This window comes from Heliconius melpomene, chromosome 5, assembly GCF_056956725.1.
Source record: "Heliconius melpomene rosina isolate 202511_hmr_F chromosome 5, ASM5695672v1, whole genome shotgun sequence".
Classification (NCBI taxonomy): Eukaryota; Metazoa; Arthropoda; class Insecta; order Lepidoptera; family Nymphalidae; genus Heliconius; species Heliconius melpomene.
Window position 1 is genome coordinate 6,546,563 of NC_140393.1, and position 72,089 is coordinate 6,618,651.

General features: G+C 34.4%; 1 protein-coding gene across 2 annotated transcripts; it reads right to left on the reverse strand.

The window, feature by feature from the left end:
- Positions 1-18,259: 18,259 nt before the first annotated feature.
- RunxA (RUNX family transcription factor Runt related A) lies at positions 18,260-40,290 on the reverse strand. 2 transcript variants are annotated; one of them, XM_085185994.1, is made up of 5 exons: positions 39,300-40,290; positions 26,260-26,373; positions 21,348-21,449; positions 20,122-20,304; positions 18,260-19,541 (listed from the first exon to the last, which is right to left on the reverse strand). In XM_085185994.1, exons 1-5 carry the CDS (start codon positions 39,715-39,717, stop codon positions 18,925-18,927), a joined length of 1,434 nt encoding a protein of 477 aa, XP_085042120.1. In that variant the 5' UTR covers positions 39,718-40,290; the 3' UTR covers positions 18,260-18,924. The 2 variants fall into 2 exon arrangements, with proteins under 2 accessions (XP_085042120.1, XP_085042119.1); XM_085185993.1 differs by having other exon boundaries at positions 21,348-21,464.
- Positions 40,291-72,089: the final 31,799 nt, after the last annotated feature.

The window sequence follows — 72,089 nt, forward strand, 5'->3', positions numbered from 1 at the left end:
AGAATAAAAATTAGCAGTTTTTAACTTAAATAGATAAATAGAAGCAACAGAATGCCGCAAGCTTAACATTAAATATTAACTTAAAAGCGAGATCTAAGTGCTTCCTACAAAGAGACTGGGATAAGCACGCGTGAAACTTAATATATTCTTAGTAGAACCTTATAGTGCTTAGGAAATCCCGTTACAAAGAACTGGAGATGAGGGCTAAGCGCTGAAGTGTGTTGAGATAATCGGTGATGTTCCTGAATGTTGAAAGAAAGGAAAAAACATTTTTTTTTCAGCTAGAGTAGTGTAGGCAATAGGAGCTTAGTGTTTAGACACTCCGCTTCCCATTTTCTGTATGATCCTTTTTAAATTTTTCATTATAAATTATGCCGGAAGTGGACGTAGAAGCAACCACTTAGCTGGTCGTTCAGTTAGGTCACTTTCAAGAAAAAAAAAATAGATATTTTTCATCGTAAGTTTTTTAAATGCGTTATTTATATCTAAGTATATGGGTAGGTATACATACTTCTTTATTTGTTAATATTCTTAGACCAAATTAAAATCTTCGTTATGGAAAAAATATGATGATACAAAGAAATTTTATTAAACTTCTTATACATTTTAAATATATATAGAATATCAACACAACAAATTTAAAACAAAATTCCACCCAATCCTTTAAGAACAGCACAAAAAAATCTAAGCTCGCAAAATCTATGTAAATGTACAAAGGTCTTAAGGGTTGAGATGGGGGTGGGGGTGGGGGGTGGTAAGTGGACAAGGGGCAAGGCAAGGCGAACAAAATGCCGTCGCTTTGTGCTCAACGTTAATCCTTTAATAGCAATCGAGCGGTGCAGTAATAGTATCCTCGGCTGTGGATGCCTGTGCTGTCTTTTATAATAAGATCTTTGGGTATTTTAGGATATCGTAGCTTGTATGTATTAGGGTAGTATGGGGTTCTAATTTAAATAATTTTTGGGATTATTTATGATATACGTAGGTTTTAGAAATGAATGTGAATTTAGAATTAATTATTAATTGTTAATTCCTTTCGTGCAAGTCAAAGCGCGGCGTTGAGTTACGCAAAGCAATGCCTCGAAAATTCGTTTAAAGTTTTTTTAAAAAATACATTTCATATATATTTTTTTGAAAACGTATAAAATTTTTGAAGGCGATTGACAAGAACGTAGGGCCTAGTGGTCGTTTTTGGACGGTTTCAGAGACGTTTTATACGTTTTCAAAATATATATATATATATTTGTTTTCCTAGTGTGTATCTAATAAAAATATTTAAATTACTCCATAAAAAATTCCAAAATTTTTTTTTTATACTTTTACAATAATAAATTATCTATTATTAGACTTGGAGTACCTAATACGAAAGAAAATATCTAAGTATTAACTTGATAAAGTTTTGTTTGCCTTATATAAAAGTTATACAAGCCGATAAATGTAGATTGTTAGCTAAGTTTATCTTATAGCTCGTTCCGTTACGCAATAAAGTAAAACGGCAACGGCGATCTTACGTAATTTATCCTTATATATTTAAACAATTCTAAATTCGTTGCAGTGCAGGTTCAAATACCATAAAGATATCGGTCTTAGTTAAGAAAAACATAGCATTGGAATAGAGCCAACGCAATATCTATAAACTGTGTAAGATAGAAAACAAAGTGATTTGTCATTTCAGTCTCTACATCTCATTTTATATGTACATAGAGAGAGTTGTTTTATATGTGAGATAAATTATGATTTTATTTCAGCTTCACGCTGTATCCCGCACGTAGCAGGGTAGGCATAGGGAACCTAGTGTTAAGACACTCCGTTCTTCACTTTCTGCCGAATTCTGGAGGCATTGCGTGTTGAGTGGCAGAATTCAACGCCGCGCTTTGCCTCGACACCAGAGCGAAAAAATAGAAATATAAATGTAAATAAATATTTCACTTCCTCGAGTGGGGATCGAACCCGCAACGGTCGCGTTACAGTCACACCCTTATGCCGCTGCACCACAATGCAAGAATGATGCATATAAAAATATATATAATACGTATTATATTCTTCCTAACTTGCTCTCCACTCTCTGCCCATATCATAATCCATGGAATTAGATGGAATGGGAATTTACATGATATTTCATAAATAATATAGATAGCAGCTTTTCAATTATAATATTAGAAATAACGAGAAAATATAGGTTCCGAAATACAGAGTTAGTACCAATTAAACTAATTCTAATATTTAAGGTTAATAAAATTTACTTTAAAAATTAGTTAATTATATTTATTTTCAATAACATTTTATATTTCTTACGTAACTTCATTGTTTGGCCTCGTAACGTCCATTTCATAACAAGGCAAACCGCGTTGAGTTCCGCCACTAACCCCGCAAAGCTTCAGAATTTGTCGGAAAATGGAGAGCTTAAAGGGAATGTAGTATTTTAACACTAGGCCTATAGGTTCCCTCTGCCTAACCTGCTATATGCAGGATATCACTTTTTTCAAGCACTTTCACGCAATTTTTCTGTGTTCTATATAATTATATAATATTAATATCATATATGTATGTCTATATATCTAAAGTCTACCCCAAGTCCACCACACGTATTCTGCTCTCATTTCTCACGCACACTGCCATATTTATCATTTCTTTGTCCACCCCAAAGATTTATTATTGCCCTTCGAGACGATACCATAACTCAACGAGCGTATTATTTATGGCTTGTGTGATTCTGTTATCCAATGCGTGAATTGTTTACTATATCTAAAGTCATAGAAGTGGAGATGTTAAGAAAATATTTTAAATATCTGTACAGATATATTTTTTTTATATCTTAGGTTTAAATATTCGAATTCCTTGTATTTCTTTATAAGTATAATCGAATTACTAATTGCTTCAAAAGCTTATACTAATAAATAATTCTAAAAGTAGGAAATTTTCACAATATTTGTTTAAAATAGCTGCTTTGACGTCTAAAATAATTGAAATATTCAATTTTTGTCCTGCAGTAGGGTAGGCACGGAAAATCTAGTGCATAGACTCTCTATTCTCTACTTTTCATAACTCAGTAAATCATTCCTTTAATTTTAACGTGTAAAATTGTTAGATTAACGTAACCTTTTACTATTAATTTAATTGATACTTCTAAAATGAACAAAATAAAATCTATTAATTAATGGTATTACCGAGTTTGTGTCGCAATTTATTATTTTGTTAAGATACCTATCTGATTAATTAGTAGGGATGATATGGGCCCCAAGTTTGTTTTCTAATAAAGAAAGTTTGCTTCTTTACCGAAGTTGGCTCTTTGATGATGAGCTCGTTGCGCGGGATTCGAGGAGTTGGAACATGTTTTGTTGGATGTTAAGCAACTTCATTCTTCACTTTTAAGTTTTGATATTTTGCTTGTTTCATGTAGGTATTCGTTATTTAGAATGTTAATTTTGATGTATAAATAAAAATTATAAGTAAAAATATATATTTTTATAGTAAAATAGATCCTCTCATATCAATTTTTGCTTTACATAAATGCTGCTAAAATCAGTATTTTTCTTGCAGCTTCACGCTGTATCGCGCATTCCACAGGGTAGGCAGAGGGAACCTACCTACATAGCAGTAGAACTCTGGAGACTTTGCGTGTTGAGTGGCGGTACTCAACGCCGGGTTTTTGCGTCAACACTAGAGCAAAGAAATAAAAGTATTAAATATTTCATTTCTTCGGGATCGAACCCACAACGATTCGCATTTACAGTCTATCAACCTATTTTAATCTACAATATAACGTTTTTCTAACAACATCAAAAACCCAAAAAATGCTTGAAAAGTCAATCCACCACCATTCCTGCAGCAGGTGGCCATAAATCATAGGCACCCCTATCGGTCTGGCCGCGGGGGATGAACTTATCCCGTCTTAATATACTGCGAGAAAAAGTAGTCCGGCCGCCCTGGACAAGGAAAACCACTTACACTCCAGACTCTATATTTACGGATTTCCGTTTTTGGTTTTTTACGGAGTAGAGTATACCTAAAAGGTAGGGTTAAATATAGGGAAGTAGGAAAATTGTGATATAATTGTGGTTATAAATTTGGGTCTTTTATAACTAAACATAGTAAGTTTTATAGTTTTTGTTTTTTTTTATTTGTATGTATTTGTTTGAGGCTGTCGTGGGTTTGATTCCCACTTGAGGAAATGCATTATTTATTAATATTTTCACATTCTCGAATATTTATGGTGGAAGTGGGGAACAGAATGTCTTAACATTAGGTCCCCAGATTCCTTCTGCGTACTCTGCTATATGAGAACTCATAGCAAAGTGGCCGAATTTCAAATTTAATTCAAAATGTAATACACATTAACAAAGATAAAAGTCCTTATTTATATATTAATCCTTGTTTCCTAAATTATTTCGTAAATATCATTTCGCTAATTTATACATATAAAAATTAAAATTGTATTAATAAATAATTTTTCATCGTAAAATTATAAGCAATATCTCAATGACTTCTGTAAAGTACTCTCTACAATAATATTATTCCTATAACAAATAAAAAACAACCTCTTTTTGTATCAACAATTAAATTCACATATAAAATAATATAAACGTAACACTTGTAAGAAAAACTAGCCACAATCCTTTACCATGTCAGAGGTCGCAGGCGGCTCGCGGCCTCTCGACAATAAATCAGGCCTCTAGGAAATTGCCGGCGACGGGAGGAAGGAGGGAGGGGGGGGAGAGAGGGATTTAATTAAATCTTGCATCGAACTTCTGAGGCCGCCTAACGAACGACCATTGTATTTAAATAACGCGTGTGTCGACTTTTTGTGTCTGTAAGAATTGCTTGATTTGATTTAGATTTTGTTTTTTTTCTGTTTTGTGTTGTGGATTTTATATTAAAAATGTTGTATATGGCTTTTATGTAATGTTGATAATGTTTTTTTATTATGTAAATTATACATACCTATAGAAAATACAAGTCTATATGAGTTAAAACTAGGAGTTTTTTTTATTATGTAATCATAAAATATTTGTTTTAATTCGTTGCTGCTCGTATATGCTGGGCATCCTGCTAGTAGGTTTTTCGATTGTGTGTTGGTACGCGGAACTTAACGCTGCGTTATGTCTTGTTACCAGAGTAGGGAAATAAAGATAAATGATTCCCTCGCTCAAAAATAAAACCCAACTTGGTATAAGATATAACTCTTGCACCTTAAGAAAGAGAAAGAGAGAAAGAAATAAAGAAAATAAGGATATTTTATAAACTAAAAAGAACAACATACTTCTTTAAAATTACTCTATTTTTCACTTACAACATATTCTAATTTCCATATACCTACACTTGTTTTTTATATATTAGGCTCTCTTGCTTACTGTAAAATAAATTGAATATTGAATTATTCAGTTAAAAAAAAGTTATCATCAGTAAAAAGTAGGACGGCAAAAAAAATATTTTTGGTTAACTATGAATTTCCTATAATAATAAAATTAGGTTTAGATTTCTGTGCCTATAGGTATTAAGTTTTTGTAAAAGGAAAATTCAAAGGCAAAATGAACGGTACTCAGTATCTACTTATTCACTTCAACAGCTTATATTTCATTTTAGGGGGGGCTCTAAATAAGGCTTTATTACGCAAATAATAACCCCAAAATATTCACCCTAATTAATATAAGGGCTGTAAACGGCCTCTTGAAATAGCTTGTTAACGCTTGTTTGCTTAAGCCTTTGCCTTTTTTATTTTTACTAATTTTATAATTAATCGATGATTGTAATGGATTAGTACAAATATAAGGCATTATTACTGACTCTACTTATTGTCTATTCAGGTTTAAGTACAAACAAGAAATATTCTAAATTCTTTTTCTTATTTATTCTAGAACTACATACTGCTACTGCTATAGTAGGAAAATATTTGCAAGCCCTTTTTTTAACCTCAAGCTCTATGTAACACATACCCAGGTAGGCAGAGGGAACCTGGGAACCTACGCTTCCCACTTTCCGCTGCTTTCCGCATTCTGGAGGCATAGGTTTGAGAGTGGTGGACATACACGCCGCGCCTTGCTTCAACACGAGAGCGAAGAAATAACAATATTACCTAAATATTTTATTACCTCAAGTTGGAATCGAACTCACAACCAGTTGCGTACATTCACACGCTTGTGTTCTTTTATTTTAACACATTTTTAATATAAACTTCTTTAAAAATCAAATAAAATATAACATGAGCTGCATTAACAAATTAGAAATCCTCGAATGGACGTCGATTCTTACATTATGTATGGTAAGATCGTAGTGCATTCGGTAAAGGAACTGGTTTACATATATTTGAACTCCCAAACTGACCTGGCCATTCATTATTCAACAGATACTAAAAGCTACTATATTCTACAGACGGTATTCCTATATATACCTATATGTCAGGTAGAAATAGTAGGTAGATCTATTAATTATTGTAGGTAGGTTTTAATGAAGTTATTTAAAAACCCCCATGGCTCAGTGGAAGCGTTTCCTACTGTACACGGTGGACATGTGTTCAATTTCTGCTGGGAAGAAATGTTTATACATAAATAGGAACTATACCTACTTGGAATTTCGCTTATTTTAGAACCAGATTAATTTTAGATTAGGTAGTAAGATGGTCTCGTTACACTAGAGACAGTCCTTCTAAAACAGAAAATGCAGAAAGACATTATATATTACAACGACAAGAAATTGCTTTTTCTTTTTCTTTAAACCATTCATTTATTTTTCGGTACATAGATACTTAAAAATAGATATTAAATAATGTTTAAACTTAACACTTTTCTAACAAAATATATCAATCATATGCGATCTAGCCACATAGACGTGTATCTACAGTAAAAAAATCGCCATGAATTTTGATCGTTTCTCCAAAATTCTCATATTCTCATATATAAATACACAAGTAGGTACCCACCACCCCTGCCATGTCCTCTTCTGAATGTTTAATGCGCACTCAAATCACAATAAGACGACTTTCAAAGGAGATCCGCTCGAACATAATGTGAATAACATATAAGTAAGTATGGACGCGTCAATAATATATGAGAGTGTGCGCGCTAATGGCGGAACTAACAAAAATATATTTTGTATGGAAGTATCTACAACTTGAATTTTCAATTTCATTTGTGTAAATATTTGGACATATCTAGAGCCAAGCCAAGGCTTTGTTAAAGCTGATAGACAAATAACAATTTCAATTTTTTTTTTCAATTTCACGCTGTATCCCGCACATAGCAGGATAGGCAGCGTGGTTCAACAAATTTGTCAAGGCATTGAATACTAAGTGGCGGAACTCAACGACTAGCGATGATATTCAAATATTAATAAATAAGTTATTCCCCCGAGTGGGGATCGAACCCACAATTGTTGCATTACAGTCATACCCTACCCTCTACGTCATGACGGCCTCATTAATTTATGAATATTTTATACTCGTAACATAATATGCTCTACGATTCCGGAGGTTATGTAATTGAGGTCATTGTAGCGTAGTGGGATAGAGCAGGGCGATTGTGGATTCGATTTCTCGTTAATGTATTGTTTGCATTTTCCAAGACAAAGCGCGGAGTTGAATTTCGCCAATAAACAAGTAATGTCTTGAAATTTAATAACTACCTATAGTTACAATTTTCTGCCATTGCATATATGATTATATAAAATATCAGCTTCAACTGTATCCTGCACACAACAGGGTAGGCGGAGGGAATCTCATGTTAAAACTCTCCGTTCCCCACTCCGTTTTAAGAGTTCAGGCAAGCGTCACGCACACCGACTGCCAAGTTAGAGCTGTATTAAGGAACGTTATCACCAAACTAATGTACTAGTGAAAAGTTATTCGTTGCAAAACAAAATCTAATATACATAGATTGGGCTACTACAATATCTTTATTATATAAGCTTAATTAAAGTTATTAATTACTTTGTTGTTTATTAAGTAAGTGTACTTATAAAACTTTTCGAACTTCAAAGTTGTTCGAGATTAACAGTATTCTTCATTGACTTGTTGGTTTATACTAAAATAATTTCAAGTTACGTTATCGTAGAGATAACGTTTATATAATAAATATAACATTATTAACGTTAAAATAAAATATTGTTATCAGATTTAGCTTGGACTTGCCAAGTAATTTTATTTCAGGTGTCTAAGTCCATCGATCCGCTGCGGTTAGAGCCGCGCCACTTAATGAAATAGAAATTGGCGACCTCTCGAAGACAAGCATCTAACCCTCACCCGTCCCTCTCGCCCGGGAGGGAACGGTCCGCTCAAGTACCGAGCGAGAGGGACAAAATATATTTATACAAAGTCAAAGACGACCGACGAGTGGGATAGCTGTATTCATTATGAATATAATGCGGTCGCGGCTATGTCCGTGCGTCTGTACGCTTGCCTGTGTGCGTCAACGCTCGCCTTCTCCACGACGGAGAATCAATATTTCATCTTTACGTAGGATGACCAGTTTAGGGTCTTACTATCCACAGATTGACTTACTGATAACAAACCACTAATGCTTCTTATCTCTTATCTCCATCTCTACTTTACAGGTTCGAAAACATCGAATAGAACGTCTCATCGATGTCGTTATCAGCCAGTAAATAACCAATCGGGTGATGTAATTTGAAAAAAGAACATCGGTGCATAATCGATAATGACAAGTGAACGTCTCGCGTTGTGGTTGGTTTGCGGTTAGGTGGGCGTGGCTTGCGGTTATATTTACGATCCCGATTGGCCGATCACCTGACCTTTGCGGTTAGTGCTGAGGTTTCTAAGATTTCCACCCTGCGGAAAAATAGATAGCGGAAAATATGGGTTGTGATTGGTTGGTGTTTGGTTGCGGTTAACCGCGATACGCGATTCGTTAAGATCGTAATGGGTGGTGGCTGGTGTAATATAATGTAATGTAATTAGAAGGATTTTGTCATCGGTTTGGGGGTTTGGTTGTCACGCGGCCCTCGTTGTGGTTGTGGTGTCGATTGTGATTCGTTGCCGCTAGTTTGGGGTTTTTTTTCGCTTTATTTATGTGAAAGGTGTTAGGGTGTGGTTAGTTGCTAATATATTCCGTTAGCTATAGAAATAAGATAGTATGTATTTAATATACACTAAATGGTATTTTAAATTGATATGATAACAAATAGCAAAGTATAGCAAAGGTAGGTTAAATAAATAGTAAATTATTCTAATAAGAGTCATAATAGAAATTTTAATAGGAAAATACAAAAAAAATATGCAATGCGCCCTCTCGCGAAATCATCCGGAACTTTGTCGCCAGTTTTATTTTTAACGAAACTCCTTCAAGTGCGAACCTTTTCGTTTTCTTCGTTTTCTTAAGAAACACTTTAAGAAAGTTCACGGATACGACCCCTCACGCTTACATTGAAAGTGAACGCACACATGCGTAGAACAGTCTACGTCGGAAAAGCTCCTTACTTCCAAAAGGGCCTAACCAAACGCTAGCTTTCTTAAGCTACTACGGTTTTGTTATCTCCGCGAAAAGAACTTACGCCTTTTTGGCCTTTGAGCTTAAAATTTTATGGGCTTTATTGCAAAATTTCCAAAAGTCTTAAGCGGTAGTCTTGTTCTATTTAAAAATTAACTCTATTTAAAATGTAATAAGATTCACTTTCGAATACGTTTTGTAGCTACTAATAATAGATGTTTAACATAAGCGTTTTTAGTATCTTTTCTGTATCTTTGTGTGAGTGATATGTTGATAGAAGGGTTGTGTTTGTGTGTGCTTGTGGCGCTAATGTGCTCTACTGTAAGAAAAGCTCACAAGATGGCAGTACTTGTGTTTTTTTTTCTTGTTTTTCTAAAAGTAAAACGATCGTATGGTACTTATGACTTAACACAATTATTTTAGAATATTTATTTAGAATATTTATGTATATGAATAATTATTTTAGAATATTTATTTACATTTCCTAATATTTTGTTATATTATGGAACTTATCTTTGTATTACCTGCTTTTACTCTTCCAATTAGAAAATACTTTCTCTCCTTTCTCCACTGATATTTGTAGTATATCAACTTTTATATACATGTACGTCGTCTTCCTCATTTCGCAGCGTAGGCACTCAAACCTAGTGGTAAGTTTCTCCGTGTATCCGAAAATATGAGACATTGTTTGCTGTTTGAAAAACGTTATGAACCTCAGAACAGATTTATGAAAGGGGAGATCTTGGTTGACTTTCGAAAAAAAGCATTAGGACTCCCTGAAGGGAATGTATCAAGAGGTAGACGACAATGGACGAGGCGAAAGAGGTATGCAGATACCGTCGCATTTCACGCTCCGTTCTATCTGAAAGCTAAAGTAAAATATTAGAGATTTGTACCCACAACCGTCGTTTACAATCAGAACTCCTCTAACCATACCACGTTCCATAAAATTAGCACTTGCCTATTACGAAAGGAAAACCCCCTTTTTCTTTAAATTTAATTTAAACCGCTTACGCAGCCTACATTTTCTCTCTTCTATTTAGGGTTGCTTAATTAAGAGAACGGAGAGCGCAACGCTGCACCATGAATGGAAATATTTAATTATCACCTCGCGCGTAAATTTCCCACGGCTACGATAAAGAATAAACATCGGCATTGTCTTAAACCCTCCTAAGAATTACGACGGGTAGGGTTGCCAACTTTTATGTTAGTATGCGAAAAAAAAAATTTTGCCAGTGGTTTATTATTATTTTTTTCTTTCAGTCATTCAATTTAGTTATAATTCATCTAAAATATATTTTAATATATTTCATAAATAATGTTCTTAGTTTTGAAATGTTTCTACAAAAAATCTACAAGTGCGAGGAAAATAAGTAAGTACATAGTTGAAGTTGGTGACAATTTAGTGACTAATTTAAAGGTAACAACAGGAAACCCGTAAAAAGTAAAAAATTAAATATTATAAGTCATGCATTTTTTTATTTGCATCATACCGTATCCCCCAAATGACAGGCAGAGAGAGAGAGAGAGAGAGAGAGAACCTGACGTTAAGACACTCCTTGCCACACACTTTCAACACATTGCCCAAACTTCGATATATTGTGTCTTGAGTAGAAGGACTCAAAGCGGCGCTTTGTTTAATTACCAAACCGAGAAACTTAAAAAAAAAAAAATCTTTCAAGTGGTAATTGAACCGGCAACTGTCGCGATTACAGATATTATCGCTGCACCACGATGGCCTCAAAAGAAGAATGGCGAAAAGGCATGAAAATATTTCTTATTTATCTCTAAAAAAGTATATTCTATTGTATTCCATAAAAAAACTAAAGTAAGCAGCCCTACCCAAGCAATGTCTCAAGTCGTCGCGGCCGTCCCCAAGGGGCCATTACGCGGTCACCGGCTGATTACCGCCCGCCCTGATTTCAACCCTTCGTGTACCGCCGTACTTACGTTAACACTTTAATAACTAAGCAAGTATTATTATAAGGAATGAAAATTATTTTATTTCTTAAGTTTTGGGGGAAAAAAAGAGAGAGAGTTTGAATTATTTTTGCTGAAGAATCTAGATGTAACTTTGTAGGTTAGGTCTTAAGTTTAGGAATTTCTTTGTTTTACGAAAATGGTGAAATAAAAATAATTTACATTGTGCCGCAGTGACCCAAGCTTGTCATTGTAAAAACCACGTATGTGGGTTCGATACCACTCTGCGAACGAAACAAAGCACGGTGTTGAGTTCCACCACCCAAAAATGGGTAACAGAAGTGTCTTAATATTGAACAGAGTGTATCAACACTATGCCCCCAGTTTTCTCTGCCGTGAAGCTAAAAAAGAAAAAAAAGAATTATATATACCTACCTATCAACCTGAGTTAAACCAACAACTCTCTTGTTTTTTTATCAGACACTGTTTCACAATGACATACAAATGCATAAGGTAATGAAAATATGTGCATAAATAACATAGATATGTTTTATTAAGTCAAGCAAAATATTAATTATGATTTCACAATTCAAATAAAACATTTTCCCACGTCCACATACATATCTACATCTACCCACTTCATCCCTTCAACTGTTTCAAATTAAAACGTATGTAGATACGTCATTTTATATAAATAAATATGTTCAGAGCTGGCTAATTACGTTCATTAAACTCATTTTCCCTCACAAAGTAGGCACTCGCGTCGTCAGCGGAGACGAACGGAACGACGCGCACACGGTTATTGTAATAATTGGCGTTTTCACATAAACAAAAGTACAAAGCATTCAGTAATTAAGGGGTGGGCATGAAAGGTCTCGCAATTATGGGCACACTTGTCTCCCATTGTCAATGCAATGGCTGACTTAGATCTTAAATACGATGGAAACACAATGATGGTGGGGAAGACGAGAGGGTACATTATCGGTTGTGTTTTGTATGTCTGTCTGTGTAATTCAAATTATAGTTGTTCTCGATGTACTTGTATAACTATGGAACATTTTATACGTGCTGAGATGGTTTTTTTTCTTTCTTTTTCCGATTATGTTTACCTATATTTATTTTTATTATTTATGTTGTATCTACATGGAAGCACTACCGAGGTAGAACGCTCCACAATTGTCTTGAATGTGGAAGGAAGTTCCTGCAAAACTGCATAGTAGTGGAGTGCCACATATTTAGATTGTGTGGTTTGAGGTCGTCTCCACTGTACTGCCTTTATGCAGCAACTTAGGACGCAAATAGAGTCTTAATCGAATGTTGTTATAAAAGCGTAACTACATCTTTCATAACATTCAAAGTCAGAATCAAAAATAATTTTATTTAAAATAAGAAACTACTTACATACTTTATTTTTTGAATGTAATCATCAGTTGACTAAAGTTACTGCCTCAGACCTGGAAAGAACGGTGTAAGAAATTCAGCAAGACTTTTTTTACATAAATTATTTACAGATTCATTTATTTATAGTTCTAAAGGTAACCTTTAGAACAGAATGGGTGGAGCAGACTGGAGAGTCACACGCTTCTGCCACTGCGCCATGATACTCTCTTTGGGCTTCCAGGTTATTAATTTAACAAAATATAAAATTTTCCAAAGCACAGATATCTAGAAACAAAGATATCTATGAAAAGAAAATCGACCAAACCTTGCGGCTACCAAGTTTGACTCAGAACGACCCTGCACCTATATACCCACTACCCACTACCTACCCACGGCTACTGAGCATTAATAGGCACAGCACAAACGAAGCACAATTAAGGCGGGCACACACGGTAGGTACGGAACATTTGCCGGTGTCACGTACCGACCTCGCACTTAATTTCGAAAGGGGGGGAGGGTGATGCGGTTTTAAATTACGCCCGCTCCGGCTCTCCCCTATACTATGGCATCGACAGCCTGGTTGCTACGATGCGATAGTTGAATGTATTAGTTTTTGTGAAAACTTGGGTTTTTTTATTGTTTTTTTAAATTTAATTATAGATAATTATACATTAATTTATGTTAAGTCTTAATTCAAACATTGGAGACATAACTACCTAAGCCCATATGTGAATTGATTTGTATTTCCAGCGGAAAAGTGGAGAAAAGTCTAAGGTAAAGAAAACCCTAATTTACATTATGTATATTTATATATAATATATAACAACATAAGCTTGATCCATCAAACAACATTTACCAACCGTTTCAAAAAAAATACATAAAAAATTTCAAAGCCAAATAGTTCACTGAAATACCACCTCATCCTCATTATACGCTAACGCTATTTAGACGCCGTACATTACCAGCGAGGCATAAATCCGTGCGGGCGAAGCCAAAATGTTCGTGTATTTAATACTAAAAATCAATAATTAAACGATATATGTAATTAATACGGTGAGCCCGGCGCACGCATACATTATGGAGGAGTGGGTGCATGCATTATGAAAATGACGATGATAAGCCCCGTCATTCACGACCCTACTTATGTGTTTTATGTTTGCAAATATGTGCTTGTATGGCTAGCTTTAAAAGGCTTTAGTGTATGCTTGATTTTGCCCACAGATTAAAAATATTGGTTTTTTTTTTTCATATTTGGTTTTTCGTATTGGATTTGTAGCTGTCTAGCTAATTTTAGGTAATGGTAATTTGGCTAATGTATTTATTTTAACAGCTACTTTAATCTTAAATTAAATATTTCCAAATTTTTTCTATTTTTTGTTAAGATAAACTGAAAGTATCCAATAAAATGTCATATGTACATAGATTATTTTTGTTACTGCTTAATAAGAAAACAATATTTTCAAAGTAAAATTAAATTAAATTAGCTTCACGCTGTATCTCGCATGCAGCAGGATAGACAGAGGGAACCTAGTGTTAAGACACTCCGTTCCCCACTTTCTGCCAAATTCGGGAGGCATTGCGTGTTGAGTGGCAAAATTCAACGACGCGCTGGAAATGGAAATATAAATTTAAATAAGTATTTCATCTCCTCGAGTGGGAATCGAACCAATAACCCGTCGATCTTACGACGTCGAGTTCCCTTCAGGTAGTTTGATAATTTTGGTTTGGTTCAGATTATGGGATCAGGTTAAAATTAAAGAAGTCGGGTTTTTTTATTAAAAATTACAATTATGACAGTTGTCTTAGAAGCTTGATTATTTCTGAGGTCCAGCGGACTGTTGACTTGAATATCTCTTCATACTCCATGTGATCTCAAGATAAATTGGTCTTTAGAAGGACAACAAAGTGATCCTATTACTGTTCCGTTTTTTTCCTTTTCAGGTAGGGAAAGGTAGCCTTACATACAATGAATCTTATAGTGTAAGACGTCGTTTTTATATCTGTATTTATACCATATATTTTTATACGTACATCATTAGATATAATAAAAAATACGTAATAGGTGTCTGTACATGGAAAATATATAAGATAAAATGTTATTAGAGGTATTTACCAAGTTATCCAGATTAAGAGTTTGAATTCAAGATTTTTTTTTTAAATTAATAATTAACTTGCAATAATTGTTTACATAATGAGCGTATATTTCAGCAAGATAGGTTTCCATTGCCGTTATCTGTCCCGCACAGTGTAGTTTTCGCTCGGCGGAGCGCGAAATTATTGATTGTTGTAATTAATTGCAAACATCGACGATAATATGAATATTATATATTACATGAAAAATTATTATCATCAGGATGAATGATCTGGAAAAAGGCATTTTATTAATTGGTATTTAGAACTTTGAATGAAATTTAAATTTACTTTGAACTTTGAAGAAGATATTTTTATATTATTTATCTACAGGTACTCCAGCTACGAAGAATAGTTTACAGATTTACTTACTAAAAAAATCTAGCAAACAAATGTTATTTGGAAGAATGTGACTGTAACGCGACGGTTGTGAGTTCGATCCCCACTCGTGGAAGTGAAATATTTATTTACGTTTTTATTTCCATTTCTTCGCTCCGGTGTCGAGGCACAACGTGGCGTTGAGTTCCGCCACTCAACACATAGTGCTTTCAGAATTCGACAGAAACTGGGGAACAGAGTGACTTTCCACCAGGTTCCCTCTGCCTACCGTGCTGTGCGCGGGATACAGCGTGAAGCTGATTTGATAATAAAAACATAGAAAGAGCCTATAGTTCTACATTAAATTATTATTTATTTAATACTAGGTATCTACTAAATACCTTCAGTCTGATTGAACGCTACAAAGCATCACAGAGCAGCACTGACTGCACTGATCCATGCATCAGTCACTGCTGGTGCACTAATCCTCATTAATTACTTCACAATTTTAAATCTCATTATTGTCCAAATCGGCCTGCCATCGATTTTTCCCTCACAGATGCTGGGTGGGTTTGCATATATTATCGTAGGTAATCAGGTGACATATGGGGATGACAATGATTTTTGTTTTTTAATTCAATAAAATAAGTATGTAGCTATTATTATTTTAAATTTATCGGACTGTAAATGAGTGTATTCGATCCCCACTCGAGAAATGTAATATTTCTTTTTTATATTTTCATCGTTAAGTTCTGCCACTCATCAAGCAATGCCTCCAGAATTCGGCAGAAATTGGGGACAAGCAATCCGTTCCCTGGGGGAACCTAGTGTTAAGATACTTCTTCACTAGGTTCCCTCTGCCTACCTTGCTGTGCGGGATACAGCGTGAAGCTGATTTGATTTGATTTTTGGTATTTTCATTTCATCATTTGTCAAACAATGAGAATCGGAGTATCTTAACACTAGGTTCCCAATTACAATGTGTTAAATTTGCAAAAAGACACAGACCTTTTTTTTTTAAATATAATTCATAGATATACAAAATAAGCTTTATATAATATATTTTTTAAATATTTTTTTTATATTATTGAAAAAAAAACCAAATAAACTACAGTCCTGATAACTTAGCTGAAGCGTGGTCAACAGACTCATTCGTCTGTCCATCGTATTGCATTGGCGCAAATTAATGAGGGTGGGATATTTATTCCAGAGTTTCGTTTGCCGTTGTACAAAATATCAATTCGACGATTGCCATATGTGTGTGTGTGTGTGTGTGTGTGTGTGTGTGTGTGTGTGTGTGTGCGTGACGTCAGGTGATATGCAAATGTTATGGTAGTTATGGACGTTGGGTTCAAAGCCAATGCTATACTGCCAATTGCAGTATAGTAGAGTTGGAGAGTTGTGGTCGTCTTGAATTTAGCTTTTCTGAACTTTTGCTCATAGTCCATTCGAGAAGAATATAAACAAAATTAAGAAAAATCTGTGGAACGGTCTACCCGCGGCAGTGTTTCCAGGTCAGTACGATATGGGTACCTTTAAAAAGCGCGTCTATCTCCACCTCAAAGGCCGGCAACGCACCTGTAGCTCCTCTGGTGTTGCTCGGGTTCGTGGGCGGCGGTGATCACCATCAGGTGACCCGAACGCTCGTTTGCCTTGTCCTTTTACCATAAAAAAAAATCCTATAATCAAATTCTCAGTTACTTATGCTACTTCAGGATAGGCACGACTCGTCGATCGTACTGGTACTTGGTCGATGCTAGGTCGTTGTCATTGGTCCACTGTTGGCCCAACATAGAGGTAGGTAGCATTACGCTCGGCTGCAGTAATGAGCTCATTAAAGTTGATATACCTATTGAAGTTGCGGCTTATAACGGCTCAACTGTTTAACTGCTGGATTCCGGATCAAGCTATCAAAATGTGACGTGCGTGGTTTAGTGCACTCTGGTAAATTGTATTTTGTATATATTTTTATTTATGGTAAAACGTATGCTTACCACTTATTATAAGTATATGCCACGTTTGTTTTTTTTTTTAAATAATTAAATGAAATTATTGAAAGTTAGCCTTATCGTGAGATTTAGAATTTTGAAATATTTTAAAAAGAAAGTTCCCCCGAGATTTAGGTGCCGGTTCTTCTCAGGTCTGAAGCACCTTTAGAGAACTGGAATACGTAATACCTACGAATACTGCTTTATCTAAACTGTTGATTTTCTTATAGGTATATTTTATAAATAGTATCTATTCACTTTTATATCTATCTAAACAAGGAGTAAATTAAAAAAGCAATGTTCTTTAAAATTTATTTATACAAAATGCTACTTGCATTTAACAAAACGTTTAACAACAAGCTGTTTTACAAAATAACCGCTACACAAAATTTATTAATTTCAAACCATATTGTAAAAAAAAATATTAAATGTAAAATTATGATATTAGACTAATAATAATCATAATAATTTAAATAATAATATTTTATAATATATCACATAAATTAAGTATTTATTTTCTTTGGCGTACTTTTTTTGTTTTTCTGATTCCGAATTCCAAACAAAATTATTTCACAACCATCATACTTGGATGTTGAAAAAAAAACTTTAAATTCAAATATAAATATTTTAAAATATTATTATAAATCTTTTTTTAATAATTAATTTAAAAAAATTATGGCACAAATATTAAAAGAAAAAATAGAAAAAAATAGCCTATAACCTCGATTAATCTACAATGGACAGACTTGACATAATCAACAGATAATGTTTCTTATATCTAAAGTATACATCTACTCAACTTTGATTGCACAACTATTGCACTTTACAAGATGCATTTACAACAAATCATTTACATTTTATTTACAATTTTTATATAAAATTACTATATTTACCTGAATATTTTTAAAATTATAAAAAGCGAATGAAAAAAAAGGCTCAGTTAGATATAATATAAATATTAATAATAATAATAATCTTGTAATGCTAAAAAAAAATATTAAAAAATATACAAAAGGAATATTAAGTATAGGTATATTAAAAAGTTATAGTTTAAATAAAAACGAAATCATATTTTAATATGGTAAAGTTGGATTTCTACACTTTCACAGAAAAGCTTAACAATTAAAGTTTTACAATTTAAATTATATTGCACGTTTGTATCGAGCGAAAATCATATTGTTTCATATTAACATCGAATACAAGTAATTATTTTCTTTAAATATGACATTCGTTAGTTTCGAACATAATATCGATTTTATTCGTTACTCGTATCATTAAAAGGACGGGAGCGATTTTAATAACTCATGATGTACCTACATATATGTATGTATGTATGTGGATACTTATCTCTGAAACCATGCTAATTACATACCAATCCTATCAAATAATTACAATATTTCGTTGCAATCTCCAAATTGTAAATTACACTAGCAATTTAGGGAATTCCAGAATAAAGTCTACTTGTAGTTAGACTAGATCTTTCCAGATGATGGGAATAAAAAAAATTGAAATAATGCTTATTAAGATCCCTTATATCGACGACTGAAGCCGAATCACTATGTTTTAATTCACAAAATACTGCATACATTTATCATGCAGCCATACTATTACAAATATATGTAAATAAATAAATCAACAAATAAAGTAACGTAAAACGAGACGGAACTGGATCATTTTGCATAAAAAGCTTCCATTTAAGGGACGCCAACAAACGCTCGCCAGACTGTAATATTTTCCGTTTATTAGAACATTCAATACGGCCGCCACACAGTGTTGCTGTCTGGTTGGGGATTACCTCGTTGTCCGAGACTATTAACCCTGCCGTCTTCCCCCCGCGCCGCCGCCGCCGCACACGAGTTGCCTCCCCCCAACAACAGGTCCCCCTGCCCGTGGCTGCCGTGCTGACGATGATTATTTGTCGTCGATGATATCTGATCCATCATCGTCTGCAACTCGCTGTGATGATTTTGCGTGGAGTGGATGGAGTTTGAGTGTAACGGGTGGAAGTTGTGCGTTTGGTTGGCGGCGGTATATAGCTGACTGTACAACAGGCTAGCAGGTAATACTGGATATAAGGAGTTATTGCAATTGCTATTATACGATGAATTCTGAGATCCCATTAGTGATGGGAAGTTAGAGCTATTTGAATGGTTGTGGCCAAGGTTTGTTGTGTTAGATGTTAGAAGGTCATCCTGAACTGGCGACTCCGGCTGGGAACTGTTGTCACTCAGCGATCTGGGCCCCGTTGATAAACTGTAATCCGTGTTGTTATTGTATCGAGGAAGGAGGCTCCCGTGGTGCGAAGGGGACGACCCGACGAGTCCAGACAGCTGCTGGTCCAGATCAACACCCGTCGTATCCGGCAGAACTGCACAAACAGATATTTCTAATTTAGCTGCTATCATTTGTTTGAAACAACATGTTTATATTGTTTTAACATGCCTATATTTTTCGTGATGGCGGCACGCATCGGCAATAAATTCATCGTCTAGATCGGACGTGTCCGAGCCGTTGTAAATTATAATGAGAGCCGGTTTAATGTCCGCTGCGTTACCGGAACGGTTCCAAGGAGGATGTCAGTCGTAAACCACGCTGGTGCATTTAATTTCACCATACTGGTTGGATAATTTATAGATTATAATACTCCATACAATGTTGTCCAGCCATCTATTGGTAAATATTTGTTTTATGATGGCAACATATCAATAACAATGTTTGTTATTATTATTTTTACTTAGTTAATTTTTAGGCGATGCATTATTATAAGATTTAAAAAAATATTATAAAAAATAATATCATAGTTATATTATTTCCAACTTAATTAATTTCTGTACGAAATAATACAATATCGTTTCTTGAAATATTATGACTAAAATCTTTAGGAAATACCTATGTTTAAAATGTATCTCAATTGGCATTTTAGTAAAACTGTGGTCTTAAAAACTTACCAGTATTGTTTGTAAAGTCCTGTGTAGGTGTTTGATCAGGAACAGTCCCAGCAAAGCCAAGTGCTGGAGGGTTGAATTGCGAAGCAGCTGGCGCGGCGCAGGACGGCAAGTAAGCAGGGTACGCTCCCGCGCCTCCGTAACCCCAGTGTGAGTTACTCGAACTAAGTCCAAATTGACTCATATCTGTAAAAGATACTCTGTAGTAATAACTGTAGATACCTACGTATATGATATCTATATAAAATTATATATCTACAATTGACTTTGTAGATATATAATTTTATATATCTACAATGTCATAAGCTGACGCTTCATGCTGTATTCCGCAGAAGGGTGGGCCGAGGGAACCTAATGATAAGACACTCTGTTCCCCATTTGCCGTCATTAACTTAACGCCGCACTTTGCCTCGACACTAGAGCGAAGAAATGAAAATATAAATTTCAATAAATTTCCTGTAGTGGGGATCGAACCCACAACCAGTCGCGTTTACAGTCACATACTTGTGCCCCTGCACCACGACTCACCTCCAGGATGTCTACAATGTGACACACACAAATCAAAGATAAAGTCATAATATTAGATAGATTATATACTATCCATCTTTTAAAGAGTCCCATAAAAATTCCTTTACCCATTTCCAACAAGGATCAATGACAAAAAGCTACACTCACAGTACAAAAGCCTAAACAATCTACAAAACACAGATAAAAAATTCATTCCAAACACAGAATAAAGTTGAAAATAATACCAGCACCACTTATAAAGATATCGAGAGCGTACAAAATGAACGCTGCAGCGGAGCCAGCTCCACGTTGCATCCACTTTATTTTTTCCGGAGTATTACAGGCTTTTATTTTTCGGTATCACGGTTCCGTTTTTGGCCGACGATCGGCGGACTCGGTTTTTATAGGATACGCGTTCGCCGCGTCGATTTGCGAATGCTTTTTTTCCCATTTTGAGCCGCTCGAGTTGTTTTGGGACGATCGTGGATTTTAGCGGGCTCGATCCACGCTTGTTCGATTGGGAGTCAGCTTTCATCTGGATTTTTTTTCGGCGGCTGATTGAATCCGCGCTTTAGTGAACGTAGTTTAGCGTATCACCGCACGGCTTGGTGACTCATTCACTTTTGAGCAATCACACGCGTTATGAGGTTTTGGATGCGGTTTGCGTTTAGAAGGGTGGTGGATGCAGTTTGACGTTCTGTTTTAAATGTACTTTTACTTACTTTGACATGTGGTGATGGGTGGCATTCGGAAACCACCGAGCGGGTCTGGTGGGAACGGAAATGGTCTCTGTCCAAACGCGAAGTGGAACTGCTGTTGCTGCCCTAGGAGAGACAACACTAAATCAGTACGATACTAGCTGTTCTTGATATAAAGCATAACAGTAATGTATAATTATTATTAATGTAAAAGTTATATTTTTTCAGCTTCATGCTGTTTCCCGCATAAAGTGGGGTAGGCAGAGCGAATCTTTGTGTAATGAGTGATGTAACTTAATGCCGCGCTTTATATTGTTACCAGAGCGAGGAACTAAAACGATTCCATTCCCCTGAGTGGGAATCGAACCCAGAACCGTCATGTAATACGTCGAGACGTTAAGTACGAGGTTGTGGGTTCGATTTCCACCCGAGGAAATAAAATATCTACTTTATTTTTTGATTTCTTCGCTCTGGTGTTGAGACAACGTTCCGCCTCCTTCAAATAGGTGTGTGGGATAATGAATTGCAATTATTTATTTATAATATATATTATCACAGATATTTGTGTAATAAGCATTCCTTATGCTTGGAGTCCACTTCACCTGAATCTTATGCGACATAAACAACAAGATTTTTAATATTAACTTAGTCATTCTATTCTGCACCATAACAATCAATCTTAATCTTGAAAATATAGGTGTATCTCTCATTTCGGTGCAATATGACGTAACTGCATTTTTTTTTAACAAAAAGTCGAAAATATTATTTTTCAACTTTGATTCCGTCTAATCTTCTGTAACCTCTCGAAAAAATGTAAATATATCATTGTTGCACCAAACCAAGCGATATGTAATTCACGCGTAACGCCAGTGACGTACAAATCATCCACGAGGTCCAACATTCCTGCTTGTGATTCTGAACTTCCGAATTACATTACAAACCAATCGTCAGTCAGTCCTAATCAACAAGTTTGTATTGACAGTGGAGTCCATATATCTATAACATCGTCTAGTTCGAGGGTACTCACAAAGTAGTCATTTCTGTTGTCATTAGTTTGGTTTCATATATTTTTTTAAATAAATACGTATATATTAGTTTTAAGACGAATAAAATGAATTTATATATTTGATTTCCTTTTATTTCCAAACAAAACTCCGAAGAGAAAACAGATTCAAAAAATATTCTACTCCTCCTCCTCCTCCTACTCCTCAATATTCAATATATTACCTAATTATAAAGAATTTATATCCAAAAAGAGCTAGCTAGAGAGATAGCAAATTTGAATACGAGAATATTAAAGATGGATATATAGTGAGAGGCATATCTTTCTAAGGGCATAGATAGGTACAATTGCTTTCAGTCAGCTATATCAGATTTGGCCACTTTTAAATGGCAGTGAAGCTACGTTTTAGGGAAGTCACGATTACGTGTTGAGTTACGGAACTTAACTCCGTACTTTAGTTATCAGAGAGGGTCTCGAGCCCACGCCCGTTACATCGTAATCAGCCACAGTGCTGCTCCATGACGGCCTCATATACGGGGAGTTTTTAAAAAATTGGCATCTTAAAGAAAATTTGTAATTTGGGAACCTATACCGAAAATATATACAATTGATAACATATAGCGATTAGACTTAGCATTTGAAATAATCCCGTTAATAGTACACTACATTAAATTGACAACACACACACACACACACACACACACATTAAAAAACGATTCAACCCCACGCACACATGGCACGTTCCCGCGTAAAAGATTCAATGTATAAATCAACGGCGCAACAATTACACACTTTCATGGCAAGTTGGAATTAGAAACTGTCATTTGCACCGTTCGAGGGGTTGCGTTGTGGGGGGTGGTGGTGGGGATGGTATATGGGGGGGGGAGGTAAAAATAGGGTGCCAGCAAGGGATACTGGACCTGATTAAAGGATTACACAGGGGCGGCGTCCGGTCTAGTTAGATTTATAATGGCAAGTATTTCAACTTGTTAGTCTTGGTTTAGTGGACGTCTGGTGATATGAATGGATGATATGTTGGCGATCAGATTGTCGTAATGTCATAATTAAAATAGATTTTTCCTGTGAGATAAGTAGATTTTGGAATGAACTTGTTTTTATGATTTTGATGTAATATATTGCAATATATGTTAATTTTGTAGATTAAACCCAAAATAATAAAAAAAATACTTTAGGAAATGACTTTATCTTGTTAAATATTCAAGACTAAATTCATGAAATATTTTTACTCTAATATATTTTATTAGATATTATATGCATATACCTTTAACATACGTGTGAACTAAACAATTAACAACAAAAGTAAACACGCGTGCGCGGGTGGTCCTGCGCCGGCGCATCCAAAATAGCCGAGCTTTAAGAAAAACATAGTTTATAGTCCACCCGATTATTAAATGTAGGCGGCTTCTGTGCAGAGAAGCTATAAACCGAGCCCACCCGGTTCGAGTAAAAATAGTTGAAAAGGGGGGAGTATAGTATTCGATAGTTTACATGTTTTGTTCTCCAGACAATGTTATTATCAATTGTAAATACCATAAGCATAAAATATGTATTAAAAATAAATTTTATGTTGAAGGGCTGTAGGTATAGGAAAGATGTAAACATTCAAAAAAATATATTTGTTTTTTGGTAGACTATTTTTCAAGTTTGAGTAAAATATTATTATTTTCAGCTTCACGCTCTATCCCGCATGTAGTAGGATAAACAGAGGGAGCCTAGTGTTAGGACACTCCGATTCTCACTTACGCTTAATTTTTGTGTGGAACAGAATGCCGCGCTTTGCCTCGTTACTAAAGAAATTATATTATTAAATATTTTATTTACTCGAGGTAGGAATCGAACCCACAACCTGTCGCATTAGAATCGCACGATAACGAGCAAATTGTTTAATTGAGTTTCATCCATACCTATACATAAGTAAAGACACAATCCACGCACCATTTAGAAGGAATCTTTCAAGCCATTAATATGCCCACATCTTCATATGGATGTGGAACTCGTCGGAACTTAGAATTAAATAATTTATCGCCGTGGAGGCTGGCATAATAAATCAATATGCAGGGCATGCACACACGGGGTGTACCCCCCGGACTCAAACCCCGACCCCTGGCCCTTTCTTGACTAATTAATTAAACAACCGATTCATTACAGCCTTCCTTTGTACCCTCACATTCGTCTCGTGAAGGGGTATAGACACCAAGATCCTTTACATTTTTCAACATGGATAGTTCGAATAGCATGTTAGATGAATTAGATGATTAGTTTCTAAATTTTTAAAGTATTTTTGGAATTTGTGTTTTGTTTTATATTTTATGGTATTAGCTATGTTTATTTCGTGATAGCTTAATTTTAACATAATATGATTAATAAAACTATTTTATTATATTTAAAATATATATATTTTTTATATATATTAATGTGTAATTTTCAAACTTAAATATTAGTGACTAAATTATTTATTTTTTTTCCAATAAGTTAATATTCTATTTATTATCGTTGTTAGGTATATAATACAGATATTTTCTGAGGGGATTTTCTTATGTTTGTGTAAAAGTTGTTTTTTTAATTATTCAGGGATTTTTTTTTAAGTAAAATTTCTGGGGTGGGCACGGGCTTACGGTTATCATTTGAATATACCTGTAAAAGACAACCCTACCTTTATATTTAAACACAGTCAAATATATTTCTGTTCAATAAATAAATAAATTTCAATTTAGCGGATCTATGGCTTCCGCTTTTAGTAATTATTTAACATCTAACCGTTCCAGAAGGAACGACACGTATTAATTGAGCATTACGTGTGATTCGAGTAGGCCTTGTCCCTTCATTTGTTAGCGTCACCTACCTACGAACTATTTAAATTGCTTCACCCTAGACTAAGCCAGGAAGTTATACAGTATAAATATATAGTAGTTATATAATTAGAAATCGATTTTTTAGCTTTCCAGATAGGCAGAGGCAACCTGGGAACCTAGAGGTAAGACATTCTATTATCATTAAGACATTTCAGTTCCCCATTATAAATAATTGTATTACAGTATGACACTTTGAAGATTTGTATATATGGAAATAATTATTATTTTACTTTATTTAAAATGTCACATTAAGAAAAGTTATTGATTTTGTTTTTTTCATTGATATTTAGTGAGGGTTGAAAATAATTCTAACCCTTGTGGATATTGAATGCTATGCTGCCATTTTTTGATGAATATAACATAATTTGCTTATTAGCTTTACGCTGTTAAAATATTTAAATAAAATGTAATAATTGAAAACAAACTAATACCTTTTTTCTTTAATAGCAGGGTGGGTATACAGAGGAAACATATTTTCAAAACACCCTTTTCCGTTTTGTAAAAGTAATTATAAATATTTTTTACTTTTATTGTAAATTTATATAAAAAACAGACTTGGTATGTACCTTTACAGAATTAATTATAATTTATGTTCATTAGTGAGCTTGTTCCCATGTTTTGCGGTTACCTTTGTTTGCTTAGAAGTTTAGAAAATGTGTTACATTTAATTATAGTTTTAATTATTATGTTGAAAGGGTTTTCTTCAGTAAAATATGTTTGAGATTTTTAAAAGTCATTAATTTCTTATTATAGGCTAATTTTAAAAAGTAGATTTATTTGTATGGATACTACTTAGTTTCTAGTTATACGCAAAAAAATTAAAGACAGTCGTAGTGTAGGGCCACAAAGTGTGACTGTAAACGCGACAGGTATGGGTTCGATTCCCATTCGAAGAAATAAAAAATTTAACATTCTCATTTCTTCGATCTGATGAGGAGTCCAAGTCCATGAGGTTGTCTATCTATCACTCAGTAATGGAAGAAATTACTATGATATCATAATAATTATACAAAAAAACATATGTAAATATATGTATTCGCATGTGTATTTTAATACTAACTGGTCTTTGATCTGGGTTCCCGGGGGCCGTCGACGGTGACTTTGATGGCCTTGTTGTAGGTGGTTACTTGCGGCGGCGTGGTCGATACAGTTATCGTCAACGTGAAGGATTTACCTGTAACAATTTCATATTATTTAAATTATGATATAATACAATGTGTTTTTTTAATTAAATCTTATTTGTATATATTAAATCAATTAAATAAAATAAAATAGACACTAAAAACTATACCATTAAAATTTTAACATTTTTAAAGTGTTATTGCCTTGAGAAAGAAAAATAATGATTTACTACTAAGACATATTGCGACGTGTAAATTTGAATTTCGCTAAATTCGAATTATTATACGTTATAGGCTAGTCGTGCTGTAACTGTAAACGGAGAGTTGTAACACTAGCTTCCCAGGTTCCCTGTGCCTTGCGGAATACAGTGTGAAACTAAAAAATCAAGTTAATTTGAGTCAATTCCATTGTTTTTATGTAATACAACTATGAATTCGATCAAGCCGTAAAATATTTGTACAAACTTTTTACTCGCAATGAGTGGAAGCAATAAATTCAATCTGTGGTCGCCACTCTTTTCGCTAGCGTCCACTTTTTGTAGTTGAATTTTGATGACTTGTTCGAAAAGTTAAAAATTTATTGCAGGTTTGTTTTCAATTTTATACATGTCGAATGGAATTCCAGTTACTGCCCGCCAGCTAACATACAACTACATACACATACATACACGTGTACCCTTACATATATATAAATATAAAATGGTAACATACGAAAGTGGCCTCTCAGTAACAAGTATCTATAGCAAATTAAATTAAAAACAGCAATAACTGAACTATCAAAATACCAAACAAATAAGCACTCGAACCGAAATGACATTTCAAAGTGGAGAGCATAAAAGAGCAACCCATCCAACATATCAGGTCGCGTCACAAACAACAGTCCGACCACTTCATCACGGCGTAACGCCAGCAATAAAAAAAACATTTCCATCTACGGAACAACCACAGTTAATATTAAATGACCGTCCGTCAAAGCTGTATTGTGGGGCGCTTTGGCTCGCTGCGGGATACAACCAATACCGATTTTCTGATTTTTCCACCCGCGGGTGGGGGTGGGTGGTGGGGGTGGTGACATGTAATGGGCCAGAAGCGGCTCGGTCCACGCGAAAAACTGAAAAAAAAGCCTCATTCATACGTGATTTTATGTGTAGGCTACTTTCTGCGGGCACGGTGTGTGCTCGTTAAAAATGGAGGTTGGACATGAACCGGCTTGTTGCGGCCGTAGCAGTTTATTAATGCGGCTCGAGAGGCGCTCACGGCTCACGTCGTTAACACTTATGGGAATACACGTGTTCGTGTTCGACGCCGTGATGTTTGGTGTGTTCGTGATGGATTGTGTGTGTTTGTGTTGCTTAGATTGTGTGTGTGTGTGTGGGTGTGTGTGCTATAGCTGTTATTATGATTACATATAACACAAAAACACATAAATGTTTGTAGCACGAAAATATTTGTTTACCTTATTTTCTTTGATTTGTTAAGAAGAATAAAGACATATATATTCGTTAGTATTGCAAAATTTAGTTTACAAACAATTTATTTATTTTATTATCACTGCAAGAGTAGACAAATCCGCAAGTATATTAATCAGTTGATTTTTTTTAGTTTTACGCTGTTTTCAGCTCGAGTAGCTAGTAATTATTATGAAGTAATCGTTCAACTAAATAATTATTCCGTCAAACTTTTACAAAGAAGTATCAATTAAACACTTCCAACCCATATTAAAAGGACTCACGCAAGAGGTTAGAATTTCACCAATTTTCGTAAACTTGTCTAGGGTTATTTAAAATTATAACGAATATTATACAGAGTGTTTTCGTCATCATCATTTTAAATGAAACCACAGTTTTAATTACTCTATAAGAGCATAATACAATGAAATCGAAAGATAAAAAGTGATTTTTTCAAACAAAATAAATAATAATTTTATTGTTGTAAAATAAAAAACCATTTGTTAAGAATTATGCACACAGACACTAATCTATTGAAGCGACAAAATTGCATCGACGAAACCTTATTCACGAAATCGAGTCGTAGGTTTATATAGAAAACGTATATTTGTATTTTTTTAATAGTCGGTGTTTACGTTTTTGGTATTTATTCGTAGCTGCGTCACACGTAATACAGTATGTTCAAATTCCGTGAAAAAAAATCTTACGTCTATACTGTTGTCGTCTATACTCCGGGAACTCGACGTAAAGCAACGGTTGTCCTCCATTGTTAAAGCACGCATTCTCACTTTCTTCGGACATATTTCTCGACAAGAAGATATTTCCATGCAACTCCATGTGATTAAGGAAAAATTGAGGGTAGCAGGCCACGCGGTAGATCCGCCATGCGATGGACAGACCAAGTGAAGGCTGCCCTCAATGACCCTCTCTACGAGTGCACCAGGCAGACAGTCAACCGCGTAGAATGGCGTCGTACTGTGTGGCGCACCACCAACCTTTAAAAAGGACGACCACGACCGCTCTGTCAAGAGTGAAACGACAAAGAAGAAGAATACTGTTGACAAATCTTGATAATTTTTTGGTATGGATTTCAAATATTTTATCCTATATGCTGCTCTCGTAAAAGGAGCGCAGACGCTTCCAATCTACTTATATAAATTCTAGTATTTTACTAAATGTGTTGAAAATTTATTTAGGGTGTAAATAATAAAGTAAATAATTATTCTACCAAATTTTCCCCATTCAAGTGCCAATCTAAGCCATGCCCTATCCAAGACATGTATGGGACATACACAAAACGATAAAATTGTGTGTCAATCTTCGCAAACTAATAAAAAATTTGTTGAAAATCAAAACATAATTTTCAATTTGTGTTTTTGCGGTGTACTAGAGTTCGGTGTGGAAACGATGGTAAAAATTCAACAATAAGGAAGAATAGAAAATAACTAAATAATTAGTCTATTAAGCTTCCAATCCTAGATATTACAACAAGAACTCACTTAAAATATCAAAATTTCACCCATCTTCGCGATCTTACCTAGAGTTCATAAAATAGCAAACCCAGACATCATATATACGTTCTAGTATCTTCGATCAACTATGTCCAAAATCGAATAATAACGAAGAAAAACAAAATAACTAAATAATTATACTATCACTTTTACAATGAAGTGTCAATTAAACACCTCCAATCCAATCCAAGATATTAAGACCAGTACTCACGCAAAATACCAAAAATTTCACCAATCTTCGCGAACTTGTCTAAGAGTTATTAAAAAATCAAAACAAACAGGTGAAGCGGGACAAGTGACGGCGCCGTGCCAGCCGCGGCTCGCCACGGGGCCGCGGAGCCTAAATAAATAACCTCTACTTAATGTACCGGCGCACGACACGCTTTACGAGCTCACAATTTCCTCGCACACCCCCTTGTGACACGCTAAATGATAGACGTTTTATTTTTACAGATTGATTTATCGTGTTAGCTCGTGTTGCGTACGATTTGGTTTGTTAAAATACGTTGAATGTGGTGTGGAAGTCGCTTTTAGAAGGTACCAATTTAATATACAGCTAAGGAGCAGAAACGTAGTGTTTAGATATTCCGTTCTCCACTTTTTGCATGAATTCGAGATACTGCGTGATGGGTGGCGGAACTAAACGACACGGTTTACATATATAGCGGAGATTTGAAAACTTCATAACCATTTCGTTTATAATCATATCCACCCCATCACGATGCCTAAAATAAAGTTCTTAATATAATTTAACTATACTTCCCACTGTAGGTATGCGGCACATAACAGTGTAGGCAGAGGGAACCTGGGAATCTAGTGTTAAGGCACTCCACGCCTGTTAAGACACTTCCGTTTCCCAGTTTCTATGGAATTCTTGAAGTTTTGCGTGTTGAGTGGCAGAATTATAAGCCGCGCTTTACCTCGTTACCAAAGCGGGGAAATTAAAATATTACACATTCATCAATATACAAGAAAAAATAATGTGAGAATTTGAAGACGATCCTCTTGGATAATATTAATGAGTCAATTGTTGGGTTTATTATTTAAACCCACGATAGTCCCAGGCAAATCGCTTAAATTACAATGCCGGTATAACTGCAAACCATCCGCATACAGATGGTAGGGAGATGAAAAGACTAGATAAATCCATACCTGTATTATAAATTCGAAAGTAACTATGTCTGTCTTTCTGTCTGTCTGTCTTTTACACAATCAGGGCCAAACCGCTAATTTAATTGTGATAAAATACTCAGATAGAGATACTTGAGGGTCTCGGGATGAACATAGGAAACTTTTTTTTCTCATATTTGTAATATTTTCGATATATTCCAATATATTAAAATACTTATTAATTTGACATGCAATTTATTCCGCCATGTTAATAACAACCGTCGCTATGCGACCGTTGCTAAGCAACGATTTGCAAAGTTTGTTGTTATAAAACGTCACCCAAAATGAGCTTGCTTAACGCATCTCTCTATTGATAACTGAAAATAATTTCATAAATATATTTAATAAATATTCGTATAGTTCTAGCGGGCGTAGCCGCGTTCGGGTCCACTAGTTATTAATAAAAACAGACAAGACAGAATAGAAATTAAGAAAGAACAGCGCCTTGAGAAATGCCAGAAGTGATATCTAACCACTTCTAATGATGTTCATTAGATTTTTACACATTGCTGAAGATCTGAAAGACAGAAGCGTATCCAGCTTAGGGCTGTAGAAGAGATGTTGACTGTAAGAAGCGTGTCCAGAAGTATATCAAAATCTTAAATGCGCTGCTAAAATCCAACAGTACCATTACAGTGAGCATGATGTTATCCATAGCACTAACTGCAAGCAGAACTAGGGGTCGCAAAGTGAGATCCCGAGATATCGGGACAAAAACAGGTCTTAAAAAATGTCGGTTATAATTATTGCAATATTCGAGATTTTCGATATTTTCAATTTTTCTAAAATAAAAGTTGAAACACTAATTAAAACATTCCTACAATTTAATTCAAGCTTCTTTAAGATATGTAAATATAAGTATATGTAAATTTGACTTTTTTTGTGTTGGCAATATTTTAATTTTATCGGGTACATGTTTAATTCGAAGAACCGATTGATTCCATATATATGTATGTGTATATTTCTTTAATAATTATAATTCAAGCAATGAAATTTTATGCAAAATTGCCAAATTGTCAAAATTATTATCTAAGCTAAAGAAAACTGAGACAATCTTTAATAACACAGAAATTTTGATATTACGGTATTATAATTGACTTTAGTAAGTCAATTAACAGTTTAATTGTAAAACTAATGGTACATATGGCACAATTAGGAACTAAACTGTACAAGCACGCTTAGCGCGCCACTCGCGACTACGACTACGACTAGCGCACACTTGTCCTCCTTTGGAAATAGTCTTATGGATACACCCTTTTATTTCTGAATAGATAACATAAGAAATATATTATTTATAGAATAAACGCGTGGATGGAGCTAAAAGTGACTATTGTAAAACATTGTTTATTTTCAAGAACTATGAACTATTGCTTACACTTACTAACGAAATTTTGATATAGGTACAATAATACAAATGGCAAACAGAGTGTTTTAACACTAGATTCCCTATACTAACTCTGCTTGCTATACGCGGAAAGAGTAATGCAAATTCAAGTCACCTTTACTTGTCATATAAAGAATATATACCAAAGACATACATTTACTACTCTATCGTTAAAAAAGAGTAAGATATCAACAAAGACAATTCAATTCTTAGCCTGCCACATAAGCTCATACCTTCGTATCCACACAACACCACCCGCCCTCTCCGACGACGCAGACGACATTTCCTAATAGCTGGATGCAATCCACTTTGACACCTGTCAAACACACTCCTCGCCGTGTCAGTCGTGTCAGTCGCGGCGATTAGACGATGTCGGACGTAACGACGTGCTAATGCCCTGGTACACGCTAATTGACTGAATTAATATGCTGATGTCAGTTCAGGTGGTGTCTTCTTAGTAGATTTGATAATTTTGGAACTGTTTTGCTCTTGTGAAACGTAAATATCTATGTATGTAACGATTTGGTTAAACTTAACTTAATTTTTTTTCATATTTAATACAGCGATTGCGAGATATAGCAGGGTAGAGGCAGAGGGAACCTAATGTAATGACAATTCGAGACATTTTCTTTCAAATTCTGCATCCATTACGTACTGAGTAAGGGAACTCAGCGCTTCGCTTTGAGACGAGAGTAAAGAAATTATAATATTAAATATTTCATTGCCTCAAGTTGGAATCGAACCCAAAGGCACGCATCAAGTAAGTTAACTATTAAACGTTATTTTAACGCAACAAATGTTTTAGTTAAAACAATCAATCTGCCCTCCTAACACCGGAGTGGTGGTGGTGGAGTGCGAACCGACGTGACACCACAATGCGTAGTTATGTAACTTGCGGGCCGCTTAGTTAGCGCAACTACCCCGAAACCGAAACCATAAATGAAATGGTAGTTTTCCGCGGCTAACCGTGCGTCGGTCGGCCGGAGCCGGGGCCTGCGGCCGCGTTATGGTTGACAAGGGCCTGTGCCGGCGACCGCGTGCGCGCTTGCGGGTTCCCACCACTTCACCATTCCACCTAGCATTCACCGCTCAAGCACTCTCTCTTCTTTTGAATTTAAAGCCTACGCTTTCTTTCAACTTACTATTACCAATGAATTGGGAAACTTATCGCCTAAAATTAACGGAAAAACTAATATGTTTTCGGAACTTCGGTTGATAATCTCGCAACATTATCTAAGTCCGTAAAACGGGATGCAACGGTAATCAAAGCGAGGCGAGCGTACCACAATATATTCTCATAAAGAATTCTTCAAAGGAAAAATTTTATTCAAATGGCTGTGTGACCGCAAGCGAGGCCCCGCCTCCGCGGAAGACGTTGCTTTTCCGACCTTTTCCATTGGTTCGCGCGAGGAAGGCGGGCCGTCTTCTTCTTCGAGACCAACTTTTCATTTGCACAGCTCTGAAATATTGCCGGATTAAAACACTGTGAAACTTCTCGATGTGGTTTTCGATATGTTTTTTTTTTTCTGTTTCTCGAATCTTCCATTACCTATATTACCATTGATGGCTATACTGTATAAGTGATGGTACTCTCAAGTCGTTAAAGATTTACGGCGTTGTAATAAATTATTTTCGTTCTTTGTATTTTTTGTTTTGGATGTAGTCAGGTGCAATTTAAATACCACGTTGTTTATGTAATCAAAATATTGTTTTACCTTAGGTTTAATACGTGCATGTTAAATAAAAATAATAAACCTGAAAAGTAGTAGTAGAAGTAGAATATTTTTTTTGGATTCAAATTTTTCATGAAAATTAAATAATAATAAAATTCTGTACATTCAATAAAATATTCGTCACTTCTAAATTATTTTTAAATAATCATCTAGGTGACTCTCGAGCTCTAGTTCTTGTTAAAATCAATAATATAAGTAGATACAGCAATTTAGTTTGTAATAACTTGTTAGATAGGTAGGTGCTTTAATTTTATACATTTATTCACTTTGAAAATATTTGCTACTTGAAAGCTGAAATTTTGAGATTTAATAGTCTAATATGTAGATAAGACTATCTGCGTACTTACTAACTTGAATGTAGGTCCCTTTCAGAGGTAGCGTCAAGTAAAGGTACAATTCTGTCTGGGAGGACGATTGAGCCATCGGATTCTGGATGGCCCAATTTTAAACAATCTTTAGGAGGTTTTGGTAAGGGCCCACGTAGAGTCTGGTAATAATAAATATATATATTTTACATTATTCTTAAAAACATATTTAAATACGAATATTTCCATTTTAACATAGGTGAGCGTATATTTTAAGTTATGCATACTGTCTTAACTACATATTAGATCAAAACACCTTAAAATTTCAGCTTTGCAAAAATAACGTATGACTGGCGGTACTAGGATCTTGGCCTAATTAATTTTACAACACTTTTACTTCGCTTTTTCATATTATGTCTGTTTGAGAATTAGATGAAGTAACCAGCAAAACAATAATATTTAAAACAACAATTTCATCCGGATCCCTTATCCCATAATCAAAACCTAAAAAAACTCTCCTGAAACTTCAAGGGTGAAGTGTATTCTTTCCAATAAAAGAAGAATCATCGAAATCGGTTGGCGTGATATTGAGTCTTAAATTTGATTTATATTATTTTCTCATAGATAACGTTGTCAGAAATAGACCAAATTAAAATCGTACCACAAGAGAAGCATGAGCTTTGAAACAAATAAGAACCATCTAAATCGATTCACCCAGCAAAAGTTCAGAGGTAACAAAGTCAAAGTCAAAATATATTTATTCCATAAAAATGTTTAACATTTACTTGGACATGTCAAAAAAATAGAAAGAAATAACCAAAAAAAATGTGCAATTTTGACTTGAAAAAAAGGCCCTTCAAATAGTTGAGCTCGAGAGAAGATACAGGCAAAGAAACTCATGGCCACTCTTTTTAACTGCCAATAATTGTTACAAATTACAATTAACAATTTTAACTTAGAAATAGAGCAACTCATTTCCAAACATCTTTATCGCGAACATAATCTTTAACAGAGTAATATGCTTTTTGTTCAGTGATAAATTAACCACGTCGTTTGGAAGTTTGTTATAAAAGTGTATACTTTGACCTACGAATGAGTGAGACACTTTATGGAGCCTAGAGAAGGGCACAGCAAGCTTATTTTTAATTTTTAAATTACGTTGATGGAAATCACTGTTTTTATTAAATTTATTAATATTATGGACATATACTAAGTTGTCGTAACAAACATGAAAACATACAGTCGAATTGATAATCTCCTCCTTATACAGAAGTCGGTTAAAAAAAAATTCAACAAGCCCACTTTAAAAGAATATATTTCAAATAAGATTGTATTCGTATGTTTTATTCGTATTTATGTTAGATATAGAACTTTCTCATGGTCCAAGGTATTATCCTCGTCAAGCTCTCTTATTTGATACCCATAATAGGTGGATTTATACGGCGGCCATCTTATATTAACAAAAATACTTATTATGTATGCAAAAGTTCAAGTTATTTTTTAAATTTCAGAGCAATCGATTAGGTAGCTGGCAAGATTTGACTCACAGCAATTAGCACTTCAATTAGGATAAAATCTTACAAAAATAAGACACCACAACTTCACTCATCTTTATTTTAGCGCTACTTTTCATCGAGAAAAAAATTACAAAAATCTACGATAATCTAAAGTCTTCTAGAAAAGTGGGAAGCAGTTGTATCTTAATAGAGAACGCAAGGTTCCCAGGTTCTTAACACAAAGTTCCCAGGGTCCTTCTACCTACCCTACCATATGCGCGACATAGCAACATAGTTACAGTCTTATTTCTTCCTCTTTCGTTTCCCCATACGAACTCTCTATATTTATAGTCTTAAAGATATTAACGTGTCAACGCACGTGGCGATCCGCAAAAGGGCTCGCCCCCTATCAGGAGGATACAACGGTCGACGGACGGCTCCTGTAGCCTTCATCTCAGCTGATTTGTAGAGATCAATGACTGAGGGGTTGTTTATTAAATCTGGTGGAATGGGTCAATATTTTTGTATTGTGATTTTTTTTTAATTATGCTTTACGAGTAGGTATATCTTTTTACCTTTTTTCTTAATTTTGTGCATCTTCTGCTTTTAATAATAACACGGTAACTTAGTGTCAAAAACTCTCTCAAAACACTTTTCCCTCAAATTCTAAGACAGTGAGTGCTAAGAGCAAAAGACAGGACTTAAATATTTTTTCTAAGAAAATAGTACCCTGCTAAAGCTATCAAATCAGAAGATTGTACTGTAATAAATTGGACAAGAAACAGGAGGAAAAAAAAATAAATAATTTGCTACTTATACATATAAGCGATGATATTTAATAAATTAATTTGTAAAATTATTTTAAAACTCACTTTAAATAATCATTTCATTTAAATATAGAAATATCACGTGTAAATTCACACTAATTCACAGTAAAAATTATGAACAAAAATATATAAGGCGGCCATCCTAACGCAGGGGTGCAATGTAAGGGTGTGACTGTATCGCGACGGTTGTGGGTTCGATCCCCACTTGGAGAATTGAATAAATATTTCCATTTTAGTTGCTCTGGCATCAAGGCAAAAATCCAGCGTAGAATTCCAACATCTAACACTGTACAGCTGTAACTTACTGCAAAATTGAAAAAATAAGGAACTCTATAGTTTTTACATTATAGAGTTATCTTCTTCTTCTTCCTCCTGGCATTAATCCCGGCTATTGCCAGGGTCTGCCTTCCTACACAACCTACTCCACTTTGCACGGTCTTTTGCATCCTGGGTGGTTAGACCATTGGCTCTCATGTCCTGCATCACGACATCCAACCAGCGCTTCCTTGGGCGTCCGGGAGGTCGCACCCCAGGGACTGGTATAGCAAGGCACTTGCGTCCGACATAGTTCTTAGGCCGGCGCGTAACGTGGCCAAACCATCTCAAGCGACTCTCTTGGAGCTTATCCGCTACGTCACGGACCCCAAGACTACCATATAGATTTACATTATAGAGTTATATTAGGTATATTTATTTAAATTTATATTTCCATTGCTTCGTGGTTCGTTCGTTCGTTCTGTTGACGAGGCAAGGCGCGGCGTAGAGTTCTACCACTCAACATGCATTGCTTCCAGAATTCGGCAGAAAGTGGAGAACGGAATGTCTTAACACTAGGTTTTCTCTGCCTACCCTGCTGTGTGCGGAATACAGCGTGAAGCTGATTGTTTTTTTCTATATTTTTTTCATAAAAAAAAAGAAAATTAACAACACCCCACTATTATAACCTCAAACGTTAACAATATTCCAATTACTAAACCCTCGACGTGACACCTCATACAATCCTACAATCATACATTAAACACACATATTAAGCAAGCTTAACCTATTACTTATTTATCCATTAGTAGATAGATACGACGCACGTCACGTGACAGTCGCTTTGTGCATTATCTAGTTATCCACAAAACCACGTCAGGTCAAATGAGGCAGTGGTGGACTGGTGAGGTGGTGGGAAGAATGTAGATCGAATGATGGGTATTTCAATTTAATTAATGAAGAAATAGAGTCAGAGGTCAGTCGTGGCGAATAGGCAGAGTGTGGCTGTAAAACCGACTGGTTGTGGATTCGATTCCCACTCGATTAGATGAAATATTAATTCAAATTTATATTTCCATTTCTTCGCTTTGGTGTCGAGGTATAGCGGGACGTTGAGTTCTGCCATTCAACACGCAATGCCTCCGGAGTTCGGCAGAAAGTGGGTAACGGAGTGTCTTAGCACTAGGCACTTCCCTCTACCTACCCTTCTGTGTGCGGGATACAGCGTAAAGCTGAGAAATTTTTTTTAAATAATATACCTAATATTTAAAATGTTTTTTTTAACTTCATGGTAGGTAGGAATCTAGTGCTGGAGCACTCCGTTCCCCAATTTCTACAGTGTTCTTGAGTGGCGAAACTCAACGTCGCGCTTTTTGCGTAGGTATGCCAGCGAGGAAATAAAATTATTAAAATTTCCTTCCCCCGAGAATTTCTACAACCGTGATTTTATAGTCTCTTCCTCTTCGCCAGGACAGCACTACCCCATCATTACTTTAGAAACTAGCCAAAAAAACAACTAGAAAAACTAAACTATACCTAGAAATTTAAAGGGAAAGAAACTAGAAAAAACTAAACTATAGAAATTTAAAGGGCTATATTGTAACTATACTATTGTAACTAGTTTTGATTAATAATAATTTATAAATCGTCGAGGCGATTAAAACTTTTTAAGATTTAAATTTGTATGTACGTTTAATATTTCTTTAGAAATTGTGGATTTTAACAGATTTACCAAGTTCAAATGAAAATGGCTACACAAGACAGCTATATTGATATAGATAGGATATAGATACTTTATAAACGCATCTATAAGTAAAAAGTCGTGAATCATTTTAATATACCATCTAAACTTATTTTTGGTTAAAAATATTATAAAATTATAAATTAAGTTTTTCTATTCAATTACGGATCCCAAGTACGAGCAAAGGGTGGAAAGTGTAAAGGTTCGGCAGAAATTTCAACCAAAAGCTAGCATTATTCTAGAATATCATACGGTACTTAGCGCGTGAATTACATATAATTAGGTATCATGTGAAAATTAGAATACTACATATGTAGAGTTTTTTTCTTATAGTTTAAAACGAAATGTCTTAACACTAGGTTTCCTCTGCTTATCTTGTTATTTGTAGGATACAACGGGAAGCTAATTTAGTATAAAACGTAAAATAAAAAAAATTATAATAATCTGTTCCAAAATCACAAAACGCTGAAAATAGCCCACAAAATTAATCGAATATCCAAATTAAATAAAAGAAAAAAATATTATGAACATGATAACCACTATTTATTTAAAACAACATATTTACAAGTTAATGAAATATATGAAGGGTAACAGTCATTTAATTCTTAAAGTTTATTCTTAAAAAGTTTTCCTTCGCCCGTGAAAATCTTAAAGAAAGGGGGCGGCTAGGGCGGTTGTGTCGGCCATCCCGCCCTATTTGACATTCACAAACTTCTTAAGTACCTTGGAAAAAGTTGGCATCTCTTCTCGCCGTCACCAGTTTTACCCTACTTTCTAACTTCCTCAAAACATTCGAATCTTTTATTTGCGTTTGCAATGTTTTGGTACACAATTAAATGCAAATTGTCATTGTGGTTGATTCTATTTGATATGCAAGCTTTAATAATGTAATTTTAGTGATGTTTTTTTTAAGTAATTAGATTTTTTATTATAAGAAAGAGATAAATCGTATAAAAATATTCTTAAATTTATGAATGTGTTTATATAGGCTTACGTTAACTCAGTATTTTGTTTTAATTCTATTTTCACAAATTTTCACAGTTGGGGCTTTCTATTTTTTGTCGTGTGTATACTTATCGTGTAACAATAACTGCACCTTCAGCACTCACCGCGACCACTACGGCCGACAAAACGGAGGTCATTGAATTTGGCGACTTGGTTCTTCATCACCGCTGAGCTGTTCCGTAACTCCGCACAGCAGTTCTCGTCGTTGCCGGCCCGTACTGTTACCAGCGTGCCATCCCCGACGTCACCCAGTGCCACCACCTTGAATGCAACGGGCAATGTCTTGTTCGACCGCCAGTGCGGGGGCAGAACCGTGCACACGAAGTGCGGACTGCCCGTCCGGACCAGTTCTCCAGGATGTTCGGAGAGGAAGTCCCCCAAGGTCCTTTCAGCGAGGATGTCCGACGTCATCTTCGTGTAGGTCTCGTGGAGGAGAGTGGAGCTGGTGTCGGGCGACACAGCACCACTCGATGCGCCCGTCAGGTGCATCCTCGACACTCGCGCGCGCTGCGTGCTGCACATAGAGTCCACCGTGTCCGCACCTACTACATCGCACTTGGCACTCCACACTGGTCACATCCACGGGAACGAGGACCCGTCGCCCGCCGTCATCATGGTGCACTGCTCCCTCCCGGAGGACCCTCGGGGGTGCGACACGTTGCTAGGGAACGAGCGCGTGGTCACCAGATGCGGTGACGTCACGCGGCCTTGCCACACTTTTTTTCCGGTGAATGAAAGGTTCGGCGGCGAGCGGCGGGCGGGACGCGAGGGGCCGATTTTTTCCGGTACGAAGGGGTGTCTCCCCCGCGCGCGGCGAAAAAACTTTTCACTAGTTTCAATGACGGCGGCACTTTTTGCGCCCGGTATTTACGATCGTACGCACGTGCTTTTCGCTTTCGCTTTTCGTCGCGGACCGTATTTCGTGAATCGACACTGAAAACTTTATCGAAATCGATTTAGGCGTAGCGTGCGTAGTGTTGTATCGTACTGTGTGGTATATACGCGGGTGCGTGCGTCTAGGCGCGCGGTCGGGATGCGACTCGACTGGTCTGGGACCGGAGCGGTGTCCGCTCGTCGACTTCGGGCCAAGTTTCGCGGGCGAGTCGGTGCCGGCGGTGGCGAGAGGCGGCGACGACGCGGGCGCGGCGGGCGGCGGCGGCGGGCGGCGGAGCGCACTTTGCGGTCGGGGTGGGTTGGGTTTAAAGCCGCCGAAGGATAAAACATACAAATAAACACGTGTTCGCGCCGGCGCGAGCGAGAGGCGCGCCGGCCGCGGTGGAGCGAGCGGGATGGCGGCCGGGCTTGCGGCATTTAGCAGCCGCTGTGCTGGCCGGCGCTCGTCCGCTGGCCGCAGTAGGTGCCGTCGTCGACGGTGCATGTACTGTTCTTGAAGTAGGTGGTTGTGTGATCAGTGTCGTGGTATATTGAGGAAGTTACTAAAACATGTTTACTATCAAAATAAATGCGGATCTCCAAATTAATATTAAAGTTGACAAAAATCACAAACTCTAATTTGATTAGAATGCTAATCTGTTATTTTTTTTGTTTTCAACATTCTCTTTATTTCTTTATATATCTAAGTAAAACGAAATATTACTTATTATTAACTTAGCTCCATAGAAAAGTTTGGAAAGAAAAAACTCTTCCTTCTTGTTTATACATACATAATATTTACTGGCGGGTAGAGTTCACAATAACATACCTAAGTAAGAGAAATAATAATTTGGCATGCAACATTTTTATCTTATCAATTATTCTTTATAAAGTCCCTATTTATTGACTAAGATATTTATAATTCGATATAATTATGCTTCAGATTTGTATTGGACTGCACTCTATGCTCGAGGGTTGTAGTCCCCTCTAGGTAATCTTTGAACTATGTCCAATTGTTCCAGTTTTTTTTCCGTCGCTTAAACAGAAAAAAATAATTAAATAAGAATTCAATTAGTTTTCCTTGCTTTATTTTCTTTTTATATTATTTTAATGAAAAGTAAAAAAAATGTAGTAACATTAAATTTAAAATTGAGTCAAAAGATTCAACCGCTTGTAATGTTATTTGTATCTTTCTCCTAATTTATTACAGAAACCTATTAATGAAATAAAATCAGAAATACTTATTTATTATCGAGATATTTATTACAAAATAACATCCATTTCTATACATTTTATGAAACTATTAAAATAAATTCAAATTAGCATTACCTAACCATATTACTGGAATCATAAAATTATTTTTCCCCCAACAACTTCCAGAGTAATTGCCACAGTTCATAGGTAATGTGGCCTGACGAGTATAGGAAGGGACCAGCTAGCTCCACTTAATGAAGCCTGTTACGCGTCGGGACGCCGACCATCTTCTATCTGATTAGGGTATAGTCTAGGGTTAGCCTTTTAGATCTTGATACTATTTAAACTTTAATTTAATTAGAAAATCCCTTGAGAATTTTGGAAACAAAGATGTTTTAAAACATTTTCTTATTGAAAGTATATTAATTTAATCCTTTGAAGCATTATTAAGTTCATATATTCTTAGGCTTGCTATTGGTATTTCAAGAAAATGTTAGTAAAATGATGTGCTTACTCACTACTTCATATCACTAAATCACTACCGACCCTCCGCTCGCCGCTTTGCCCGTATCTACTACACCATTCTTCTTTTTCTACTTTGCCCGTATCTTCTTCTTATCAAAATTTCTTTGGTGATCTAAAAATATAACATTTTTATTTATGAACTGATTTAAATACTGAATGTTACGGTAAGTTTTCCAAAATACAAAATTGGAAACTGCATCTAAATCGATCAAAGCATTTCTGAGATTACCGTGTACAAACATAAATACCTGTGGACAAAAAGAAGAAAACAATAAAAATCATTGTTTTAGGTTCTATTCTTCTAAGCCAGCCATTCTTCCATAATCTGCTCTAATTATCATCACGTGACAATTAATATTAAGTTTCGTAATTCACACGAATCTCACGAAGGCACAGATAGTCCATTTCGGACCCCTTCTAGCCTTCTACAGTCGTCTAAACTATGGTGGACGGCTAACCGAAATCCTCCCCTATGCCATTGTATTAGAGCCTATAATTTTCCGTATCTATGTCAAATCTCACCCATTTCATTTCGCGTCATGTAGCTCCTGATAGCCATTAGTGCCGTTCAATGCAGCTGTCACTTTCACAAGCACCCTGACTCAGACTTCAGTAGATACAAGATCTGGAATACTTGGTATTGCTGGTTGATTATATATCATACTGTTGTTATTACTTTGATGATATTTTAGGTTTTTATAATTTTGTTGAATGGTTTGAAGTTAAGGGATTGTTAGATTAATTATAAAACAGCACACTTTTACGCTTCCGCAATATGATAGGGAGTAGGAATAGGGATAGGTGACGAGAGAGTGAGAAAGAGTGACTTGGAAACGAATCTACAACCATCTCAATTACAATCGCCTTAACACTAAACCACTACGGTTTCCACACATATTTCATATAACCCATCATACACGAATAAAATGGTATCATCGACAAAAAGGACGCCAGTTTAAAGCAAAGACCACCTCAAAGCTACTAAAGTATAATAAAGGTATGCAGATCAGTCGGTCCGCTTCGCAAATATTGGAGCGCCCTTACAACACAAAATCAAGCTGTCCAAACCTTTTATTTAAGTCCGTGCACACAGAGGGCGCATTGTTTGCTAGGGTCGAGGGATAGTTGAACAACCCTTAGCTGACCAGAGGCAAGATTCTGTGAGCCATTAGAAATTGTATTATGCTCTCGTTGAACCGTAATATTTTGGGTCGTCAATTATTTATTATAAATGTTTTAAATGTTGAATTACGTTTAATATTTAGATTTTTTTTTTATGAAAATTGTTATTTTTATTGAATAGTGTGGATATTGTTTCAGTCTTTCTCTAATTTTATTTAACATTTACGAAGGAAAAGATCGGCAATTCTTCCAAAAAATCATGGAATCGTTTTTTTTACTCATACCTACAAAAATTTTCAGTTTACCCCATAAATATAATGCAAGTAAGTAGGGGAGAGCGGGGCCAAAAGTTCCGATTTTTTTTTAACCTCAAATATTGCTACGAATACTTGATTTTAGTATTTATACAATATAATCAAATTAAACTTACATATCTAGACTTGCAATTAAAACAGTAATTTGGGGTATTCTTTGTAAGACTTTTTTATTATGAATTTTTTTATGACTGAAGTCGGAAAGTAACAACTTACCCCGACTTGGGGCAAGTTGTTAACAGACCGGGGTAAATTGTTACCATATTTTTAAAGCTATTATTTGCAAAATAAAAAACAATAAATAATCGAACAAAGCCTGTTTATTTAAGGAATAATCAACAGTATCATAATAATTACCAGGCGCAAAAACAAATCTTTTTTAACCGACTTCTGTAAGAAAAGAAGATTATCAATTCGACTGTTTCTTTTTTTTATGTATGTTACTTCATAACTTTTGATTAGGTGAACCGATTTTGATGATTTTTTTTTATTTGAAAGGTAGTACTTCCCATGTGGGAACCAATTTTTTTTTGGTCTATTTTTGACAATGGTATCTATAAGAAAATCACATAAGTATTAAATTTGTATTGGTACGTGTGCGACAAAATGACGAATAACTCAATATCACGCCAACCGATTCTAATAATTCTTTTCTTATTTGAAAGAATACACTTCAAGGATAGTTTGATGAAAGTTTGGTTAGGTTCTGATTATAAAATCCGGTCAAAATTGAGAAAATTTGTTTTTATTTTGGTAAATATTACTTATACTGGAATAGTTACAAGGGAAAACTTTGTTAAAATTATTGTCAGAAGTAAGATTCCCCATCGTTGCGTTTCTTTTCAACCAACCTTAAAAAAAGAAGTTTTCATTTTCAACCGACTTCAAAAAAAGAAAGGTTCCCAATTCGCCCGAATATTTTTTATGTATTTTCTTGTTAATATACCAAAATGTTAGTTTCCACAAAAATAATACCTAATTGAGTCAAATTTTACATATCACAACAGATGCCACTCGTTAACAACTACTACCACCACAACCAACACTCGTTTAAGAAGTATCCTTTTAAGGTTATTTATTACTTAAAATCGTGAAAGAATTAATTTTGAACAAAAAAAAACCGAGCCGAAAAACAACGGAAGTAAAAAGTAAAAGATAATTTTACATAAAATAAAACTTATTTTGATTTTGTTAAACCAAAATAATAAACAAAAAATTTATACCTTTAGGTTTTCGCACTTAGTATGTATATGTAATTCTTTGGTAACAGTTTTTATCTTATTCCTGCAATCTTTGAAAACTACATCCGCTGCTTTTTGCATCAACTCATATGACACATAACCTCGAGTTCATTTCCGAGCATAAGTCCGCATGTTACTAAATTGCAATATTTTTTAGTATGAAAAATTACAATATTTACATCCCATTATTGGTACAAATGAATTGGCGAAAGTTTTTCGTCACAACAATAGGTCACAACATGCCCCAAACAAAGGGAACATCTAGCCCCAAAAACACGTGTTGAAAAAAAATTAAATATAAATAAGATATAGAAAACATAAATAATTTACAAATAGTGTTCCGAAATAGTAGGTAATATAATGTTAAAAAAACACTAACATACTCGAGGCTAATCGTTAAAATTTGTGAGATAGACCAAAAATACGAAATGCAAAAATATTTACAATCGTGCACCAACGACACCCGTGTGCTATTCCATTGGTTTCGGATGCCACTGGATTGTTCAATATGCTGGCCATGGGTGCGCTATCACATTGCATTTCACTATATGTTTACTAAATATTCCTATCACTTTTCTCCGCGAAATTATTTCCATCGGAACAACTTACCTCGGTAACTTTTAGCCCCGCTCTCCCCTATGTAAAATTATCAAAATAACAATAAAAACATAAAATAAATTTTGTTTACAATACATTTTTTTTAGTTACACAGTTTTACCCATTTAGTAGGGTGGACTATGAAATTCTAGTAATAGGTTAGTTTTAATACTACTTAAATTCCAGTACACTATGGTCAGACCATAAAAATGCATATTTTTAAGGTCACCATGAATTCAAATGGAATCCTAACAGATTTGCCAGACTTGGCAACAAAACACATTTTATCTCAACAAGGAGGGCTTAACACAGAGGTTTTAAAACTCTCCGTTCCCCACTTACCGATAAATTTTTCGAGAGATTGCGTGTTGAATAGCGAAACTCAACGCTACGCTCTGCCTTGCCTAGGAACAAGTTAATTTTCCCAATTGGGAATCGAAGCCAACCATTGCCCTTTTATTTAGATGCTACTACAATTGCAACGCTAACAACATTTCAACCCAAGTTTAATAACAACGTTCATATTAATTAAATTATAACGTAGAGATTTCTACTAAGATCTAATTAGAAATAGAATATTCTAAATCTAGATTTGAGTAAAGTAAAAGGGCGATACAAGCTGAGCTGAGCACTGTGCTGGATAAGCAGCATTTAGCCGCCAGATTGCAATAAACATAGCGGAGTGGACGCGTTGCCTACTGTTACTTCGGACGTATCAGAGAACTGGGAATGGTGAAGAGACGCCTATTACTAGTAGGTAATTTTAAATTTAAGATATTATAAGTTTTAGTATTTTATTTGTATTCAAGTGAGATTTTATAAATAATTATTTTGGAACAAAAAAAATGTCCATATAGTCATATAAATCCAGTTTAAATAATATCTTAATTAATATGCGAATGTATTGCTAATATAACAAAAGATGCAAATTATGTGTCCAAAAAATATTTATTAATTACTTAAAAATACCAGTAAATAGATATAAAAATAATATAACTAAATTTAACAATAAATTCATCGAATTATTTACTCTAAAACAATCTGAAAAGAGCCAGACAAATAACAGATACCCTTCATCAAAACTTCTATTCCCTTTGAAATAAAATTTAATCCATCCATAATAGCAAATCTAAATTGGTTCGTAGTATTAAATTAAATTCGACTCGACATATTCCAGAGAAGTGCAAGGTCCCAGTCGGTCAGGCTGGCCGTCGCCCTCGTTAGAGGAGCTCAAATTAATGCTGGCTATTCTCCGCCTGACGCCCAGTTGTTCTTAAATCTAATTGCCGGCCACCACGCACGGACTGATTAATCGGACTACCTCTATAATGTTGCTTTGGACTATAATATACGGATGCCATTTGGGCTGTGAGGTGTACAAGGAAACGGAATTTAATGTTCGGTGATGCTTAGTGTGTTTGGAATTGTGGATATTTGTATACTGTAAATACGATGGTTATAGGTTCGATTCTCACATGAAGTTAAGTTAAACTTATTTAATTGTTTTTGTTTAGGGCCTTAGCTCTATTCTTTATTTTCAAAATGAATAAATGAATTCCCGATCTTACTAGCAGTAGATGATATTCAACGCAGAATCTTACTTGACTATGATCTTACTTGAATATTTTTATTTCTTTTCTTATAGGATATTTTTCTTTCATTAAATACGACACAAATACATTTTTTTGAAATGGGGTGCAAAAAAATAAAAAATGGAGAGGTGCAATCATTGTCCGGATGAGAAGCAGATATGACGGTGGCCTATTACCAGGTGAACTCTTAATGAACGATGATAAAAGATACTAATACAAAAATCCTACACGATTAAAATTCTTATAAGATTTCTAAAAAAAATGATTTTAAATTACGTTCCTCACTTTCTCTTAATTTTAAGAATATTGGATGTTCGATGGTAACCATCAAACTACCACTACTAGATACAATTAATTAATGAATTTTAGAGGCCAGGCGTGGCGTAGAGGCAAATGTAAACGCAGTAGGTTGGTGGTTCGATTCTCATTAGAAGAAAGAAATATTTAATAATTAATTTCCCGGTAACAACACAAAGCGATGTATCCTAAAGAAGAACAGAGTGTAGAAACACTGGGTGCTCTAGTTCCTACCTACTCTGTTTTGTAGGTATGTGAAGCTAAAAAAAAGAAAAGTCACATGTATATTATTAGATCCAAATCTATATTTATAAAATTCTTTCATTACTAAGTGACTGACAGAATTCATAGATAAAATAACTACCTACAGTTGAAATTTAGGGTGCAGGTTTAACTTACACTTCATAGAAGAAGAAGATTTCACGAAAATCCTACGAAAATGGGAAACAACAAGGTATTTTATGTTAAAGTCCATACTAAAAAGTTATTAAAGAAAATGACTATTAATTATCATAAAAATTTTATAACATTACAATATAAGACAGCACTTGTTCCAATACGGCTATCACGGCGAAAATTCTTTGTCATTCCAATTAAAGCATTAACTGAATTGCGGGCGAACAAAGTGAAACGAATCGCTGTTTTAAAGTCCCGAGTGAACTTTTTGAACTTCCGCAAACATGTGAGGACGCCGCTAAAATAGAAGTTGTTCGAGAGTTTAGAATTGTTCCAACGAAAAAAGGAACTTTAATTTTCTACGTTTTAAAACAGAAGTCGCCGGAGAGAGATAATGGCAATAACGTGTTAGCCATCACGAGTTAATATGCGATCTGTGAGCTGGTTGTAAGAACGCTATATTTATTTATATTTTTTTATTTAATTTTACGTAAATTATAACACACGGTTATACATTTAACTAAATTATAAAACTTTAATCTATATATATAAAATCGAAACGTCACTCACTCATCACGAAATCTCAGAAACTACAAGTGCTAGGAATCTCAAATTTTGCATAGGAGTTATTTATAGGACGTAGGTGCTCGCTAAGACGGGAATTTGCAATATTCGACTTCTAAGTGGTTGTTTTTGGGGTCGAAAGTTTGTATGAAACTTCGTTACTACAAATGCTAGGAGTCTCAAATTTTGTATAGACGTCACTACGACGTAGTCATGGAGAAAGAAATTAATAATAACATAGTTCACCCGGGCGACGCCGCGGGCGGGCCGCTAGTAATATATATAAAAATAATGCTATGAACATGGCTAGCTAGACTTAAGTAGAGCATTTAAAAACAACCTTCTTTCTATATCATTCAAAATAGACTGAAGCTGTGACCTATGAGTGTATAGACTAAATATAAGACATATGGCAGACAACTTAGCAATGACAATCCCCACACTTTTCCCACTTACACCGAGAAATTAAAAAAAAATTAAAACTAATATTCTTATGCGAATTGAATCCATTTCCATCGTGAAACATTTCCCAACTCCGCCATAGCGGTGTCCAAATAAAACAAAACATACAGTAATAACATTAGTCTAATATTTATAAATATAACAGCATGCATAGTTGAGAGTATCCTTGCAGATGCCTTGCGTGGTTCCTTAGCGGAATGTAGCCGGTGCAAAAAGTGCCTCCAGCTTCAAACGAAAGGGGTAGCCACTGGACTCGCCCTTGCTGCTCGTTAACGTGGGCACTGCCTCTCAAAGTAGCTGTAGTAATTAAACATTATTTATTTTTTATATCATTTTATTGATATAATTATTTTTTTATTTGGATGTTAATTATGTAGATTTGAAGATTTCTTATAAATAAATTACTAGTATTTTTTTTTTATAGAAATAGTATATTTTATGAAAAATGTATACGATTCAATCTTTTGATTTGTCCTATAAGAAATGTTATAAGTATAAAATTCTTTTTAAAAAATAGTTTATTAGATTGTCATTCAAACGTACATTTCCTATTCGAATTTGTAGATAAGACTGTGTTATTTTTTATTATCTTTTCTATATTTCTAGCTAGCAAGTGTACTTATTATAAAGAGAAAAACTTTTGCAAAATTAATTAACTATTTAAAATATATTTGTATACCTTGCCTTACCAAAGCACAACGTTGTCTTTCATCCTATAATATTTGTATAACAATATTCCTCAAAATGGACATAAACGAATAAAAAACAGCGATAATTTATTAGTAAATTCTCTCTACTTATCGGAGAATAAGTGCTATTGTTTGTTTTTAATATAAACATAAAATAAATAACTCAAAACTTTGAAAACCATTACCGGGATCCCTATATAAATCTACATATAATTCTCTGCCGCTTAGTTGTCTAATGAAAATGAGCCCTTTCTTCCGTCGGTCAAGCTCCGGTCACCTTCCGTCTGAGAACCTCACCCGTATTCGTACCTAATACCTTCCTATACGTTCGTGTGTATAATGAAAATCGCACTTACAATTTATTTGAAAGGGTTTAGAAAATTGCTCCCCTCGTGTTTTATACGTGTTTTCGGACTAATTTTATCCAATCTGGACTTTTTGGGAACAGAATACGATGTTTAATTTTTTTATTGCTTTTTTATATTATATTTAGGTTCATGTCGTATCTCGCACACAGCAGGGTAGGCAGAGGGAACCTAGTGTTAAGACATTTCGTTCCCCACTTTGGCATTGCGTGTTTAGTGGCGTAACTTTACGCTGTGCCTCGACACCAGAGCGAAGAAATGGAAATATAAACGTAAATAAATAATTCACTTTCTCGACTGGGTATCGAACCCACAACGATTACCTAATTAAATGTAAAGCTTTTCAAGGTTATATCACCTAACTATACCTAATGCATATATGCAGGTGCTGATAGTTCTGAAATATATGTATCTGTTGATTGATATGACGCTATTATATTTGTAAACCAATTAAAGCGTCCTGGTGTGAGTCGTTTTGAAATGTTATTATAGCATATGCTAAACAGTCCACAATATTGTGGAAAATGTTTACAAATTGTTGTATATATTGCATATTATTATTTTTAAGTTATTTTTGGTGATTTTTTGCATTAAATGAAAAGAATAATTGCCATTTTTTGAGAATTCTCAAAGTAATCATAAAAATGGTAGAAAACCCCCTCCTGTGTAATATAATTAATATTTCTAAAACAATATGCAACGAACCACTTGATAAGGAAAGTGTTAAAAAGTGGGTGATTTTACATTCTTCCTGAGAATGATTTTTAGATATTTTTTAACTTATGTAGAGAATGATTAACTTCTTAATATCTACTTTTCGTATTTTATATCAATTTATAAGTGACAAAATTGAGCTTTTACTTAAATTTCTCTGAATTTCTTCAAATAGGCCATTAATGTACTTAAAAATAAATAAAAAATGAATCAGCTTCACGCTGTATCCCGCACACAGCGGGGTAGGCAGAGGGATCCTAGTGTTAAGACACTCCGTTCCCCACTTTCGTCTGAATTCTGGTATTCATTGCGTGTTGAGTGGCAGAACTCAACGCCGCGATTTGCCTCGATACTAGAGCGAAGAAATGGACCTACCAGAATTGGCACGACCTTCAGTAATGAAGAAAACGACAAAGAAGAAGAGATCGAGTTGGAAGCATTTCTTATCTGAATTTTATTTTAAATGCTCATTGACAGCCATTTAAGAACCCGAGCGAAGCCACAATTATATGCTAGTATATAATAATATCAAATCCAATTTTAACAAGCCTTCAACACACGCACCCAAAAACACAAACGCAAGTTTAAACAAAATGTTCTCCCCATCGAAAACTAATTAGTCCGCGTTCAGCTTTAGAAGTCTAATTAGAAATTCCAATTAGATATTTGGCGGTGTTTCCTTTCAAATTCCCGGCGAAAACAATAATTGTTATCGGCGGCCACCCAAGCGGCCTTTGATTCCAAATTATTTTGTACTCTTACACGGCCCCTCGGCCGCGATCTCGTTGAGAAATAGATATCTTTTTGATGTAGATGTAACCACTTCCTATCTCGTTAAATTGGGATACTCGTGCAGATAGGGCTTGGGTAAACTGGAATATTTTTTTTATATTTTGTGTGTGTCATGTTTTATTATAAGTTTTTTTTTTGTTATTTTTAATTTTAGATATACTTTTTTCTGGTGTAGTAGGGTGGTAATGCTCCAAGTTCTTATTTTGTTAGTGTTTTTGTGATTTCTTGACCTTTTTAAATCTTAGTATGAAATTATTTTTGTGTTTACTTGATCTTTTAAGAGCGGATTTCTGTCCATATTACTTCTGTGTAAGAATTGACTAGCAGCATAACTTCTCGACTAACGACTCTACTTAGAAAAGAAAGAAAGTAAGTCGTTACTAAGAAATGAAAATATTATTAAATATTTTTTTTTTCCCCCAGTGAGAATAGAACACACGGACCTTACAGCCCCCGTTCCACTCCGGCTCCTCCTCTATATCTATATCAAAAGTTATTACATTTATAAAATCTAACTAGAAATCATTAAAAAATTCTTTTACGTCTAATATCCGTGGTGTGTAAGAACATTCGACCGCGTTTCACACTCGAGTAATTCGCCAGCTTATGTTTATTTGTTTATACGAGTATTATAATCAAATAGCGATACAAGTTACATAGTTTTATCGCTTCCTTCTTAAGTGTTAAATCTCTCTGTAAACACTACCGGGAGATGTAAAATCATTTTATTTATCTTACTTAGATTTTACTATGGTCTAAACATAGAATTATTGTGTAAACATAGATACTAATACTGTATTTGTAAAGTACGAAGTTCATATATCGCTTATAGGCAACTCTAATTTCATATTTTCATTTTTTACTATTAAGGGGAAAACGCAACTCTAATTTCACAATTTTTCTTTTTAAGTTTGACTATAAAATGAAAGTGAATTTGGATCTTCAATATTCATATACAGTCAGATATATATAATTATGCATATATTACTTACGTCGATGTTTTCTCTACTCTATTTAAACCACGGTGTTTAGTTCCGCTACTCAACAGCCAATGTTTCTAAGTCACGTGTCTTGTGTCTTAACACTAAGTACTGTATATTGTAAATATAAATAGTCATATTCAGATACTTTAGAAGCAATTTGGTATTACCGAATTCTTATATATTTCAAATAATGTTCTTCAAATAATCTCTTTTTATCTATTTTTCTCAGCTGGAATTTTTAATTGATAATATAAAAACTGATAAAACGGATGGGTCCGAAAAGCTGAGGATCGAGTGTGGTGGCGAGAATTGGGGAAGGCCTATGTCCAACTGTGGACGAAAGATGGCTGTTGATGATGATGATGATGAATATAAAAACAAAATTTTAATATATTACTAATTAAAATATGTATCTGAGAATGTTATCTCAATAGAGTATGAATATCTAAGGACTAAACAAAACACAAGTTCCCATAACTTACTGTTCGGGCCAATTGAGCAACCATTAGCATATTTAGTTTTAGAAATGTCATATAACACTTCCCTGTTAACCTAATAACAATTCTAAAATCATTTCAGTAAAGTATATTTTGCAATGTAAGTAGAAAACCTTAAGAAAATAGTTCACAAGACTAAAATTTGAGAATTTGCATAAGATGCTGTCAGGATCTCAGAAGGGTTGAAATCTCGAGGGCTTTCCCATTGATCCGGGAGGCTTATCCTGATAATTATTTCAATTGTTTATGCCTGTCGACGGTGCATTTAGATGGCGTATTATAGTTTGTAGAGTGTTGTGTTCATTAAGGACGGTGGAGCTGTCTTGGGAAGGTTTCGGGATTTATTGAATGAAGGACAAGGAGTTGGATATCGTTGAATTCGTAAATAGATCTTAAAATTATTAATTTTATATATCAAGAGCATATTTATGACACTAAATATTATAATAATAACACATAATTATCATGTAGTAAATAAATAGCTGTTAAATTATATTATTATCTTAACATCTTTCTTCTTTTTCTTCTAAATGTGCCTCTCCAACTAGTGAAGGTTGGCAGTCAACTTCGCATACTTAGTCCTGTCCCTGGCCAAATGAATCAAATCTACGGCCTTTTTAATTCCTGTCCATTCCGTCCAATTCCTTAGCCATGACTTTCTTCTACCGCCGGTTTTCCTTTTCCCAGAATTTTTTCCCATTATTATAGTTAACATAAATAAATTGAAACTATAAATAAAGATAAGATCGAACAGTATAAGCAAGCTATGTCTTTTTGGTATTACAATTAACTAAATATTTATAATTTCAATACAATCACACCGTCCCACAAACGAAATATGAACAGAGAACCTACAAGATAGTTAATTTAAGCACTGTGCTAGAACGGTGTTAACTTATTTATTATATTACATTTAAATATAATGAACAAGAAGAGTAACAACAAAGGAAATTCTCTTAAAATTAATCTTTAGGTATTCGTATGTTGGTACGTACACACATTCTCCAAACAAATTGTTTTCCCCTTCGCCTCATTAGAGTGTGGAAGTCGATTCTTCAAACGTTAAATATGACGAGCCTCCCTAATAATGTCTCATTATTGTTCAAGTTTATTAAATTTTGTAATATGCTGTAATTTTAAGAGTATGTTGTGTTAATATGATTATTTTGAAAGTTGTTACTTCGAAATATGGTAAAGCCTTCCTGGTGCTATGGGTCTGGCTTTAAAGGCTGGTTGTAAAGGCTGGGTTCGATGCCCTCTCGAGGCAATGTATATACAAATACAAATACATAAATTATTTTCATTTCCCCATTCTGGTATACAAAGCACAACGTTGTTCTACCACTCAACACGCCCCAAGAATTTGGCGAAAAGTAGGCAACGGAAGTGTCTTAATAGAAACACAAAATATACCTAAGCATATTTTTATTTTTCACTGTTATATTTACTATTTTTATATTATTTTATAAACAACATTTGAGACCATCGTGGCATAGTAGGATCGTCTTTAACTGTAAACACGAACGTTGTAGGTTCGATATTTATAGGTTCCCGCTCTCATAAAGTGCATCGTAGAGTTTCGTCACTTAATATCTCGTAAATTCGACGGAAAGTTAGAAACGTCACACATTAGAATTCCCCTGGCTACCCAGCTTCACGTTGTATCCCGCACACAGCAGGATAGGCAGAGGGTTACATAGTGTTAAGACACTCCGTTCCCGACTATCCACAAAAAACATTAAGCTGCTTTGCATAAATAACAATTAATTATAATAATGAAGATTTAGTAATCTTATAGGTATATAACTTAACGGATGTCATATAGACGTATCCGTAGATATTATCAGATCCCGTCGACCCCGTCTCAAGAACGGCTTAATTAACTTAATAAACACACACTCCATTTCATTACGCGCATACGTCAAATATCACGAATATATCAGTATATGGTGGGGATGGGGATTTATTAAAAATGGTATTGGTACTTTTAGTATTTCATAGCATTTTGATATGTTAATGCTATGATAAAATGACGTAATGGGGATTGTTTGGGATGGATTCAAATCTTAGTTGAGGACAGTCGTGGTGCAAGAGCAGGGTGTGGGTTCGATTCCCACTCGAGTGTAGAGCGAGAGTCGAGTGAGATTTGATGACAGTGGACAAGGCTGTATCATTTGGTGTTCCGTTCTCTTTGGCTACCAGACATCAACAAAAAACTTGGAAAATTTAATTAAAATCTAAATTTAATTCTTCATCCTAAATGAATAAATAGTTATTCCAAATGCAATAATTTCCTATAGCCACACGGACCACCATAGATACCTATATCAGGTCACACATCCAGAAACCCGAAGCCAACAAAAAGATCGTACCAGACAGCGTGGCACCAATTTTTTGTCCTAAAACAACACATAATGGCGGGCGCGACCGCTGACATCGACATGTGATCGATAAATCTGTACGACGGAAATGGTCACGCGAGTGTCGATTGACACTAGTTCGATTTTTTGTGGAACCTTTCAGGAAAAAAGTGTTTGGATGTGAAATATTAGGTTTAAGTGTTCGGATTGTTCGTTTTTTTTCAGGTTCATTCTATATCCTGATTATAGCAGGGTAGACAGAGAATGCTTGGTGTTTAGATACTCCATTCTTCACTCTCGGAGAAGAATATCTGAACACTATTTTTCTTCCCAACTCTCAACACGTAATTCTTCTAAAATTGAGTGGAAAGTGGAGAAAGTTGTGTCTAAGCACTAGGTTCCCTCTGCCTTGCTATATGCGGGATACAGCGTAAAGTTGAAATAAAATAATCGTTCCATTACCACGTATACCTATACCTAAAGTCCAAGATTTACAAAACTTTAAACAAAATTTTACTTCCAAACGCACAAACCTCCGCAGTAGTATAAACGAAACGATTACTACCCAAATCTAACTTTCGAAAACCGGAATCACCTGTTAAACAAATAATAGCCCAAGGGACCCCCCCTCCCTACCATTCTTGGTAGATTAAATAACTGAATTCACCCAAAATATAAAACACCCAAATAAAATACCACTTTCGAATCACGTACAAAAAGCACCTAAGCTCATATTTAACGCTTTTTAAGCTTTCAAAACAAACATATCATTGTTACATGTGTAAAATCCCAACCAACGATCACAGGTCCGGTGAATAATTGAGTGAGTGAGTGAGAGTGGAAGTGGGAGTGGGGGGGAATTATGAAATGGCAGGAGTTTTGAGGCGCGCCAACTCCGCGCCAGAGGACTGACGTTAACAAATAACTCTTCTAAATTGTCCAGTTTATACACACCGGGACAAATGTAGTTGTTTCTATGTTAATAGAGGTTTTCATGTTTTATTGCTGTAATCTGGGGCCTTAAATTAGATGGATTTGGATGAATAATAACTTTTATTTGTTTAATATTAGTTAATACTAATTAAGGTTTAATATCATTAGATTTGTCGTATATGTTCCTAGCTGTGCAGGAGCACAAGCGACTGTAAAGCGGCAGGTTATAGGTTCGATTCCCACTGAATGAAATAAAAAAATAAAATTTTCATTTCTTATCTTTTGTGCGGGCGCGGCGTTGTGTTCTGCAACTCAATACGCAATGTCTCTTAAATTAAGCGGAAAGTGGGGAGCGGTGTGCCTTAACAACTATCCTGCAACTTGCGGGATACACCGGGTGTTGCTGGACTTCTACTAAAGCAATCCTTCTGTACTATTTAAGTGAAATTTAATACCTACATCTAATACAACAGAACATTTTAAATTAAAAACAAAATTAAATTTCAGATATTAATAAGATAGATGAAAAATCAATTTTAAATAAGAAAAGGATCTTCTTAAAGATATATTCTGGAGGTCAATTATAACACTGGATTGTCTCATTTATATTAAATATTAAATAGAGTATACTTATTAAATAAAAAAGAAATAGAAATTAAAAATGTACATAGATAAATAATTAATATAATAATTTTATATGAGGTCATAAAGTATGTAAATTTATTTGAAATGGGCGAATAAACATCATAAACAGCTAATCCTGGTAAAATATAACGTCAATGTTTTATCAGTATGGTCGTGTTTTAATCATTTTAATAGCCCTTTTTATTTTATTGTTTGTTTATATTTTCTTATTATTTAATTACATTTAATATTAACCTTATTTTTTTATATACAATTTTTATTTTAGGTATTATCTTTGTACAAATACAATTGTAAACGTAATATTCATATTACTTAAATATTTTAAAATGAAACTTCAGCAGATTTTACATCTCTGACCTACATAAAGTTCAAACAATTCGCTTTAATAATTTATTTAAACATCTATAATCCTGCTATTAAATTAAAAATAAATAAATAGTATTCTTTATGGCAAAAAATATATATAACACACGGTCGAGAGGTAAAGCTGACACCGACAGCGGCCCACCAGCGATCTTCCGCAGTTAGTTCTTGTTATATAAAATTAGAAACTAGTAGTGGGGCAGGGGCACAAGCGCGTGACTGTAAACGCGATAGGATGTGGGTTCGATTCCCATTCGAGGAATTCAATATTTTAACTTCATAGCTCTGGTAACGAGAACTGTCTCCAATATTCGGTTGAAACTGGCAAACAGAAGTGTCTTAATGGGAATAAAGTGTCTCAATAATAGGTTCTCCGATACTCTCTGCCTACCTTAATGTATGCAGGATAACTAGAACAAAATATCTTATTATTCAAATCCCCAATCACGAATATCATTGTCCCGATTATATAGTTATTACAATTATTATTTCTTTCTAGCACTTTTCACGTTTTTTTGAAAAATAGACCATATCTAGATTTAACTATAAACAAAAATAGAGAAATGTACGCCCTATATTGGACCTATTCCCAAAGCAATCGACAAATCTATACATAAATAAATTAATAATACCATCACTAAATTTAAGACGCTATATCATATAAACATCTAAGAAATAAAAACACGACCGACTGGGAAGTGAACCCGACACCCACCGCGGCCCACCAACGAGTTTCCTCATAGAGTTTTTGTTACAATTTATAGTTCCGGCCAGCAGCGCCAAGCTTTGGGCGCACGTGAGTAAATATAGGCTTAGGTTGATTAATTAGCTGGTACCTGTCTTTAGTGTGGATTTTAAAGTTAAATATGTTCTTAATATTTTAGAAGTAGGTATGTTATATTAATAGAGAAGGCGGTAATTGTATAAAAAGTTCTCTGAAATATGAATTTTAACAAAAAAATGGTCTTATTACTGAAACAATTTTAAAGCTCTGTCTAAAGCGTAAGTAATTTGACAGAGGGGAAGTGGAACCTAGTGTTAGGACACTCTGTTCCCATTAAAACATTTCCGTTCCCCATTATCCGCCGAATTTTGGAGGCACTACGTGTAGAGTAGTGAAACTCAATGCCTGTCATCATCAGCGATGAAATGAAAATATTAAACACTAGCGGCCCGGTCGCGGTTTCGCCCGCGTGAACTATGTTATTATTAATTCCTGTCTCCATGACTACGTCCTAGTGACGTCTATGCAAAATTTGAGGCTCCTAGCATTTGTAGTAACGAAGTTTCGACCCCAAAAACAACACCTTAGAAGTCGAATATGGCAAATTCCCGTCTTAGCGAGCACCTACGTCCTATAAGTAACTCCTATGCAAAATTTGAGATTCCTAGCACTTGTAGTTTCTGAGATTTCGTGATGAGTGAGTGACCTTTCGATTTTATATACCTACCTATATAGATTACATTTCCTCGACTGGGAATCGAACACATAACATGTCGCAAGGAATGGCCTCAAATAACTATAGTAATGAAACTACTTATATTATAATAAAAACATTATTATATAAGAAAAACCATAATCTACAGGATCATTACATTAAAACAACAAAAAATCTACACAGGCGTCCTCTACAAGAATTAAAAACATCAGGAGCTCGGATGTAAGCTCCGATAAAAGTTTGAAGTTACAAGCTTTTAAACTAGATGGCGTTGTTCGATATATTATAATTAAAATAGAGTATTAATATTATAATCATTAAGAAATTAATATAAGAAATCCAGTTTGTTTGTAATTATTTACACCTAAAGATTGTACATATGTTAGCGAAAAGCTATATTTGGGTTGTAATTTTAATTTTGCAATAAAATTTTGGTTTTTAATTTTGAGTGAGAGGTACTTGTCTGTATCCACTCGATGGTCACGGGATCAATTTCAGTCTAAAACATAATTGCATTGCATAAATTTTTTTTTAGAAAATCTGGCTCTAGAATTATTTTTCTTTTTAATGCTTTTGTTATTTACGACACATTTGCTACACTATTTTAATAAATAAGAATAAGTAAAATTTATTTAATTATAATTTGACATTATTTTTATTTGATTGCACCTTCTTTTAATATAAATTAATCTTATAAGTTTATTTTTGTCCAATTTTATTTTACTGTAAATATCGCTTGAAATATATGTTGTATATATTTACTGAACCTATTTTTGTTACAAATTCTAAAGATAGCTATATTTTAAATGAATCTCATCATATCATCATAAAAAGAGATTCAGAGAGAGACGAGAGACACATAACGCATATTAAATATTTTTGCGTGAAATTACATCTCTTTTTTCACTCAATCTTGATCGTGTGTTCTCATTCTTCTAGAATAGAACTGAACAGAAAAAAAGTTATATTTATATCATTCAGTTAAAAAAGCTATATTATATTAAGGTGGTAAGGAATAAGGTGTACTTTTTCTTCTTCATCTTCACGCTACGTCCTACGCCTCATGTAGCATGATAGGCGGAAGAAACCTAGTGTTAAAACACTCTGCTCCATACTTTCCGCCGAATTCTGACGATATTGCGTATTGTGGTAAGTGGCGGAACTCAACGCCGCGTTTTGATATAAATATACCGACTTATATTGAAATATACAAAATATAATATTCAGTACACATTTACATGAAAATAATAAATAAAAAAATATTTAAATAACGTAATCATTAGCCGTTCCCATTTTATATTTTATTCGTTCGTGGACGCGCTAAAAAGCGTCCATGCATAATTACCTCCCGTGAGGATCGGTGGCCGAAACGTGGATATGAAGGCATGTAGAGTCGAAATAGTACTGTTTAATTTATTTTCGTTAATATATTATTTTTGTTTAAGTTTTATATTATTAATAAAAACTATCTAGTTTTATGAGCGTGAAAATGCTTATATCCAAGTATTTTGTACTGAAATTTCAAAACTAAAATTGAAGCAGCAAAATATAGTTTAAATATACCTAAGCAAACAATGCTGCAATTTGTTTTTAAACAAAAATATAATAAATCCGAAGAAATTACATCTCTATATACCTATGTAAGGTAAGGTAAAAAGTCATCATCCTGAAGGCTGCTTACCTTACCGTATGACTATTAGATTATTCACCATTCAATATGTTAAATAATTAAAAGAAAATAAATTAAAATATTTGGTTTTAAATCATTAGGGTATTACTCATTAATCATTAGTTTAATACATATAGCTTCACCGTATAACGTAGACAAAGGGAACCTAGTGTTAAAATTCTTCGATCCCATCTTTCCGTCCAATATTCTTCCAATTGATACTCTTTATTTTAAGAACAGGCAAATAATAAATTAAAATATAATCATTCCCCCGATCGGGGATCGAACATACAAGCTGACTTTTACAGTCTGCACCTGAACTGCTTCCATATCAAACATCTTTTATAAAAATAAAATTGAAACTTCAAATATTATCCTATAAAAAATTCAAAAATAAAATAATATAACATATAATATCCATTCCACAGAACTCTCTGTCTGTTACGGAACTCTTTTGTATGCATTTATCGGTGAATTACAACGTCGGGCTGCACTAGTGAAAATACCCATCGCACACGCCTATTATATACTACAGTATATAAAATTATATGCTGGCGGGCTTGTTCTTATGTAGTTCAACGCCATACAATATTAACTTGTTAATTTTGGTGTTTTATTATTTAATTTTAATTATAAGCACTTATATGGTGTTAATAGGCAAGAAAGAATTTGTTTTTTTTATATGGTTTTGTATGGAGGAGAAGCTGAGTGAGAATATTATTAGTAAACTACGAAATATCCACTTAATTAATATACGTATTTGAAGTAGCTTCCTGTGCTTTTGCCGTGAGGGTGCCAGCTTAAACAGTACCACCACGTCTCGTTCCGTATCAGGCGGATATGGAAATACCTATATGTAGCTTGCAGCATGAGCAGCAGGATTCTTAAAATCTAGGCCTACTCTATTCGCCAAGCCAAGCATGGATCCATAAATTTGTAGAAGAGATCCTCGTCCTTGACTGTAGACTTATGTCCAGCAAAGGCTGAGATGATGACAATGAAGTAGCTTCTTCCCAATTTGGTATCTAATGGAAATATTGCTAAGTCTTACCCAGTACCAGTTGACCATTGATTATGGGAAGTAATTACGAAGTCAAATCTTATTACAGTTATTTACTTTAAGTATTTACATAGTTGTAAACAATAATCAGCTCATGTTTTGTAAGCCAATTAAGTAATTAAGCCTATTTATTTATATATAGAAGTATAAACAGAGACAACCTAATTGTAAAGACATTTCGTTCTCCATCGCTTTGCGTGTTGAGTGGCGGAACCCAATGCCGCGCTTTAGCCTTGTTACCAGAGTAAAGAAATGAAAATATGAATTCATTTCTCCGTGAAGGAAATTCGCATTCTTGTGCTATTGCGTCACAACGGCTTTTCCTTATATTTTTCTCCAACATTTTTGAAATACTTATTACATACCTACTTAGATTATTATGTGTAAATTATTATGAAAAAAATATATATTTGGCAATTTATAGTTGCTATATAGCTAATTTGTAGTACTAGAGATCCAATTGACGCATACAATTCGCGTTGTCATAGCAACGTATATTGTGTATGTCACTTTAGACAAAAGTATGTATTGACCAACGTATGGTAGTGTGTGTTATATTTTAATTATTCTAATAATTTAATTATTTTTATGCGTAATTTAAAAAATGAATAATAGTCTGGTTGTCTTCTATAGGTATATAAGATATATCTTCTTAACTTCTTCGTTATCTAACGTCTTAACATCAGGTTACCTCTGCCTATCGTACTTTAAGCTGGAAAAACAAAAAACTAAAAAGTAATTCAAATATTTAGCTGTAAGTACAGCAGTTGAGGCCGTCGACGCCGTGATACAGTCACGCTACGGTTGTGAGTTCGATCCCCACTCGGGGGAATGAATGATTGCATGCAGATGCATGCAGCAATGAGAGCATGAGAAATATGGTAAAAAAAGGAGAAAAATGATTTTATAAAATCTTTCATTAATAATAGTAGGTAGTTATTTATATCTGGAACAGGAATCATTTCATACATGGACTAGGAATCGTATTAATATTATTTATTCCCATATTTTAAACAGTTCACTCCCTTATCCGCAAATCGTTCACAGAAACTTATTACACCATTCTATTCTCATTCATTTTCTTAAAAATCTAGAACAACATAAAACAACAAAAAAAAAACAAACCAAAAAATATTGGACCATCGCTAATAAATTAAACAAAAAAAATGTAATAAAGAGGAACACCACGCGGTATAACCGAGTTACCTCTATACTTGTAGGTAGGTAGGGTACCTATAGGTAGGTAGGTATAGGCAGGTGGGGTAGCGCGGCGCGTTCATTAGCCGTGTTTGTACAAAGCCTTCCCAAGCCCTGAATAGATTTATACATTGATTCGATTCGACATTAAATCAACGTAGCCCACTGTCTGTGTTTGCTGTGGCGATCTAATATCTGGACTATGATTCTAATTGTTAATTATTTTGGTTATATTTATTTGGATTTAGTAGGCTATGTTAGTTTTTGTTTTTTTAATAGATAAATGTAGTAAATTTTCGATTTTTTTTGTAACAGATAATTAAAGCTAATAAAATTATTATGTTCTGTGGCATATACATTGACGTTTAATTATCTATATTATTTCAAAAAATGTGACGTATTTAAAAAAAAAAACTTTTATACTTAGTACAATGTGGTACAGTAATATGAAATATTTTATATTCCCATTTTTCTCGATCTGGTAACGAGCGTAACAGCGTTGAGTTCCGCCACTCAACACGCAATATCACGAGAGTTCCCCAGAAAGAATGGACAGAAGTCTTAATGGTCTTAATGGTAACGGAGTGCCTTACCATTAGGTTCCGAGGTTCCCTCTTCTTATCCTGCTATTTGCGAAATACAGGATAAAACTAACAAAATATAGAATTTACTTATTTTGTCAATAATATTTTTCATTTCAAACCCAGCTCCAGTTACTGAGTTGCGTCAACACTCGAAATGACTAAACTATGAAAACACGACGTGTTTCCCCTTTTTTTTTATATCCCAACTAACTGCACAGACCACAAACCCGAAAACCTACATCCGTCAGATTTGGAAAATAAACATCGATGGAGTCGAACCGAATCGATAGCTGGACGAATCGTCAAACTTTTGTAATATAGCGCGCGAAGCGAGCTAGCTTTGAAATGAAAAAACTATAGCAGCACCAATAAGTATTCGTGATATTTTTTTTTTATATGAAGTTTTAAATATAATAAATAATTTCGTGATATTTATTTATTTTTTATATAAAGTTTTTATATATAATTTGAAAATTAATAAGTCTGATTTAATAGGAGTAATCTTTAGCTATTACTTTTACTGCCTTAATTGATTTATTCTAAGGAATCGTTAAATTTAAATAAAATGTACAACAGATATACTATAATTATGCTATAAATATATAGTGTAGTAATTAAATTCAAAATTTCGAGCATTTTGAGTACTTTCTTCTTTCTTCTTCTTTGGGTGCCTCTTGAGTCCTGAACCTTGGCTGTTAGCTTCTTAAAATCTACTTTGTCCAATGCTAGATGGAAAAGTCGTTACCGATCCATTCTCTGATGCTACTAAGCCACGATTTTTTTCTTTGTCCAGTACTCTGCCTGCCTCTTGGAGTACGTAGAGTCAACACACTCCATTCTCACTATTCCGTTCACAATCACATTCCTGACATTCCGTATTGAATACAACTTTTTATCTAATATATGTGTATATCAATTTAACCGATTTTTTTAGCTTCACGCTGTAACCTGAACATGACAGAGTAGACACAGGCACCTGGGAACCTCACTAGGTTCCGAAAGGAGTTCTAACACTTTAGACATTCCCTCTGGCCACCCTGATGTGGAATACAGTGTGACGCCGTTTATAAATCTCAATAATTTTATAGCAACAAACAACAATAATTATTACAACAAACACAATATTATCCATACTATTAGATAGTCAAATAACAAAACTAAAAAATCTATATTATCGAAGACCATTTTAGTAAACGTAACCTAATACTCGCTAATACAGTTGCTAACAAAAGGAAATATATCTCTTATTGAAAATCAAAAAAGCATAATAACTCGGGAACCTTTTGGGGAATATAACCCAAAACTAGGTTAGTAATACGTCTACAAAGGACCTCGTTGAATACAAACCGAATTGGACACATTACATGCTGGCTATAATTAGCTATGGTGTATGGGTTTAGATGTTACGATAATAATTCTATGAATGCAATGAATAAACATCTGTTCGGGATGTACAGTTTGACAGACGAACAGACGTATTGAAATGTCATGTAAACTGATATGGTACTACAATGCCCCCCCCAAAAAATGGTCAGCCGATGGATATTGAAGGTTTTACATATTTTTTTAGATTTGTATAATTTTATTTTATTATTTTCGTTTGGTTTTTTTTTAATCTGCATTGCACAGGATTAAGGCCGGAAGCTTTACGTTCTGAGATAAAATCTTAGTAAAATATAAAAAAAAGGAATTTCGTCTTTTAGCAAAAAATACATTTCATACAAACATATTAGGCTCAAATATACAAAATATAGTTTTTTTATTAATTAATTACTAATTACATAAGCCATAGTTTCTAAAAGTCATACACCACGTTGCAGTACGGTACTTCTAATTGAGGAGATCATTGACCTATATTCAAGTATTTTTGGTTTTTCCGCTCGAGTGAGACAGAGTGCGTCGTTAAACTCCGCTCCGTGTAGTCTATACACTATGTCTCAAACTTGGGCGGCAAAACTGACAACAGAATGTCTTGACTCTACAGTCACTCTGTCTAGCTTGTTTGTTATACAGGACATGAGAATGATATGCTCACACGCATTTCATTTATCTGCTCATGCTGAAGAAAATATTGGAGAAGAATGTTTTTGACAAATACTCAATTAACAAGTTTATTCGAAATGTACGAGATTTAAGTAAAACCAAATATTCTTATTCTTTAGATATTTATGTTACTGATGGATCAGTGAACTTATTTTTAATATTTTTTTTTACATTTATAAGGATTTGATCATATATCTTGAATATAAGCGATATTTGTAGGTTCGATCATAGAAAGTTTCTCTTGGGTGTAGTTAGCGTGACTTTAGCCTTCACCGTAGAATATTCGATATCTCTGAAATAGATGGAAAGTCAAAACTGAATTTGTCCTGCCTTCCCCATCACCCAAAAACGAAGATTACCCAAAAACTAACACTAATAAACTTCAAACATCAAAAGCTGTTAAAACAGAAAAAGGTGACAAGGAAAATATGCCGACACTAGAAAAGAAAACAAAACTGGGTATGAGCGTGTTCCGGCGGCACGCGTCCCGCAGCCGACCTTCGTCAAAGTGACAGATTAACGCATATCACTGTTATGCAACACGCAGCCGGAGCCGGTCGACCGGAGATTTATTAAAAGTATGAAATACTTTGCCTGCCTCCTGTACTATAGATAGCACGGTAGATATTCGAACCCGCTACTACCTTCTGTATGGATTCATGGATGCATGCAATGTAGATATTCGATATATGCATTATTGGTTTATTTAAGGATTTCCATGGATGGATCACCTCGCGCTATCACAATTAGAATAACAGACGTTTCCGGTGCGATTTTGCGATTAGATGCATTTTTACACCTGGAAAGTATATTGACCTGGATGATATTGGATAAGTAATATTAATATTCGTATTTTTTCTTTTCTTGGGTCAGCTTCACGCTGTATCTCGCATCTAGCAGGGTAGGCTAGGGGAAGTAGAGTTAAGACTCTTCGCTTCCCACTTTTTGCCAAATTCTGGGGATATTGCTTGTTGAGTGGCGGAAGACAACGTCCAGCTTTGCCTCAACACCAGAGAGAAGAAATGAAAATATTAAATATTTCATTTCCTCAAGTGAGAATCGAATCCACAGTCTGTCGCGTTTACAGTAACATGCTTGTGCCCCTGCGCCACCTGGCCTCAAATGGTAAGTTGTATTTATATTTTTATAATGATATAATGAATTTAAAATTGGATAATATGAGGGCAATCGTAATAGTAAGCATTCCTTACCATTCAAAAACTACTTCTTTGTAGGGAATTTAGGATGTGTACCTATGAATGAAAAACCTATGAATGTTTCACTGAACTTACCTAGAGGTCAGAGTCAGTCAGTCAGTGCGTTGGGTTCCGCCACTAAGTCTCTAATCTGGCTTTGTCTGTAAGTGGAGCTGGAACAGAGTGTGGTATTTGTCTGTCTGTACTGTTTCTTACTGTATAGATTTAAATTAAGGCAAAAGTTTCTTATACAAAAATGCTATAATCAACCTATATTTCAAATATTTTAAAAAATACTTCAGTAAACCTAGGGATTTCGTTGCTTTAGTCAAAAAATCGATCGATATTTATAATACTTATTTTACAACATTTATTAAAGTAAAATATGGTTGGCATTTTAGCAGAAATTAATAAATAATAATGAGAATTTCTTACAAAAAACGTAAATCGACTAAACTTACGTATTTTTTATATATTTATTTTAAATATACATAGTTTTTTAAACATAAAAGCTAGAGTCACAAATTTACTAACCAGTGAAAAGTCAGCGACCACTCTGCCCGAAGTTTCGATTGATAGTTTTCCGTTTCGTTTTTTCACAAACCACAGGAAAATCTGGGTGTTTTTTATTCAGTATATGTACCAGCTGCGCTTTCCTCTTTCGATTTGTTTGTTGATCCTTGCTTTTATATTTTTAGTATAAAAATTGTATAGCTTTTTTTTTCGTTGAAATCTTTTTCTCAGATATATGTACGTACTTGTTTTAAATAAAATAAAAATTATAGGTAATTAATTGGATTAAGTGATTCCCGTTGTTCCCGTAATTTTGTTTTAGTAGTTACTTCTCAAAAATAATTATATAAAAAACGAAACCAGCATATTTTCTACCTTTTTCAAGATCGATGGAATAAATTAAATACAATTAAAAAATAAAAGAGGCCGTCGCGGCACAAGGGTGTGACTATAACGTGAAGGTTGTGGGTTCGATCCCACGGGAGTGAATGGATTATTATTTCTTAATATTTTAATTTCTTCACTCTAGCATCAAGACTCAACACGCAATGCCTCGAAAAATACGGCGGAAAGTGGAAAACGGAATGTTTTAGCACTAAGTTCCCTCTGTCTCCACTCTCTGAGAAACTGATAATATACATATATATATATATATATGTATATTATCGGGCCCACTAGTATATATATATATATATATATATATATATATACTAGTGGGCCCGGACGCGGCTACGCCCGCTAAATAATTAAATTAAGTTAAAAAATAATAATAAGTGGAGATTTATTATTAGAAAAAATATCTGAGTAACCGAAATGAACAAACAAAAGAAGTAAAAGTAACTAAAGGAAATTCTTAATATTAGAAAAAGTACCTAAAGTTTGCCGTGCGCGCGTACTAAACATTACACATTACTATATTAAATAATTATTAATTTTTGCGAACAATATTAAATAAAATCCCAAATGATTAAAATTACGATATTTTAAGTGTATAACATCGGTATAGATAACCGAACTGAGATAAACTAATATTAATAGCATATAATTATAATAATAGCAGCAAATAATTACATAAAAATAATAGTAATTCGAAAATATATAAAAATTTACAAAACCATCAAAGTCATCTGCCCGTTCGCGTCGGTCATACTCATACTATGCCGCCCGTAGGCTAGGTCATTTGGAATCAGTGACATCTTATTTATTAGAATGTTATACAGTAAACTATAATTTCCATCTAGATGAAATGCTAAAAGTGACTCTTATATTTATTTTCATAAGGATGAATATCAAATTATAGAAATCATCTAATTTTTGTTAATGTATACAAATGTATATCGGCGCGCGCCATGTATGCATTAAGCAAACTCACTTTGGGTGACGTTTTCTTAAAACAACAAACTTTGCAAGCCGTTGCTTAGCAACGCGTAGCGACGATTGTTATTAAAATGGCGGAATAAATTGCTTGTCAAATTAATTATTTTAATATATTGGTATATATCGAAAATATTACAAATATGAGAAAAAAAAAGTATCCTATGTTCATCTCGGGACCCTCAAGTATCTCTATATGAGTATTTTATCACAATTAAATTAGCGGTTTGGCCCTGATTGCGTAAAAGACAGACAGACAGACAGACAGACAGACAGACAGACAGAGTTACTTTCGAATTTATAATATAGGTATGGATTAAAAAGAAAACTTCGACACCCTCATACAATCCCACCCACATGCAACCGTTGATATTTACCATACGTTTATTTATCGCTATACCAATAAAGCTCCCGTTCATTTAATTCCAAGAACAAATGCACAATAGGTCGAATCGGCCTCAAGAAACAATCGATTATCATTTCACGGGTTAATTGTGACTCACAAAAAGTCTGGCGCGTCGGCCTTCTGCCGGCTAATGACGCCATAAACTTGAAATTATACGCTCTGCTAGTCAGACCATCCGTTGTTTTACTGATACGTGTATTTCCTATATAATATATGTATGTATTGAGGACATAGTGGCACAGGGGAACGAGCGTGTGAGGGTTAACGCGACGGCTATGGGTTCGATTTCCACACTCGTGTGCACAATACAATTTAAGGTCCACAATGAAAAAGTTTAATTTGAACATAAGAATAGTGTCTTTCTCCTCTTCACTCTAGTCTATATGGCTTCGCCTCCTTTTTTAAAAAATAGATAAGATGTAAATGGAAAACTAAGAATATTTTATATTCCAGAAATTTTACAACTATAACTATGACTACAGAAAACGGAATGTCTTAACACTAGGTTCCCTCTGCCTACCCTGGTTTTTTTTTTTTTTTTTACAGAAAAATAAATAAAACGGCTATGAATATTATTTTCAACAGAAAGTAAATTGTAGAAAATCTTTATTTCTTGAACTACGAGCAATGATCATATTTAATTGTTAACCGATCTTTGTTTGGAGTTTAATATTTTTTTCATATCCTCAGTCTGATAGGACAAAGCCCGACCTTGAATTCTGTCATGTATTGTCTTTAAATTAATAGGAACCTCTGGTTGAAGTTATTAGGTACTAGCGACCTCCGCGCGGCTTCGTCCGCTTCTTTTTTTTATTTAATATTATTTAGATGTATTTAGGGAAAATTGGTTAATTAAAAAATAATATTATTATCTATACTGCTATTAAATGTAATAAATCTTAATTTAAATCCTTGGATTGTTATTTGAAAAGATATAAGAGATATCTATACCGTAAACGCGGCAATATGTTTTTCTCATATAAATACCCATCCTGTGAGAATTATGGAATCTATCTCAGGGTCAGTGGTCGATCAAAAAATCGTTTCAGGTGTTCTAAAGATTATCTCATACAAGAATACACTTGAAAAAGCACGGCTATTTCGAAACCACAGGCAGAGACATCAATTTTATTTATATGTATAGATAGTATATCAAACAACATTAAATATTATAAAAAATTACAAAACTAATACATAACTAATAATAATATTAGAACAAAAAACCAATAAATAACACTTAAATCAGCCATTTTCTTTATTCACATAACCAAGGTAAATATTTCTATTTAAATCAAATTCAACATTCCCAAGAAAAATATATAATGGAATCGCACACGTTAACATAATGTCGAGGCAAATGGCGCACGACAAAGCCGGAGGGCGTATTGGAGGAGTCCGTGACAAAGTTGTTTTATCAGCGCCGATAAGGTTCATCCCATTTAGAGCTGAGCGGTTTGGGTGGTACGGTACTCTTCCTTTTTGTTTTCTTTTTTTATATTTGAAGAATTTTTATTTCTATAATTATGATTTGGTTAATATTAGAATTGAAAACAATATAAAATAAAGAACAATATAAAGAAATTTAGAAAATTTAAATTATGTTTTTTTTTTATTTTAGAAGACGTATAATAATTATCATTACTATGACCTCTTACTATACAATAATATTCTCCTTTTCTACAGTATTTATTATTCTTAAACGAAATATTTTTCATGTTTTTGGGATGCGGCCTTTATATTCCATTTATATCACGACAGAGTGGAAAGAAATAAATAGAGATCCAGCCATATTTTTTACATTTCAATCAAAATAAATATATATTTACACTTTAAAAAATTCTGTCGAATGGGGAACAAACATTCTATAACTGGAGATGGAGTCGCCCGCGACGCGACCGCGCTTCGCCCGCAACGTTTTATGGCCCTCCCTTGATAATAGATACATTGGTCTATGCAAATCGAAAAGAAAGCTTATTTAAAAATATTCTTTTTGCCAATATATTAACTGATAGCCGCCACCTGCAATTTTGCTTAAGTCGAATTTAAGGCGTAAAACGGAAAAAAATGTTTTCTCTCTCTGTCAGAATTTTGAAAAATCTCTATACTTCAGGAGTGACCTTGCGTTAACGGTGACCGTTTACCGCCTCCCATTAGATGTGCCCCGAACTTAAATCAACGTGGTAGGTATTCAAGAATTACGCCGTAACGCTGAGTAGCGTAAGAGCTGAGAAGAGCTGGATGGATGTCGGGATTGTTGTTCCTCGGCCATCGTAGGTCGAGCTCGAGACAAAGAGAGTGCCTAAAAGATCGGTTCTTTTTCGCCGTGTGGACCAAGATGTCATTCCCTATGCACAACGAAGCCAAGACTGGCTGAAGTTGCCAAGTGCCAATCTTTGAGAAGGCCCAAATCTGACGAGTCTCGGACGGGTAGTTCTTAAGCTTATCACCGATTTTAAGACTCGGTATTTGCTCAGGCAATTTGGTTTTTGTTTTTTAAAATTACGTTTATTGAAAAAAAAAAAATACTAATCTTTTTTTTTTATATTTATAATAATTAAATATAATTAAATATTTGGACCTAGCTCATGAGATTACCGCCATGTGGGATGTCAATGTGACTATCATGGTGCCGATAGTGGTTTCGGTTAACGGTCTAATAGCGAAAAGCCTCGACCAACACCTTAAGAGGCTATCGCTTAGCTGTTGGATCAAGAACCGGATACAGAAGGCAGTATTACTTGAGACGGCACGTATTGTGCGGAGGTTCCTCTCTCTGGAGCCCTAGCCACCGATGGCTTGGACCCTTGTTACACCCTCAAAAGAGTGTTTTTTATATTTTTAAATGTATTTTTTTATAATAACTTATATTTAAAAATGTAAAACTTATTCTCTTATATAATAAAAGTATATATCTAACTTATATCAACGATTTCTTTATACGTAAACATAATAAACATATATATAGAAAACGCTATTATGATAATAATAAAAAAACCATTGCTGTTAGTTAAAAACTATATGGAAACATCATTGTTGACATGTTATCAGTGCTATACAATCGAAGATTATCGAGGTGCCATCAGCGGGAAGGAAACATTCAATCACGCTGGCTTGTTGCAGATAAGACATAGGAGCCCGAGGGGGGGCGGGACTGGGGAGGGGGTAGGAAAGTGGCATTTGGCACGGGCAATTGACGCCGCTGATAGGATCTCACGCTGAGTTCGCAGAGATATAGTCTAGGAGCTAACGTAAAATTATTATCTTATTTCAATAAAAGTATAGCTCTAGACTGATTGGACGAAAACATACATATAGGTATGTGTAATAGTTCTTATTATTAAATAATTATTATACTTCTAATTCTAATTTAAGATTTAGATTTAGATAAATCCTAGGTTTAAGTAATAATCATAATATAAAAAAAAGTAAATATACTTAATAATGTAAAATTTATTTGCTATTATAAAAAAATACTAAAGTTTGTGATTTAAAACGTAGAAATCATTTTGAATAAGTACAAAAAAAGCTATATTATGATAAATACATATATTAGAAGCTGGCACAGTGGTACTGTACACAAATAACTTTAATGATATATAATATTTCAAAATTTATCTAAAATATATTATACATATAAAATTATTTATTATTTAATTAAAAATAAAAGACTATAGTAAAAGCAGCATTAGTCTCTTTGACTAATGCATGTGAGCCAGCGCGGTAACTGTCGGCGCGCCGCGACACCGCTTCCGATCCAGTGAATGATACTGCTAGCTGCGGAGATAGCTATTGTCTATCTGGCAAAATGTTTCCAATCTTTTCCAGAGCAATAAAGAAGGATAATGGAATAGTGATAATCATAATTTTTGGAAGTTCATTTCTTGGAATATTACTA

What these genes read in the sequence shown, in the direction of transcription:
- RunxA (XM_085185993.1), bottom strand. Translation starts at nt 39,717, where the DNA reads ATGTGCAGCACGCAGCGCGCGCGAGTGTCGAGGATGCACCTGACGGGC. An exon ending in GGAACCCAGATCAAAGACCA is followed by an intron (nt 21,465 to 26,259) that starts GTTAGTATTAAA and finishes GTACTGATTTAG; the next exon opens with TGTTGTCTCTCCTAGGGCAG. An exon ending in GGACTTTACAAACAATACTG is followed by an intron (nt 19,542 to 20,121) that starts GTAAGTTTTTAA and finishes CTGTTTGTGCAG; the next exon opens with TTCTGCCGGATACGACGGGT.